This window comes from Chiloscyllium punctatum, chromosome 42 (assembly GCF_047496795.1).
Source record: "Chiloscyllium punctatum isolate Juve2018m chromosome 42, sChiPun1.3, whole genome shotgun sequence".
NCBI classification, from domain to species: domain Eukaryota; kingdom Metazoa; phylum Chordata; class Chondrichthyes; order Orectolobiformes; family Hemiscylliidae; genus Chiloscyllium; species Chiloscyllium punctatum.
The window spans coordinates 33,600,288-33,672,376 of record NC_092780.1 but is presented as its reverse complement, the minus strand read 5'-3'; positions in this window follow the sequence as shown (position 1 = coordinate 33,672,376).

The following is a 72,089-nucleotide window of genomic DNA, read 5'->3' as shown; positions in this document are numbered from 1 at the left end:
ACCAAGGATAACCTAACATTGTTAAAGGAGCAACATTGTCACACAGCCTTGTCAGTGATGGCTATACTACAGAATGGATACAGCATTCATGAAAAATGCTCATTTTTACAAGATACTGGAGACATGCCCCTACCAATAACATGCTGTATCTAACAGATAAGTGAAATCTATTTCTGTACTTGGCTGGGGCAGCAGTCACTGGGTTGCAAAGTTGGACATTATTTAAGTTCTGCAATTGGACAATAAACAAAAGACATAAAAAGGTCGTACAAGTGCCCTGCCTAAAACCAGTAGTGAATCAACACGGGTTCCAGTCAATCAACATATTAAGACTGGTTATCTAATTCAGGGGGAGGCAGCAATGTTCTGCATAAACAAAATATTTGAAAGTTATTCATTCCAGACATCAGAAATTCCCTTTTGAAGCCAGCCCCATTCCTTCCATTTCCTGTTTTCTGCTGCTCCATCAATGGGCAGCGTCACCAGTACTTCAGTTAGACATTCCAATAATTCTTATGTCCTGCTTTCGAGGCAGGGACTGAAATCATGAGGCAGACTAATGTTCACGGTATATTTCAGAATACCTTGCTTTCAGGCACACATTAGATTGTGGCATAATTCAAATGAATTAATGTCTAAAGCTAAGGGGAAGCTGGGCTTTGACCTGATTGTGGACATTCTACTGAAATGGGGTTTGAGCTGTTAGGGCGAACATTTTACACTGCTTTAAGATAGTTAGTGCTCATGAAGTATACATTTAAAAAACCAGGAAGTATCAGTGTACAGTTCATTCATACGAGCAAAGTACAGAATCCAAGAATGGTTGCAGCACAGAATCTGGCTAATTGGCCCATCATGACCATGCCAAGAGCAATTTAGTTTGATCTGCTCCCCTGCCCTTTCACTGCCACCCTGCACTTTCGTTTCGCTTCAGGTCTTGATCTAGAGTCATAGAGATGTACAGCATGGAAACAGACCCTTCAGTCCAATCCGTCCATGCTGACCAGATATCCCAACCCAATCTAGTCCCACCTGCCAGCACACGGCCCATATCCCTCCAAACCCTTCCTATTCATACACCCATCCAAATTCCTCTTAAACGTTGCAATTGTACCAGCCTCCGCAACATCCTCTGGCAGCTCATTCCATACGCATATTGCCCTCTATGTGAAAAAGTTGCCTCTTAGGTCTCTTTTATATCTTTCCCCTCTCACCCTAAACCTATGCCCTCTAGTTATGGACACCCCGAACCCAGGGAAAAGACTTTGTCTATTTACCCTATCCATGCCCCTTATAATTTTGTAAACCTCTATAAGGTCTCCCCTCAGTCTTTGATGCTCCAGGGAAAACAGCCCCAGCTTGTTCAGCATTTCCCTATAGCTCAGATCCTCCAACCCTGGCAACATCCTTGTAAATCTTTTCTGAACCCTTTCAAGTTTCACAACATCTTTCCGATAGGAAGAAGACCTGAATTGCACACAATATTCCAACAATGGCCTAACCAATGTCCTGTACACTGCAACATGACCTCCCAACTCCTGTACTCAATACTCTGACCAATAAAGGAAAGCATACCAAACGCCTTCTTCACTATCCTATCTACCTGTGACTCCATTTTCAATGAGCTATGAACCTGCACTCCAAGGTCTTTGTTCAGCAACACTCCCTAGGACCTTACCATTAAGTGTATAAGTCCTGCTAAGATTTGCTTTCCCAAAATGCAGCACCTCACATTTATCTGAATTAAACTCCATCTGCCACTTCTCAGCCCATTGGTTCATCTGATTAAGATCCCGTTGTAATCTGAGGTAACCTTCTTCACTGTCCACTACACCTCCAATTTTGGTGTCACCTGCAAACTTACTAACTGTACCTCTTAAGCTCACATTCAAATTATTTATATAAATGACAAAAGGCAGTGAACCCAGCAGCGATCCTTGTGGCATACCACTGGTCACAGGCCTCCAGTCTAAAAAACAACCCTCTACCACCACCCTCTGTCTTCTACCTTTCAGCCAGTTCTCTATCCAAATGGCTAGTTCTCCCTGTATTCCGTGAGATCTAACCTTGCTAATCAGTCTCCCATGGGGAACCTTGTCAAACGCCTTACTGAAGTCCATATAGTTCACATCTACTGTTCTGCCCTCATCAATCTTCTTTGTTACTTCTTCAAAAAACTCAATCAAGTTTAGGAGACATGATTTCTCATGCACAAAGCCATGTTGACTATCCCAAATCAGTCCTTGCCTTTCCAAATCCATGTACATCCTGTCCCTCAGAATTCCCTCCAAAAACTTGCCCACCACTGAGGTCAGGCTCACTGGTCTATAGCTCCCTGGCTTGTCTTTACTGCCCTTCTTAAACAGTGGCACCACGTTTGCCAACCTCCAGTCTTCGGCACCTCACCTGTGACTATCGATGGTACAAATATCTCAGCAAGACGCCCATCAATCACTTCTCTAGCTTCCCACAGAGTTCTTGGGTACACCTGTTCAGGGATTTATCCAGCTTTAACCACTTCAAGACTCCAGCACTTCCTCCTCTGTAATCTGGACATTTTGCAAGATCTCACCATCGATTTCCCTAGTCTATATCTTCCATATCCTTTTCCACAGTAAATACCGATGCAAAATATTCATTTAGTATCTCCCCCATTTTCTGTGGCTCCACACAAAGGCCGCCTTGCTGATCTTTGAGGAGCCCTACTCTCTCCCTAGTTACCCTTTTGTCCTTAATATATTTGCAAAAACCCTTTGGATTCTCCTTAATTCTATTTGCCAAAGCTATCTCATGTCCCCGTTTTGCCCTCCTGATTTCCCTCTTAAGTATACTCCTACTTTCTTTATCTTCTTCTAAGGATTCACTCGATCTATCCTGTCTATACCTGACATATGCTTCCTTCTTTTTCTTAATTTCTTTAGTCATCCAGCATTCCTTATACCTACCAGCCTTCCCTTTCACCCTGACAGGAATATACTTTCTCTGGATTCTGGTTATCTCATTTCTGAAGGCTTCCCATTTCCCAGCCGTCCCTTTACTTGCGAACATCTGTCTCCAATCAGCTTTCGAAAGTTCTTGCCTAATGCTGTCAAAATTGGCCTTTCTCCAATTTAGAACTTCAACTTTTAGATCTGGTCTATCCTTTTCCATCACTATTTTAAAACGAATAGAATTATGGTTGCTGGCCCCAAAGTGCTCCCCCACTGACACCTCAGTCACCTGCCCTGCCTTATTTCGCAAGAGTTGGTCAAGTTTTGCACCTTCTCTAGTAGGTACATCCACAAACTGAATCAGAAAATTGTCTTGTATGCACTTAAGAAATTCCTCTCCATCTAAACCTTTAACACTATGGCAGTCTCAGTCGATGTTTGGAAAGTTAAAATCCCCTCCCATAACTACCCTATTATTCTTACAGATAGCTGAGTTCTCCTTACAAGTTTGTTTCTCAATTTCCCTCTGACTATTAGGGGGTCTATAATACAATCCCAATAAGGTTATCATCCATTTCTTATTTCTCAGTTCCACCCAAATAACTTCCCTGGGTGTATTTCCAGGAATATCCTCCCTCAGCACAGCTGTAATGCCTTCCCTTATCAAAAATGCCACTTCCCCTCCTCTCTTGCCTCCCTTTCTATCCTTCTGTAGCATTTGTATCCTGGAACATTAAGCTGCCAGTCCTGCCCATCCCTGAGCCATGTTTCCGTAATTGCTATGATATCCCAGTCCCATGTTCCTAACCATGCCCTGAGTTCATCTGCCTTCCCTGTTAGGCCCCTTGCATTGAAATAAATGCAGTTTAATTTATTAGTCCTACCTTGTCCCTGCCTGTCCTGACTGTTTGACTCACTTCTGTTCTCAGCTGTACCTGTCCTCACTATCTTCCTGGGTCCCACTCCCCCCCTTACTAGTTTAAATCCTCCCAAGCAGTTCTAGCAAATTTCCCTGCCAGTAAATTAGTCCCCTTCCAATTTAGGTGCAATCTGTCCTTCTTGTACAGGTCACTTCTACCCCAAGAGACATTTCAATAATCTAAAAAAGTGAATCCTTCTCCCATACACCAGCTCCTCAGCCATGCATTCATCTGCTCTATCTTCCTATTCCTGCCCTCACCAGCTCGTAGCACTGGGAGTAATCCAGATATTACTACCCTTGAGGACCACATTTTTAAATTTCTGCCTATCTCTCTGTAGTCTCCCTTCAGAGTCTCAACCTTTTCCCTTCCAATGTCGTTGGCTCCAATGTGGACAATGACCTCTTGCTGGCCCCTCTCCCCCATGAGAACATTCTGTACCCTCTCTGAGACATCCTTGATCCTGGCACCAGGGAAACAACACACCATTCTGATTTTTCTCTGCTGGCGATAGAAATGTCTGTCTGTACCTCTGACTACAGATTCCCCTAACACAATTGACCTCTTGGAAGCCGACGTACCCCTCGTTGCATTAGAGTCAATCTCAATACCAGAAACTTGGTTATTGGTGCTACGTTCCCCTGAGAATCCATCACCCCCTACATTTTCCAAGACAGCATACCTGTTTGAAATAGGTATATCCACTAGCTGTCTACCTCTCTTACCCTTCCTGGAGTTAACCTGTCTATGTGACTGTATCTAAGACTTTTCCCCCTTTTTATAACCGCCATCCATCACATACTGTTGCTGTTGCAAATTCTTCATCGCTTCTATTTGCCTCTCCAACCGATCCACTTGATCTGATAAGATTTGCATCCAACAGCATTTATGGCAGATATAATCCGCAGTAACCCTTAAACTCTCTTTAAACTTCCACATCTGACAAGAAGTACACATCACTGCAAAGGCTATTTTTGCTCCTTCACAATCTACAGACCCAGAAAATACCACCGTCTTATTCCTCTATAAACACTACCCCAGGTTAAATTAATAGCTATGACTTATTTTAAGTTTAATCAATAGACTTATCTCCAAAAACGTATAATCAAGAAAGAATCCACTATACTCACTACTGCAGCCTTTCTCTTGGACAGAGTCAAAACAACAATTAACTTATCTGATTCTGTGCTGTGAACTTCGCCCAACAGTTCCTCCAAGATTAGTTGTGAATTTCACTGTTTGTTAATTTTCCCAGATGCACTCCGATGTCCAGAGATACACGAATTCAAAAAGCAAAGGCGGTAACTGTGCACGTTCGTTCTCTCTCTCTCTCTCTCCTGCACTGTCCTCACCATGTGCTTCCTTTGTCTGATCTTCTCCCTTTTAAACTGCTGTTGTTTTGACTTTTTTTTTCCAAAGTTCCAAAACAATGTAACAGTATATAAAACAGTAATTGCTGCTCCTGGAATTCGAGGAAATCACCTCCAACACCTAAAATACCTCAAAAAAAGGAGCAGCTCTCACAGCCAGAAATTCTTCTAGTTCCCCTTTTAAAGACAAATCAGCCTCCACCACACTCTCAAGCAGTGCATTGTGACCATTCACAGTCAAAAGAAATCGAAACTTCAGAATATCAACTAATTTACAAAACTAGGGATCCTGAAACCAACTGTTCACTTACCAATATCACCTCAAACAGAGACCTTCCAATATCACCTCTAACAGAGACCTTCAAATAGATACAAGGTTATCTATTCTTCATGGACAATTGTGAGACTGACCTGTATAACCTTTACGGCATCCACCTTATTTCGAACCTGTGTGTGCGTGTGTTGTGATTCCAATTCTTATTTTGTTTATTAGTTAGTAAATTCACTCTTTTTGCTAATGCAAGAGAGTCTGGTTAATTTAACTCTTTACAAAACATTAGTTCCTTTGGGTCTGGGAAGGGGTCCTTTTTAAATCAGTCTTGTTATGAACAACATAGGGCAGCTCGGTGCATGAGGAAAGGGAACCGGTTAACCCCCCCTCAGCGGGGGAGACTTAACAGTCAGGGTTTCCTATCTGGAACCACAAGCAATTAGACAACGTCACCTTGGGTCTGATTGTCATAGCATTTGGATTTTTGTGGTCATGTTGCGATGATTTCCTGGATTTAGTAGGGATTGTCTGCTGCATCATCAAAGGCAGGACAAAGGAGCAGACTGAGAACAGAATAAGACAAGAAAATCTCAACGTCCTCTATGTTTAACGTGATACCAGATTCCACAGGCTCACATGCAGACTGCCCTATGATAGATAGACATCACTTCTACAGTGGTCTGGAAATGGAGACGTCTTCATCGTTCCATGCTGCCACTTCCTCCCAGGCTGCACCTTGGCCTGTTAAAGAGGGCTGGAATGTCAGTGATGATGAAGCACTGTGGGTAATGTGCTGCTCAAACTGAATAGTTGGTGACATAGGGATGCAGTGAGATGTGAAGTCAGAGTGCCAGCATCACTAAGTGTTTGAATTCAGTCACAGTTCAAAAGGGAACAGAGTCAGAGATTATTATTTCTTAAAAGTCACTTTCCTGTTCGCTGACACCGAAGAGTGGGAGAGGTTTGTGTATGCGCCAGGGAATGAGATTTATTAATAAGTGACTTTGTCGCAAGGCTCCTTGTGAATATGAGTCAAGATTGGAGTGGTGCTGGAAAAGCACCGCAGGTCAGGCAGTATCTGAGGAGCAGGAAAATCGATGTTTCAGGCAGGAGCCCTTCATCAGGAATTCCTGATGAAGGGTTCCTGCCCGAAATATCGATTTTCCTGCACATCGATTTTCTTGCACATCAGATGCTGCCTGACCTGCGGTGCTTTTCCAGCACCACTCCAATCTTGACACTGATCTCCAGCATCTGCATATCCACTTTTGCCTCCTAGCCAATATGAACCAAGGGTGCATTTTGAACGGGGAACGGTTTGAAGAAGGACTGGATTGGTGGTGGAAAATATCGGTGAGGGAGGGCGGGGCAAAGATTCCAGCAGAAGGGGAGAGATCAGGTTGGGGAATGCACAGTGATCGAAAAGGGGGCGAGATCGGGAGAGGGAGCAAAGAGTTCGTGCAGAGGGGGAGAAATCAGGGTCGGGGTGCAAAGTGATCAGAGAGAGGGGAGAGATCGGGATTGGGGGCAAAGAGTTCGGATTAACCATAACCCTAACCCTAACCCAGATTCAAACCCTAACCCTAACCCTAACTCTGATCCTAACCCTAACCCTAACCCTGATTCAAACCCTAACCCTAACCCTGATTCAAACCCTAACCCTAACCCAGATTCAAACCCTAACCCTAACCCAAACCCTAACCCTAACCCAAACTCTAACCTTGAGGTAAAAACAATGACTGCAGATGCTGGAAACCAGATTCTGGATTAGTGGTGCTGGAAGAGCACAGCAGTTCAGGCAGCATCCAAGTAGCTTCGAAATCGACGTTTCGGGCAAAAACCCTTCATCAGGAATAAAGGCAGTGAGCCTGAAGCGTGGAGAGATAAGCTAGAGGACGGTGGGGGTGGGGAGAAAGTAGCATGGAGTACAATGGGTGAGTGGGGGAGGGGATGAAGGTGATAGGTCAGTGAGGAGAGGGTGGAGTGGATAGGTGGAAAAGGAGATAGGCAGGTAGGACAAGTCCGGACAAGTTATGGGGACAGTTACTGAGCTGGAAGTTTAGAAATAGGGTGAGGTGGGGGAAGGGGAAATGAGGAAACTGTTGATCCTAACCCTAACCCTAACCCTGACCTTAACCCTGACCTTAACCCTAACCCTGATCCTAACCTTAAACCTTATCCTGACCCTAACACTAACCCTGATCCTAACACTATTGCATAAACACTGTTGCCCTGAAGATAAAGTGTCACCAAACACTGCCTTTCTCAGACCTATCACTTCCTGTTTGTTCACTGTGAATGGTAATAACAAAGCACTTTAAAAGCAACATACGAGAATTGTCAAAGTTGGCATGGACTTGCTTGCAAATTGCTATTGAAATGATGTTCCTGCTGGCTGCCAGAAATGACAGCAGAAAATGGGAGGGGTGCTCATGTAACTGGAATTGTGACAAAACAGAACTCTGTACTCATTTTTCCAATCTGGCTTGGCTGTCTGAAAGAAAGAACGTTAGTTTCCTCAAAGTCAAAAATCTAATCTGACGCACAGAGGAGCCACGTGTTGTTAGATGCCCCGAGAGCTACCATGGAACTGTCCCAAGCTTGTTGCATAAATAAAATAAAAACAACTGGCTGCACCAAATTTTATTAACAAACGGTTTGTAACAGAGTGACAGTAGGAATTAGCACAGTAACATTCATATGTCACAAACTCTGCTGTTTTATTGTTAAACCAATGATGGTTAAAAGTTCATTCAGATGGCAATACACCCTTTATTCATAAAATAAAGTAGTGCAAAGTTTTTTTAAAAAAGCCTTTGGACTAAACACATTCCAGAATTTAATACAAGTTTTCTGTGGAATAACTGCGAGTCTGTCTGTGCTCAGAAATAAATTTATATATTTTTCAACTGTTCAGAACGGAAGCAAAATTAATGAGCTGATCTTCGCAGTGTGGCTGATTGTGAGCTTGTAAGGGCAGGAATGTAACACTCGTTAATGTGTGAGGTACAATTCTGTGCACTGCTGTCCAATTAAAACCACAAACCTCATCAGGGCTGATTAAACAAAGCCAATTATAAATTGCATTGTCAGTTAGAGAAGTAGAAAACACTGTAGATTCTTAGTGGCAGTCAGCTCCCAGTGGGAATTAACAATCAGATGGAAAGCTCAGTGTGGGCCAGCATTCAGCAGAAGCCAATGTGCAGTGAGAGCCAACACTGTCTAACCATTCAGGGGAACAGAGGAGCATAAGCTGACACGAAGAGCAGCCAGTCATCAGCAAGAGGGAGCCTTCTGCCTGGAAGCAGCTAAGTGACAGGGAGCAGCTGTGCAAAGTAGTGGGGGTGGGGGTAGAGGGAGGCTGGGATAAAATAAATAGGGTTGTATTTTCCTTGTGTAGGAGGAACAGCCAAGATAAATATTGTTGGCTATGCCGTGATCTGGCATCTGGGGAGATCCCACTACTATTACATTCTTCTGATGGCTGTTACTCTGAACTGTATGTTTCTCATTGAGATGTGACTGAGGTTTTGAGTCCATGTTCAGCTGGCTCAGGCAGGAGCCGTGTGTGACATTCTCTTTGTGGTAATTAACTGCTTCTTGGTGACTGTGGCTGTGCCAGGCCTTTTAGGTTTTTAAATTACTGGAACCTTCTCTCTGGAAATATTTTCCATCCTGTACAATTATCTGCCAAGTCCCCTCAGGCCAAGCCACCAGTTCCCATGTCTTTGTTGATACTACGTCACATCTGGTCAACTAGAAGTAGGAGAGGGGCCTGCCCTCCTTCTCTCTGCAGGGGAACCCTCTCAGCACTGATCACACATGATGACACACTGAACAGCCTTCATGCAGCCTCTGAAGTGCCATATGTGTATGGTTCACTCATTAGTTTTGTACAATTTGGAAGCTCTGTAAGTTCAATTCAAGCGAAAGCAGATCTCAGGTCTGAAGCATATCTACCATTTCAAAAGATAATATGCTATTTCTCCCCATTCCAACACATGTGCAGAGTTTACATTATAACCTGCAGAAATTCTTTTTAAACCAAACAAGTTCAAATAAAATCACAAATTTGTTTTATTTTTTCAAACACTGTGAGAATTAATAGTTTGGTCAGCATTTATTGGTTGAGCCTACCTGCCTTCCAGTGGTGCTGGTGAACTGCTGCTGTCTTTATAGTGTAGATACACTCAGTGCTTTGAGGTACAGGGCATTAGAATTTTGATCTAGCATCAACGAAAGACCAGTGATATGTTTTAAAGTCAGCATTGTGTGTGGCTTGGAGAGATACCTGCTGGTTCTTGTGTTTGTTCACATGCATCTGCTGCATTCGTCCTGCTAGGTGGTTGAGACCATGGGTTTAAAAGGAGCTGCCATAGAGTCATACAGAACAGAAAAGACCTTTCGATTCAACCAGTCAATGCCGAACGTAGTCCCAAACTAAACTAGTCCCACCTGCCTGCTCCTGGCCCATATCCCTTCAAACCTTTCCTATTCATGTACTTATCGAAATGTCTTTTGAACATTGTCATTGTACCCAAATCCACCACTTCCTCAGGAAATTCATTCCACACACGAACCACCCTCTGTGTAAAGGCGTGGCCCCTCATGTCGTCTTTAAATCTCTCTCCTCTCACCTTAACAATGTAACCCTTAGTCTTGAAATCCCCCATCCAGAGCAAAAGACAACCACCATTAACTCTGTGAGGTCACCACTCAGCTCCCATGCTCCAGGAACATTGATAAGTTGCTGTTGTTCTATTCAGAAACTGATGCATATACTTTAGACTTATCTCATATTTCTAAACTGTCTACATACATTGTCACAATTTCTTGTCATGTGTAGAAAGTAACAGAATCAATCTTTTTTTACTAATTCAAGCGAGCCTGATTAAATCACTCTTCTGTAAAGGTAAATTTTATCGGGGGTAGGGGAAAGGTGTCCACAAAGGAAGGCATCCTTTGAAAATCGACCTTGTTGTGACCTAACAAGAAGGTAGGTGAATAAGGGAGGGAAGCCACTTCATGGCTCATCAATTATGAGTTTAACAGTTCAGAGATATCTCACTTGGAACCATGATATAAATTGGGGAACCTCGCCAGGGGTCTGGTCATTTCACAATATAATGGGGAGACATTGACAGAAAGGAGGTTGATCTTAACATGGGCGGCATGGTGGCACAGTGTTTAGCACTGCTGCCTCACAGCGCCAGAGACCTAGGTTCAATTCCCACCTCAGGCAACTGTCTGTGTGGAGTTTGCACATTCTCCCCGTGTCTGCATGGGTTTCTTCCAGGTGCTCTGGTTTCCTCCAACAGTCCATAGATGTGCAGGTCAAGGGAATTGGCCATGCTAAATTGCTCGTAGTGTCAGGTGAAGGGATAAATGTAGGGGAATGGGTCTGGGTGGGTTGCTCTTGGGAGGGTTGGTGTGGACTTGTTGGGCCAAAGGGTCTGTTTCCACACTATAAGTAATCTAATCTAATCTTAACATGGTCAAGAAGAAAGAAAGGAGGTGGTAGGTGATAGGAGGAGCATGGCAGATGATGAATTTTCTTCTGAAAGTGATGAGCACCTTTTCATCATTCTCTACCTCAGAACACAGATGAATTTGGATGGAGGCTCTTCGTAGTGAGGAGGAGTTACTGTGGTGCTCTACAGACTGACTGAAAGTAAACACGTAATAATGAAACAAAAACAGAAATCACTGGATAAACTCAGCATCCTGGCAGCATGTGCGGGGAGAAAGCAGAATTCATGTTTCAAATTCAGGGACCCTTCTTCAGAATCTTCCAAGGTTAGCACACCAGAACTCCTCACTTCTACTAGCTAAGGTGCAGCTGAACCACAAGGTCATTTGCAGTTGTGTCTATAACATCTCTGGTTGTAAGGGTTGGGGGTAGGACCAACACTAGCTGAACTGATGCTCCGAGCTTGCACTGAGGGAATGCCAATCATGGGGGCCAGGATCTTTGACCCTGAGACTAATGATGTGGGTGAGAGCTGCCCTATAAGTTCCACTGATCTACATCTGCTTGAGTTAATGTAAGTGCTGAGAAGCACATAATTGCATGAGACAACCAGGCCTTCCCCGAAGCAGAAGTCAATCCCACTTTTACACCTGATACCACAAGAAGGCCAGATAATGGGAGATTCATGAATGAAGAGCAGAAGGCATTGTTACCATTTTTGCTGATAACACAAATATAGATTGAGAAGGATATAAGGATGCTCCAAAATGATGTAGATAGGTTAAGTGACGAGGCAACTTTTCCTTTTCAGCTGGAAAAGTAAATAAGAAGCAAATCATCTAAATGGTGAGAGATTACAGAGCTCTGAGATGCACAGAGATCTGGCTGTCCCAATGCACAAATCATAAAAGGCTAACATGCAGGTACAACAATTAATTAGGAAAACTACTAGAATGGTGTCATCTAATGCAAGAGGAATTGAATACAAAGGTAGGAAGATTATGCTTTGGTTATATAGGGCTCTGGTGAGGATACATTGGAGTATTGTGCACAATGTCAAGTCACCTTATTTAGGGAAGAATTTAAACATGTTGGAAACAGATCAGGGAAGGGTTTCCCAGATTAATACCGAAAATAGGAAGGCTGTTTTGAGGAAATATTAGACAGACCAGACTTATATCCAGTGGAGTTTAGAAGTAAAATAGATAACTGGATAGAAGGTACTGGGAGGATTTGACAAATTAGATATAGAGAAGGTGTTCCATTTTCAAGGGAGAATTAAAAATTAGGTGCCATAGCTTAAAAATCAAGAGTTATGGAGTCATAGGGCCCTACAGTGCCTTGACTGATGAAGGCCAGTGTGCCAAAGGCCTTCTCACTGCCCTGTCTACCTGTGACTCGACTTTCAGAGAACTGTCAACCTGAAATCCAAGGTCCCTCTGTTCCACTACACTCCTTAAGGCCCGAACCATTCACCATGAAATGTACTGGGAGGATTTGACAAAGTAGATATAGAGAAGATGTTCCATTTTCAAGGGAGAATTAAACATTATGTGCCATAGCTTAAAAATCAAGAGTTATGGAGTCATAGGGCCCTACAGCACGGAGACAAGCCCTTTGTCCCAAACTAGTCCAGGCCGACCAAATTGTCCACTTACACTAACCCCATTTCCCTGCGCTTAGCCTATATCCTTCTAAATTTTCCTATCCAAGTATTTGTCTAAATGCCTTTTAAATGTTCTTAATGTATCTACCTCAACAACTTCCGCTGGCAGCTCATTCCATATGCGTACCACCTTCTGTGTAAAAAAAGTTGCCCCTCAGGTTCCTTTTTACTCTTTCCCCTCTAACCTTAAACTGATGCCTTTTAGTCTGTGACTCAGTACATTCACCCTATCCATGCCTCTCATGATCTTATACACCTCTGTAATATTCTCCTATATGCTCTAAAAATAAGTCCTGACTTGTCCAACCTCTCTGTATAAGTCAGAGAATTGAGTCCTGGCAACATCCTTGTAAATTTCTTCTGCACTCTTTCCAGTTTAATAACATCCTTCTTATAGTAAGGTGACCAAAACTGAACACAATACTCCAACTGCGGCCTCACCAATGTCCTGTACATCTGCAACATAGCTTCCCAACTTCTATACTCAGTGCCTTGACTGATGAAGGCCAGTGTGCCAAAGACCTTCTCACTGCCCTGTCTACCTGTGACTCGACTTTCAGAGAACTGTCAACCTGAACTCCAAGGTCCCTCTGTTCCACTACACTCCTTAAGGTCCTAATCATTCACCATGAAACTCTTACCTTGATTAGACTTTCCAAATGCAAAATCTCACACTTATCTGCATTAAACTCCATTAGCCATTTCTTGGCCCACTTCCCCAGCTGATTAAGGTCCTGCTGCAATTTCTGATAACCTTCCTCACTGTCTACAATATCGCCTATTTTAGTGTCATCTAGATAACAAACAGTAATGGGCCCAGCATCGACCCCTGAGACACTGCACTAGTCACAGGCTTCCAGTTTGAATAGCATCCTTCCACTATTACTCTCTGCTCCCTATCATCAAGCTGATTGTGTATCCAATTTGCCAGCTCCCCCTAGATTCCATGTGACCTAACCTTCCAAACTACCATGTGGTATCTCATTATAGGCCTTACTGAAATCCATATAAACCATAAATATCTCCCTGCCCTCAACAACCTTCCTGGTTACATCATCATATAAATTTAAACAAATTTGTGAGGCACAATCTCCCATGCAGAGAGCTGTGCTGACTACTCCTAATCAAACCGTGTCCTTCCAAATGCATGAATATCTTATTATTCAGAATCTTCCCAAGTAACTTACCTACCACTGATGTTAGACTACTAACCTTGCAGCCCTTCTTCTTCCATTTAGAACAAAGATGAGGCATTTTTTGTTCTCTCAGAGAGCTGTGAATCTTTGGAAATCTCCTTCTGGAAAGGAGATGGAACCAAAGTCCTTGAATATTTTGAGGCGGACGTAGATAGATTCTTCTTAAGCAAGATGGTGGAAAGTGATCTAAGTCAGCTGGAATGTGGATTTGAGGTGATAACCAGATCACCAGATTGAATTGAATGGGAGAGCAGGCTTGAGGCGCTGAATGGTATACTCCTGTTCATAATTCATTTGTTTGTGTGCTGCCCTGTGAATAGCAGTCATCTTCCTGCTCTTCTTAATAAGTCACTCTTCGAAATTACCAAGAAAATGTGGATTGACAGGCTACATATATCACGGTTTAGCCGTGCTCTTCCTCACTCAAGTTTCACATACAATCAGTTCTGTTATAACGTTATAGTTCTGTTCTCGCGTTATAAGAAAATTGCGCAATAGCTGCGCTATTTAAACTAATGGAGCTAGAGTTGTGTTGTAGCGAATACTGGTAAGGAAAGTTCACGTTCTACAAATAACAGACTAAATTCTTCAATCGCATTAAAGCCAATTCGCATTGCAGAAGCATACATTGTAGCAGAACCAACTGTATAGCATCACAATTTGATGACTAGGAGTAGGTACCCTGGTTCATTTCTCTCAATTGTTTCTACCCTAGAGTATTGCTGCCAATTGTAGACTCTAAGTATTGCCACACATAAAGTTGACAGTTGGATTTCAAAGCTGAGATCTCATCCTGTACGTGACACAATAACATACCAAGCAGGATCTTAACCCATCTAATAATTTTAGCGCTGAGTGTTGGAGAGTTAACAGATGTTCTAACTTGTTCCCAAAACAGCCCTTGATATTGGATCATAGTTAGGTTAGCCTGCATATTGTGTGTGATTAAATGCTTTCATATCAATCAACAACTTAGTCCACTTCCAAAATCCAGAAAGTTTCTTATCTCTCTCATGTTGATGAATGACATGCTTGGTCAGCAAGATTTCAGTAACTATTTCTTTATAATTTCATCCTTTCTGGTATTATTCCCCATTGTATCTATCTTGGATTATATGCAATAGGCTGTCAGACTGAGCTTAATTTGATAAAAGTAAGAATTGAACTTGTTGATGTTTTCTTCATACTTTCAACACAGGATGTTTCAAATCTCTTTCACCTTATGAAGTCCTGGCGGGGGGGGGGGGGGGGGCGGCATTAACTCTGCCTAATAGGTGCACGACTCAGCTTTAGTCCAAGTTTCATAAGTAGTGAACATCTGACATTAATATTCCTTGGGAGAGTGTCATTCCACAAATACTTCCCAAAGTACTGGTCAAGGGAATATTAGCACCACAAGAGGCAGGATGATTTTAACTACTGTCCATGTACCTGCAACTGTGAAATTTGATAACCATTCCCCTCTCTCTTGTGTCTACAAGCTTGGAGTTGAATGGAGTGTGAAAGATGCACATGCACTGGTGATACTTTCGTTGTGATCCAGCTTTCATTCTCATCAGTGAACAATGGCTCTCCCCATTCACCTTATGTCCTGCTGCCCACAAGAATCTCTTTGTATTTCTACAAATGCTTTGTTTGCTTCAGATGTCCTCCCTATAGGACATCTGTAGTTTCTGTGAGCTGGGAAGTGTGGTACTTTCCCAGGTGACCTCTCCTGATAGCTGCAATATGCCACCTTTACCCGTTAATGGTTAAGGGTGTATGAGCTAAGTCACTGCTACTAGCCTTAATTTGTCTTTGCCTTCTAATGATTAGTCTTAGAGTCATAGAGTCATAAAGATGTACAGCATGAAACAGACCCTTTGGTCCAACTCATCCATGCCGACCAGATACCCCAACACTATTTAGTCCCACCTTCCAGCACCCAAAATCCATCCTATTCATATACCCATCCAGAAGTCTTTTAAATGTTGCAATCGTACTAGCCTCCATCACTCCCTCTGGCAGCTCATTCCATACACCTACCACCCTCTGTGTGAAAAAGTTGCTCCGTAGGTCTCTTTTATATCTTTCCCCTTTCACCCTAAACCTATACCCTTTAGTTCTGGAATCCCCGATCCCAGGGAAAAGACTTTGTCTATTTACCATATCCATGCCCCTCATGATTTTCTAAACCTCCATAAGGTCACCCCTTATCCTCCGATGCTCCAGGGAAAACAGCCCCAGCTTGTTCAGCATCTCCCTATAGCTCAAATCCTCCAACCCTGGCAACATCCTTGTAAATCTTTTCTGAACCCTTTCAAGTTTCACAACATCTTTCTGATAGTGTTAGAGCATCTGCCAGTGTAGAGTCATTTATTCATAGAGATGTGCAGCATGGAAACAGACCCTTCGGTCCAACCCATCCATGCCGACCAGATATCCCAACACAATCTAGTTCCACCAGTCAGCACCTGGCCCATATCCCTCCAAACCCTTCCTTTTCATATACCCATCCAAATGCCTTTTAAATGTTGCAATTGTACCAGCCTCCATCACTTCCTCTGGCAGCTCATTCCATTCCACCCTCTGCATGAAAACGTTGCCTTGTAGGTCTCCTTTATATCTTTCCCCTCTCACCCTAAATCCATGCCCTCTAGTTCTGCAGACCCCAGAGAAAAGACTTTGTCTATTTATCCTATCCATGCCCCTCATGATTTTGTAAATATCTAACAGGTCACCCCTCAACCTCCGACGCTCCAGAAAAAACAGCCCCAGCCTGTTCAGCCTCTCCCTATAGCTAAAGTCCTCCAACCCTGGCAACATCCTTGTAAATCTTTTCTGAACCCTTTCAAGTTTCACAATATTTTTCCAATAGGAAGACCAGAATTGCGCGCAATATTCCAACAATGGCCTAAACCAATGATCTGTACTGCCGCAGCATGACCTCCCAACTCCTGTACTCAATGTGTAGATCATCCACAAAAGGCCATTAACTCTACCTATATCCTTCATTATTTTATAAACTTCTATCAGATCGTATCTCAACCTCTCATCTTTAAAGCAATGTTGTGTTTCATAATTTTGAACTACTTACTCATTGTTTCCCTCAAGACCCTTTATTGCCATCACCCATGCAGACTTCAGCAAAGTCTCCCTGATTACAATTCCTCTTGGTCCGATGTTTATGAAAAAGTTGGCGAGATCATGCCTAGCATTTCAGCCACAAGGTCTTTTATTTATAAGCATCGATTTTATTGGCATTAATCTAGTTTTGTGATTTTTATGAAAGTGAGGTAACTCAAGGCACAGCAACATTCTCCATCTTGGTCCTGTTTCATCAAGGAAACACTCTGTAATTTTACAAAATTGGAGAGAATTATTCAGAGAATAATAGAACGGTCAAATCAAAGAGAGCAGCATGTTTCTGCCTTCATCAACTTAGTCTCTCAGTTAGACAGACAACAATTTGCTATCTGGCCTTACATACGTTTATTTAGAATGGGCTGTCAACGTTATAGAATGAATTCCTCGAGGACAAATAAAAATTAAGAATTAAAGGGGAGATTAGTTTTCAACTTTGTAGAGTCAACTTTCCACAGATGTGTCACTGATCCAAATCTAAAGTAATTTTCTTTTAGAATGAAGTCAGTTTTGAAGTACATATTGCAACAATTCTCACAATCAAAGAATATGGGAATAATCTCTTTTAGTGCTCACTGATCCATTAAGCTGAAAGGAAGTTCAAGGGATTGAAGTTCTCATTTTGTGGGTCTTCAGTAGATGTAACATATTGCTCTTAACTCATTTAATCTAAATCTGTATGAGAAGTTCTATGTGCAATTTAGTGACCTAACAAGAGTTAGTGCATTTAAGAGAACAACCAATAAGGAGAAAAGTGGTAAACGTGGAAAACAACACAGTAAAAGCACTGCTTGGGTTCAATGGAGGTATTGAAGTCTTAGACACAATAGGCTGAATGATTTCCTTCTATACTGTAATAATTCTGTGATAGGCACGGAAAGGGGCACCATAATAAAAATCAAAATCTTCAAGAAAGATTTCAATCCTTTCTCTTCAAAGATTTGCAAATAAAAGTTACCAACTCAGTCAACCATGTTTTTGACTTGCCTCCAGCAGAGTTTGTGATCTTTGCGCATCTCCATTAAATATTGCCATATACAGATCGAGATTAAATATTGCCATATACAGATCGAGATTAAATATTGACATATACAGATCAAGATTAAATATTGATACATACAGATCGAGATTAAATATTGACACTTTCAGATTGAGATTAAATATTGATACTTTCAGATCGAGATTGAATACTGACACATACAGATCGAGATTAAATATTGACGTATACAGATCGAGATTAAGTATAGACACATTCAGATCAAGATTAAATATTGCCACATACAGAGCTAGATTAAATATTGATATATACAGATCGAGATTAAATATTGACATATACAGATTGAGATTAAGTATAGACACATTCAGATCAAGATTAAATATTGCCACATACAGAGGTAGATTAAATATTGATATATACAGATCGAGATTAAATATTGACACATTCAGATCGAGATTAAATATTGACACATTCAGATCGAGATTGAATACTGACACATACAGATCAAGATTAAATATTGACACATTCAGATCAAGATTGGGCAGACTGAGTGTAAACAAGTGGGAAAAACTGGAATATGAAAAAAGTCAGTGAGAAGATCCCTGGTTTTGTGAAAAAGTCCACCCCTCTCAACGTCCTGGTCAGTAAGGAAACATCAATTAAATCCACAAGAAAGTAAATTAGCTGGACATTTAGGTAATTGTTGATTGTCGGCCTTGCTTTGAGGAAATGGCTGCCACATTTCCCTGCATTTTGGATATGCCTACATTTCAAAGTATTCCTTTTACTGTGAAGCATTTGAGACATTTTGTGGCTATAAAAGGCACCATCCAATTGTAAGACCTTTCTCTCTTTAACGTCTTCAAAACAGCGAACTCTTGGCTTGAATAACTAAAATCTAAAATTACTTTTTTAGACTATTGGTGCCCCCTCAAATGCTTTGCAATACAAGATAGGAATTTGAGAACTCAAAAGTATGAATCTTTGTACTTAATACAAATATGGGGCTGAATTTTACCAGAAATTGGATGAGTGCCAATTTCAGAGTCCAATAGAGGGTTTCTCTCCAGGAGGTCTAGTGCGTTTTCTTGAGCTATTCTCTGCAGCTCGCCTCATTAGCTATGCACATGCCTCTATGGTGCCCTGCTGACACTATTCTCTGCTTAGCAAAGGCAGAAGTACTCAGCACTGCCAGGACCATCCAGAATCGCTGGCATCAATGTCAATTTGAATGTCATTGATCATGACAATTGCTTCCAGGCAATAGCTAGCCCTTCTTCATCGTTTGAGGGGAACCAAAACGAAACATGTCTTAGGGCGCTTAGGTGACAGTTCTTTGCAAATACAAATTTACATTCGTAAACGTATTGCTATGGCGAATCCTCACTTGTCTAATCCACGGTAACTACACTGTTCTCCCTCCTTAACACCATATTTTGAAACACTCACAAGAGTGCCTTTCTTGAGTCTTTACATCGCTCATCGATATTTTGGACTCTCTAGCATCACCACAGGCCAAAAGCCAGGGTGGTACTGGTGTTATATGAGGCTCGGGTATTGATGGTCCTCCATCAGTCTGGTCGTGTTGTGGGTGGATCGGTGCCCCCGCTTTTTATCTTTATTTTTATTTTTATTTCATTTATTTGGTGGGGGTTGGTCATTCCTTGTCTCCGACTGGAATGACTAGCGGTAGTTTGCTCACATATCACTGAAGAGTTATAACAATTTGAGTGTCAGTGATAACACGAGTCTTGATGTCTTTTGGGTGAAGGTATCAAATCTTTCAATGCCGAGGAATTTCATGAGGCTGTTATTCAAAGCCAGCCACTTGCCTCTTGCGCCCATCACGAAGCCAAAGTGCTTGGGTTCCGAGCCTTCTGTCAATTCTGTTATCTCGGCATTAAGATGTTTATATTTTTTGCTTTTCTCACGCCATGCCATTTCCAGTGCTTTACTGTCATTCTCGTACCGCACTGTGATGTCCACTATTGCGATCTTTTGAACTTTCTTGAATATAAGATCGGCTTTCCACAGTGAGCCACCTCTTGCAAAAGTAACAAAAAATGTCTGGAGAGTCATATTATTTTGGAATTGAATCACTTGTATAACATGACATATTTCCTGCAGGTTCACCAATGAGTAATCTGCCATTTTCTCATTCCTGATTTAGAGTAAAAATAAATTGCAAACAATGATGAGTCATAAATAAGTTTAAATAAATAATCATGTCATTGAAGGAGTATTTGCACATTAATGTGGAATGAGCCGACTTATTCTGACAGGGAGCCAGTGTGGGTATAACAGGCTGAGTACCCTCCTCTGTTCTCTAAACATTACCAGAACCTACTGGATCATAGACTGCTCTCTCATTAGAGAGACAACTGGTGGTGGCTTAACCTGAGGGTCACCACAGCTCAGGCAAGAGAAGAGGTTGAAAAGGAGAGACCTTCATGGTAACCTCAGCTGGCATGGGAATTGAATCCATGATGTTGGCATTAATCTGCAGTGCAAACCAGCCATCCAGCTGTACTTCATTCTGTATGGGTTTGTAATCAACATGATGTAGCACACCTTCAAGGGTAGCAGGACTTCAACCTGAATTTTCTGGTCCACAAGCCTGTGCCACTATATGACAAGTTCCTTTACTGATTCTAAGATGAATTTGTAAATTCGAGCAAGCAAGAAGTATATTAGTGCAAAAGCCAGTTGAATTAAATCGTTGTGAAGGCGCTGAGTGTAAACTACTAAGTATGTGACTTGAGCCGTGCTAATTGTTTGGGACAGGTTGCATAGGATCCCTACAGTATGAAAGCAGGTCATTTGGCCCATCGAGTCCATACTGACCCTCTGGAAAGTATCCCACCCAGACTGACTCCCCTATCATATCCCTGTAACTCTGTATTTACCATAGCTAATCCACCTAGCCTGCGTATCCATGGGTATAATGGGCAATTTAGCATGGCCAATCCACCCTAACTTGCAGATCTTTGGACTTGGGAGGAAATTAGAGCACCCAGAGGAAACCCATGAAGAATGTGCAAACTCCACGCAGGGGGTTGAATCGCACCCAGGTCCCTTGCACTGTGAGGCAGCCCTGCTAACCACTGAGCCACCATGCAAGAAATCTTTGTTTAAACATTTTGTTCTGCCTAATGATGATATTCTGTATTTTCAGGTTTTGTTCATTTTAACTCAAGAGTTTGCAATTTCTCTTCTGATGGTCTCCATTAGGTAAAGCTTTTGACATGAGAAGGCCTAATGAGGAATAAATCTGAAGTGAACTATTTGGAATGAACACAAAACCTGATCCAAGTGTAATATTTGTTGAATACCTTAAGCTTTAATCAGGATTCATGGACTCTTCTGCGTGATAAGTTATCAGCCACTTTTCCAGTTCAGCTCCCTTGTGTAAATGAAGAATTAAATTGCTCGAGTCTTGTGGTTCATGCACGTTTTCGTTCTCTGTAGTGTTCAAACCATTTCCTTAGCACAAAGATTTTTTTTTAATTGCATTCAAATGTGAGCAGCAGCTGGAAGTCCTTGCCATTTCAATTAGCTTTGAAGGTGAATTTATAGACTGCTGGTCTGCCTAAACCTGGCTATTAGTCACTGAGTTTATTCCCAGCACATATTCCCTGTTGAAGGTAGCTTCACTCTGAAAACAACCCTTAAATTAAGGCTGATCTGTGTGTAGAGGGAGAGTGAGAGGAAGAGCATGGAGGGAGAATAAGAAAAAAATCCACAGCCCCAGCCTTCTGGAACAAAACACATTCTTTCAGGAGTAAGTTGCTAAGCGATGTGCAGCCTATCTGCAGATGTTTTTTCAGGTTGTTGCAGGTCTGTTACAGCACAATTTGTACTCAATCTGCACTTACCAGACTAGCCAAGTTCCATAATTCTTCTATCTCAGAGTAAATTCACAGCAGTGATCCCTCAGTAACAGTGACGTATTTAATTGTACAATGGACATGTTCCAGTACTTGGTGCTGCCCTCAGTAACTGGACTTTTTAATGTACGACTGAGCCAAGCAGAAAGCTTTGATCTCTGATGAGTGAACAGGAGTCAAGGTCTGGTTTTGAAAGTGAGGTTTATACCATTGCAAACAGCTTCACGGTGGAAGCAGTATGTAAATGTGAATGCTGCCTCCCTACTGACCCAAAGAATGCTGAAGGTAGAATCATAGAATGTGCAAACAGGCCCTTTGGCCCAATAAGTCCACACCAACCCCCTGAAGCGTAACCCACCCAGACCCATTCCCCCTACCCTATATTTACCCTTGATTAATGCACCTAACCTACACATCTCTGAACACTATGGGCAATTTAGCATGGCCTAGCCTGCACATCTTTGGATTGTGGAAGGAAGCTGGAGCACCCGGAGGAAACCCACACAGTCACCTGAGGCTGGAATTGAACCCAGATTCCTGAAACTGTGAGGCAGCAGTGCTAACCAGGTGAGCCACCATGCCACCCCGTTCTGAAAGGAGGGTCTAGCTCTAGTGTGCTGCTCCTAAAGGCCACTTGTCCTTTTAAAGGAGAGTTGCGCTGATTTTACAGAAGCTTTTGCCAACTGTCTATGAAACACTTGGAATAAAACAAAAAACATGGAAACTTAAGCAACAGGTAAGGGAGGGAGAGCCCCAAGTTTCTGAGGTGATGCTAGGGTTATTGTTTCAGATTTTCCCTGACCAGTTGTTATTCTACCGGATTAGTGGTGCTGGAAGAGCACAGCAGTTCAGGCAGCATCCAACGATTCGGGCAAAAGCCCTTCATCAGGAATAAAGGCAGTGAGCCTGAAGCATGGAGACATAAGCTAGAGGAGGGTGGGGGTGGGGAGAGAGTAGCATAGAGTACAATGGGTCACAGCCATCAAAGTTTTACCTGCACATCCACTAATATCATTTATTGTATCCGTTGCTCCCGATGTGGTCTCCTCTACATTGGGGAGACTGGGCGCCTCCTAGCAGAGCGCTTTAGGGAACATCTCCGAGACACCCAAACTGCCCCATGGCCCAACATTTCAACTCCCCCTCCCACTCTGCTGAGGACATGGAGGTCCTGGGCCTCCTTCACCGCTGCTCCCTCATCACCAGACGCCTGGAGGAAGAACGCCTCATCTTCCGCCTCGGAACACTTCAACCCCAGGGCACCAATGTGGACTTCAACAGCTTCCTCATTTCCCCTTCCCCCACCTCATCCTAGTTTCAAACTTCCAGCTCAGCACTGTCTCCTTGACTTGTCCGGACTTGTTGAACCTGCCTATCTCCTTTTCCACCTATCCACTCCACCCTCTCCTCCTTGACCTATCACCTTCATCTCCTCCCCCACTCACCCATTGTACTCTATGCTACTCTCTCCCCACCCCCACCCTCCTCTAGCTTATCTCTCCACGCTTCAGGCTCACTGCCTTTATTCCTGATGAAGGGCTTTTGCCCGAAATGTTGATTTCACTGCTCATTGGATGCTGCCTGAACTGCTGTGCTCTTCCAGCACCACTAATCCAGTATTTGGTTTCCAGCATCTGCAGTCATTGTTTTTACCCAGTTGTTATTCTAGCCTGGATGGGAATTCAACATGAGGATCCTGTGGTCTCCCTTTGGAACAGACTCTGAAGGACTTGTTTGGGAAATTGAATTTCCCACTGGACAATTGCTCTACACCAGAAACATTCTGAAAGACTCCATTTAAATCGGAGACTTCCGATGAAACTAAGTAAAATAGTTACTCAGGAAATGTCAGCGATTTAAATATTTAGTCTAAATCCTGATTAACCCACACAGCCCTAATTCACCTGCTTCAGATGACTGGCACCTTCCTGATTGTGGCTCCCACACACCCGCTGGACATGATCCAATCCACCCATCAAACTGACCCCTGATGGACCTTAATGGACCTCACCAAACCCCAATACCCCCTCCCCTCACTGCTCCCGTCCTCAAACCCACCATCCCACTGAACCTGACTCTTCTCGGACCCAATCTGACCCTCTTCCAAACTTGACCTGATCCATCGCCACCCCCAAGCCTGAACTGCTCGCGGTTTCCTATGCCAAAACAAAACTAGAATATTTGGTGTGAGAGCTAAGTTCCGCATTGTTATACAGCAATGTGTAGTTAGTCCAGCCTGATGTCTCACAAGAATGATGTCTCACATCATTTAACATTACGTGTAGTGTAACTAGCTATTAAGTATTATGTAACAAACCAATGCTGCTTAACAAGCTTAACATTGTGTGGACCTCTTTCTCCACTTGGTATCAATGGCATAGACTAATACTGACTCAAAGGATTGGTGATAATGAATCTACCCAAAGGATTTTCATTCTCCTGTTGTACTATTGACACTATTGACCACCATTGTTGTGACAATGTGAAATCTGTGAGGTCGCTGGCCTTCTTATTAAACAGCAGCTCTGCAAGGTGGGCTTCTATCCTGATCGGACAGAGTTAGACAAAAGAGAGCTAGGAGATGTGATCTGTTTGGATTTTCAGAATGCCTTTGACAAAGTGCACAGGTGGCTGCTAAGTAAAGTAAGAGCCATGGTATTAGGGACAAGGTACTGACACAGAAAGAGGATTGGCTGACTGGCAGAAGACAGAGAGTTGGGATAAAGTGGTCTTTTTCAGGATGGCAGCCATTGACTAGTAGAGTTTCACAGGAGTCAGTGTTGGGACCACAACCATACAGGTTATGCATTAACAATCTGGATGAAGGAACTGAAGACATTATTGCTAAGTTTACAAATGATACAAAGATAGGTGGAAGGACAGGTGGTGTTGAGGAGGCGGGGAAGCTGCAAGAGGATTTGGATAGGTTAGGAAGTGTGCAAAGAAAGGGGTTGGTAAGAGGATTAGAAGCTCAGATGATTTTCTAAATGGTGAAGGGTTTTGGAAATCTGAAGTTCAAAGAGCCTTAGGAGTTTTAGTTAAGGAATGTCTTCAAGTTAACATGCAGGTTCAATTTGGTTGTTAGGAAGACAAATGCAATGTTAATATTCATTTTTAGAGGGCTAGAATACAAGAGCTGAGATGAACTGCTGAAGCTGTATAAGGTTCTGGCTTGATCATACTTGGAACACTGTAAGTAGTTTCAGGTCCTATATCGAAGGAAGGATGGAAGGGTTCAGAAGAGGTTTTCAAGAATGATCCCAGAGAAGAAGGACTTATCAAATGAGAAGCAGTTGAGGACTTTGGGTATGTACTCAATGGCATTTAGAAGGATAAGGGTGGAATTAATTGAAACTTACAGAATCCTGAGAGGCCTGACAGAATTTTTTTTTACTTATTCACAGGATGAGGGTGTCAAGGTATTGGCCAACATTGATTGTCCGTCCCTAATTGCCCAGAGAGCAGTTAAGAGTCAACCACAATGCTGTGGTCCTGGAGTCGCATGTAGGCCAGACAAGATAAGAATAACAGTTTCCTTCCCGAAAGGACACTAATGAACCAGATGGGGTTTCCCGACAATTGACAATTAGATTCTTAATTTCAGATTTTTATTGAACTAAAATTCCACCACCTACTGTAGCGTAGTTCAAACCCACATCCCGAAAACAAATTCTGGGTTGCTGGATTAACAGTCTTGAGATAATCACCTTCCTGTAAATGTGGAGAAACATGGAGATGTGAGGTGGGCGTGGAGAGAATGCTTTCACTAGTAGAAGCGACTGGGACCCAAGGGCACAGCCTCAGAGTGAAAGGACGACCCTTTAGAACTGAGACGAGAAGGGATTTCTTCAGTCAGAGGGTGGGGAATCTGTGGAACACATTGCTGCAGAAGGCTGTGTAGGCCAAGTGTACCGAGTGTATTTAAGACAGAGATAGCTAGGTTCTTCGATTTAATAAGGGGATCAAGGATTATGGGCAGAAGACAAGAGGATGTACCCTCACAATGCACAGCCCTCCAATCTTTCTGCTCCAATCCCGACCTCACTATCAAGCCAGCAGATAAAGGGGGTGCAGTGGTAGTCTGGCACACTGACCTCTACACCGCTGAAGCCAGAAGCCAACTCGAAGACACATCCTCCGACAGCCCCCTCGACCATGATCCCACCCCCCATCACCAAACCATCATCTCCCAGACCATACAGAACCTCATCACCACAGAAGATCTCCCACCCCCAGCTTCCAACCTCATTGTCCGGGAACCCCACACTGCCCGGTTCTACCTCCTTCCCAAGATCCACAAGCCTGACCACCCTGGCTGACCCATTGTCTCAGCATGCTCCTGCCCCACTGAACTCATCTCTATCTACCTCGACACTGTCCTATCCCCCCTAGTCCGGGAACTCCCCACATATGTTCGAGACACCACCCACACCCTCCACCTCCTCCAAGACTTCCGTTTCCCTGGCCCCCAATGCCTCATCTTCACCATGGATATCCAATCCCTCTACACCTCCATCCGCCATGACCAGGGCCTCCAAGCCCTCCGCTTCTTCCTCTCCCGACGTCCCCAACAGTACCCTTCCACCGACATTCTCATTCGTTTGGCCGAACTGGTCCTCACCCTCAACAATTTCTCCTTTGAATCCTCCCACTTCCTCCAGACCAAAGGGGTAGCCATGGGCACCCGTATGGGCCCCAGCTTTGCCTGTATCTTTGTTGGCTATGTAGAACAGTCCATCTTCTATAGTTACACCGGCACCACTCCCCACCTCTTCCTCCACTACATTGATGACTGCATTGGCACCACCTCGTGCTCCAGCGAGGAGGTTGAGCAATTCATCAACTTCACCAACACATTCCACCCTGACCTTAAATTTACCTGGACCATCTCTGACACCTCCCTCCCCTTCCTGGACCTCTCCATCTCCATTAATGACGACCGACTTGAACTGACATTTTTTTGCAAACCCACTGACTCCCACAGCTACCTGGATTACACCTCTTCCCACCCTACCTCCTGCAAAAATGCCATCCCATATTCCCAATTCCTCCGCCTCTCCCGTATCTGCTCCCAGGAGGACCAGTTCCACCACAGAACACACCAGATGGCCCCCTTCTTTAGAGACCGCGATTTCCCTTCCCACGTTGTCAAAGATGTCCTCCAACGGATCTCATCCACATCCTGCACCTCCGGCCTCAGACCCCAACCCTCCAACCGTAACAAGGACAGAACCTCTTCCACCCTACCAACCTTCGTATAAACCAAAACATCTGATGACATTTCCGTCCAAACGGACCCCACCACCAGGGATATATTTTCCTCACCACTCCTTTCCACAAAGACCGTTCCCCCTGTGACTACCTGGTCAGGTCCACGCCCCCCCCACCCCCAACAACCCACCCTCCCATCCTGGCACCTTCCCCCTGCCACCCCGGGAATTGCAAAGCCTGCACCCACACCTCCTCCCTCACCTCCAAGGCCACAAAGGAGCCTTCCACATCCATCAAAGTTTTACTTGCACATCCACCAATATCGTTTATTGTATCTGTTGCTCCCGATGCGGTCTCCTCTACATTGGGGAGACAGGACGCCTCCTAGCAAAGCGCTTTAGGGAACATCTCTGGGACACCCGCACCAATCAACCACACCACCGCCCAACATTTCAACTCCCCCTCCCCACTCAGTCGAGGACATGGAGGTCCTGGGCCTCCTTCACCGCCGCACCCTCACCACCCGACGCCTGGAGAAAGAACGCCTCATCTTCCGCCTCGGAACGCTTCAACCCCAGAGCATCAATGTGGACTTCACCAGTTTCCTCATTTCCCCTTCCCCCACCTCATCCCAGCTCCAAACTTCCAGCTCAGCACTGTCCCCATGACCTGTCCTACTTGCCAATCTTCCTTTCCACCTATCCACTCCACCCTCCTCTCTGACCCATCACCTCCATCACCACCCCCATTCACCTATTGTACTCTATGCTACTTTCTCCCCACCCCCACCCTCCTCTCATTTATCTCTCCACCCTACAGGCAGCCTGCCTCTATTCCTGATGAAGGGCTTTTGCCTGAAACGTCGATTTTCTTGCTCCTCCAATGCTGCCTGAACTGCTGTGCCTTTCCAGCATCACTCTAATCTAAGAACTATATCAGCCCTGATTAGATGGCAGAATACAGTTGATGGGCTGAATGGCCTAATTCTGCTCTTATATCTAATGGTCTTATCGAGAATGGTCTTGGTGGTGACCATTTAATTGGCTGTTATTGATAAATTCCACCCAGACTCTCACAAATTCTCTGAGAGCTCATGACTGACATTTAGCCTTGTTGGCAAGATGGAGTTGGGATTTCAGAAAACTTAGTCCAATATTTTTGTGATGCATCAGGAGGTAGCGAGTTTTGAGAAGATTTGTAGCTCAGGTTGAAGTTTTGGATGTAGGTTTGCTCACTGAGCTGAAAGGTTGATTTCCAGACATTTCATTACCATACTAGGTAACACCTTCAGTGGATTTTATGCAAAGCAATACTGAAACTTCCTGCTTTCTAATTATATGTTTGGGTTTCTTTGGGTTTGTGATGTCATTTCCTTTGGTGATGTTATTTCCTGTGGTGAAGTCACTTCCTGTTCCTATTCTCATGGGGTGGAATATGGAGTCTAACTTGATGTGTTTATTGATAGAGTTCCAGTTGGAATGTCATGCTTCTAGGAATTCTTGTGCGTGCCTTTGTTTGGCTTGTCCTTGGATGGATGTGTTGTCCCAGTTGAAGTGGTGTCCTTCCTCATCCGAATGTGAGGATACTAGTGAAAGTGGGTCATGCCTTTTTGTGGCTAGTTGGTGTTCATGTTATGATTACTGTTGTGACCTGGACTGAGATACAGTGAGAAGTGTTGGTTTGTGTCCTATACAGGAAGATCGTACCACATAAAGTGCATCGGGGTAGCAGAACAGAATGCAGAATACTGTGTTACAGCCACGGAGAAGGTGCAGAGAGAGAGAGATCAGAATTAACATTTGAGAGGTCCATTTGATAGTCTGATAACAGCGAGGAGGAAACTGTTCTTGAATCAATTCATACGTGTACTCAAACTTCTTTATCTTCTGACCAATGGAAGCTGGTGGAAGAGAGCATAACTAGGATGGGAGCAGTCTTTGAATATGATGCTTTCCCAACGCAGTGGGAAAATAGTTGGAGTAAACTGATGGAAGGTGGGTTTGTGCAATGGACCGGGCTGTGTTCATCACTCCCTGTAGTTCCTTGCCGTCTTGGGAACAGCAGTTGCCATTACCACGCTGCGATGCATCCAGAAAGGATGTTTCCTATGGTGTGCCTATGAAAATTGTTAAGAGTCCTTGAGGGCACATGCTGAATTTGCTGAGGAAGTAGAGGTGTGTTGTGGTTTCTTGACCATCGCGTTGACGTGGGTTCGACCAGGCTGGATTTTTTGGTGATCATCACTCCCAGGAAGCTGGCGCTCTTAACCATCTGCACCTCAGCATCACTGATGCAGACAGGGCCGTGCTTTCAACTCCACTTCCTGAAGTCAACGTTCAATTCCTTTGTTTTGCTGATGTTGTTGGAGAGATTGTTGCCTTTACACCATGCTGCTAAGCACTCAATCTCTTTGCAGTATTCTGTCTCATCATTGTTTGAATTCTGACCTACGACGGTGGTGTCATCAGCAAACTGGTAAATGGAGTTGGGATGGAATGTGGCCACACAGTTATGAGTGTATAAGGAGTATAGTAGGAGGCTGAATATGCAGTGGGGTGGCATACCAGTGTTGAGGATTCTGGTGGAGGAGGTGTTGTTGCTATTCTTACTGATTTGCGGTCTATGGGTCAGGAAGCTAAAAGAATCCAGTTACAGAGGGGGAGCCAAGACTTAAGTTTAGAGAAGTGTTTGTTTGGAATTATGGTGTTCAAGGTGAAAATGTAGTCAATAAGTAGGAGCCTGATGTATCCGAGTTATTCAGATGTTCCAGGGATGAGAGTAGGGCAGGGAGATGTTGTCTGTTATGGACCTTTGATGATTAGATTAGATTAGCTACAGTATGGAAACACGTCTTCGGCCCAACAAGTCCACAACAACTCTCTGAAGAGTAACCCACCCAGATCCTACATTTATCTCTGATGAATAAACCTAACACTATGGGCAATTTAGCATGGCCAATTCACCTAATCTGCACATCTTTGGATTGTGGGAGGAAACCGGAGCACCCGGAGGAAACCCACGCAGCTGTTGCACCTGTAGGTGAATTGCAAAACATCAAGACAAATTGATTGGCTGGAGTTGATACAAACATGTCCTGTCTGATTTAGAGTCACATCCTCGCTGGGACATCGGCTGTCGTTATGTATTTCATGATTCCTGATGAAGGGCTCCTTGCAAAATGTTGATTCTCCTGCTCCTCACATGCTGCATGATCTGCTGTGCTTTTCCAGCACCAAACACTCGCGATAATGTATTTCATGACTAACTATAGGGCTTATATTGTATGAGGCCCAAAGCTCTTCACAGATGACTGGCCACTGGCCTTGCCTGAACATCATGACTGGGCACTTGGGCATATCACACACCTTGTTGGTTGTTGACCTCTGAGTCATTGTCCAACAATATTGTTAAGATCTTCTGCCTCTTCCACTGCTCCCAGACTTCCTGCATGTTCGAAAATGGTGACATTTACATGCCACTGCAGCTAAAGCTGATGGACCCCTCACTCCATTGCCAGGTTGAGCTCCCAGGGTATGGATGCTGATGTGTAGCCCACTAGTTGGAGTCACAAATAAGAGTTGGAGAATTGTGGAACATTAGTTTCCCAAAGACACCCTTTTTGAGCTAAATGTGCAGCTTGCCAGGGGACTGGCCCTCACAAACTGTAAACATAAATGACCAGCTTTTGTGTTTCAGTGACTTTGGTTGAGGGGTAGACAGTGATTTGGACACCAGTGAGTGTTTGCTTCGCCTTCTTTAAAGTTGCACTGTGAGATCTTTTCCACACACTTGAGAAAAATAGGATCATGATATAACATATAATTTGGAAAATAGAACCTTTAACATTTGTTAGAACAGGAGTGTATTGGATCTCCTTCTTGTAACCCTTCTAATGGGTCACAGTGATAACTTATAATAATTTCTAGCATGCAGCTGTATCACACTTCAATTTAAAATGACCACATCAGAAAGAAGGAGCTAATCGCAAAGTTTTATTGAGTGAAGGGAGAAGGAATTCAATTAAACACTAACCTTGAGAAAAATATATTAAAAATGCAACATCAAACATTCCAACAGGAATGAAAATTTAAAAAGGGAGAATGTCCATTACAACAGGAAGATAAAAATATTGTTTGCAAGTTCATAATCAAACACAGCTTGCTCTGATAATGTTCATTCACTTTGTACATAAATATCATGCAGGCCCCTTTAAGGGGCTGGTACACTTCCATTTGGTTTAATGTGATTTAGAAATTCATTTAAAAGAGTATATGTAGCAGATTGATTTTACATCTGTCCTTGTAGCCATCCAGATGAGCAATGACAGTATCTGTAGTAGAGTTCGTGACATAAGAACAGGCATTCAATTCAGTCATGGCTGCACTGTATCTGCTGCTCCATAGACATTTATAACCTTGCATATGTCTTTGTGTGTTATAGTTTACAAATTGGGGCTGCCTTAGATGCATCCTAAGAGCTGGTATCTATGTGTACATCCAGAACTAAAGGGATGTGTGTTGTGGGCGCTCTACACCCCTGATGCAACCTCAACTGTCCAGTGTGCATTATGTAATGTTTCCCTAAGTAAAATAACTCGAGAGATTTCCTCATACGAACACCCAACTGTAAATCACAGCACGTGAAAATGATAGAACAAGACAATTAAAAGGTGCAGCATCCATGGTGTCAAGTTCCTCTTTAAACATTGACTTCTGGCCATAGAAGCCTTTCTGAAAATGGCATTTACTGTTAAATGTGATGACTATATTTGTATTACCTTGCCCCACAAGAGATGTGCGCATTCAAAGATCAAGTGTCCTTATTTTATCTAAATCTGATTACAGAGAAAATACTTCACTCGCATGTACAAAATTGTAATTGGTGTGAGTGGTTTTGGATTAGCTTTCGTGTGGAGCTTAGCTACCGAACCCAGCCATTGGAATCTGAGGTCAAGGGTGTGGAACCAGAATCTGGTCACCATGCATTCCTCCGGCTTGTTACACTGTGAGGACTGCCTGGCAGTAGATGATAACTCTGACTTAAACTGTGCTTAAGCAGCCTTACACTTGCTATGATTTTCATCTCCACCACGCAAACTATAATGATGTGCTGGAAGAGTTCATCCTAGTAAACCAAGAAGGTTTTAAAAGTTAAAAATAGAGAAACATTTTAAGCTGCATTCATTGCGAATGCTACCATCAAGGAGAAAAAAGAATGCCTGTGTGCTCTATCGTGATATCACAGAAACAACAGGAGGGAGTGTGAATCATATGAGGATCAGAGGGAGGTCAGGCTGACCGATCCTGCTCCCTGCTTTCCTTCCCGCTCCTACTCCTGGTCTTTAATATGATGGAGAGTGCCGGTTTTGGACTAGGGTGGACAAAGTTACATTGGGGACACTGGATGCCTCCTAGCAGAGTGCTTTAGGGAACATCTCCGGGACACCCGCACCAATCAACCACACCGTGCTATGGCCCAACACTTCAACTCCCCCTCCCACTCTGCCGAGGACATGGAGGTCCGGCCTCCTTCACCGCCGCTCCCTCACCACCAGACTCCTGGAGGAAGAACGCCTCATCTTCCGCCTCGGAACACTTCAACTCCAGGGCATCAATGTGGACTTCAACAGTTTCCTCATTTCCCCTTCCCCCACCTCACCCCAGTTCCAAACTTCCAGCTCAGCACTGTCCCCATGACTTGTCCTACCTGCCTATCTTCTTTTCCATCTATCCACTCCACCCTCCCCCCCGACCTATCAACCTTATCCCCTCCCCCACTCACCCATTGTACTCTGTGCTACTTTCTCCCCACCCCCACCCTCCTCTCACTTTACTCTCCACCCTTCAGGCTCTCTACCTGTAATCCTGATGAAGGGCTTTTGCCCGAAACATCGTTTTTACTGCTCCTCAGATGCTGCCTGAACTGCTGTGTTCTTCCAGCACCACTAATCCAAAGTCAGAAGTCACATGACACCAGGTTACAGCCCAACAGGTTGATTTGAAATCACAAGCTTTCGGAGCGCTGCTCCTTTGTCAGGCTGCTTCACCTGAAAGCTTGTAATTTCAAATAAACCTGTTGAGCTATAACCTGGCGTCATGTGACTTCTGACATAGTCTTTAATACCCTTTGTCTGGGGCACAAGCCTCTGCCTCGCACCACCACCATCCCCCTCCTTGAAAGTGCTCTTCTTTCATGTGGTAGCATCCCTACCTCTGAGCCAGGAGGGCAGGATCCAAATCCCACCTGTTCCCATGGTGTGTAATCATATCTCTGAACAGGTCAGTTGGGTAAATATCTGTGCCTTATCTCCCCAGCCTCTCTTTAGTAGCACATGTACTGATGTCACTGCGCACGGGACACAGTAACGTAATTGGCGTTTCCTGCAGTCTGTTTCCTTGTGACCGAATAACAGTGCACGATGGTCATATTACATTATGTGCAATCCCTCTGGAAATTTTAAGCTCCATTGACTTTAGAGGTATCCTTTAAGTTCAGGAATAACTCAATTATAACTGCATTTTTAAACGGTCTGTGTTAAATTCTTTCTTTTCTTGATTTGTAAATGTTACTTTGATTATTCACAAAAGGCTTTTTTTTTAACTCCTCTCAACACATACATTACACAGAAACACATGTAAACATTCCACAGCAACTAGTCAACGTGGGGTAGAAATCTACTGGGGTGTCTACAGTACATGTAAACATTCCTTTATGGGATGCAGACACTCTGTCTGCAACACATGCATGTGTAGATTCAGGAACTGAAAGGATTGCTTCAGTCTTCTGACTTGGAGCCAATGTGATGTGGACCCTTGTAAACAGTTTTGATGTGCAGTGAAGATATCCGCACTTCAAAGTGATGTTAACATCTTCTGCACATGTAAATGCCTTGACAGAAACCATAGCCAGTTTCTGAAAGGCTTCAAAGGACTTACTTTACTGGAAGGATTATTTCTTTTTTAATTAGCAAGTGCGTATAGCTTTAAAGTTTTGAAATTACATTCTTTCAGTGGTTAGAAAACATACTTAATAACGTTACTGCCAAATGTTATTAAATGTAGGATGGTTGGCTTGGTCATGTGATATTCCTTCAACACAACCCTGTGGCATATGGAAATTGGTGTTCATTTTGGAACTTTCAGTTATATTATAAATACTTATTTGCAGGAAACTCAATACTAATATGACTATAATTCTGTTCAACACAACAGATGGGCCGCAGATTGGTTTTACAGGTCGGCACAACATCAAAGGCCAAAGGGCCTGTACTGCACTGTCATGTTCTATGTTCTATAATCTCTACAATAATCTTTCCAATTTTATTAATTCATGGATTGTGGGTATCAGTGGTTGAGCTATCATTGATTGCCCATCCCTAGTTGTGTTTGAGAAGATGATGGTGAGTTGCTGTCAGAATCTATATTAGTCAATGGATGTAGGCACAGTCTCAGCGATGTTAGGGAGGGGGGGGTCCAGGCTTTTGACCCAGTGACAAGGATGGAAAGGCAACGTGATTCCAGGTCAGGATTGTGAGTGAGTTAGATGGGAACTTGCAGGGGGGACAGAGGTGGTGTTGAAATGTATTTGCTGCCTTTGCGCTTCTAAGTGTTGGAGGTCACAGAGTGGACAATGCTGTTGATGGAGTCTTGATGGAGTGCATGATTTAGGTTGTACACACTCTGCTGCAATGTTTTGGTAGAGGTAGCAAACGGTGAAGGTGCTGGATGGGCTGCCAGTCAAATGGACAGCTTTCTCCTGGATAGTGTTGAGCTTCCTAAGGGTTGTTTGAGCCGCACTAATCAAGGCAAGTCGGTAGTGCTCCATCACATTTATGACTTGCGCTTTGTAGATGGGGGACAGTTTGGACAGAGAGGAAGTTAGTTACTCACTTACTGTAGATTTCTTAATCTCTGACATATTGTAGCAGCCACAGTATCTATTTCAATTCAATTTCTGATCAATGCTCACTCCAAGAATTTGCAAGTGGGGGATTCAATGATGGCAGTACCATTGAATGCCAAGGGGAGTTGGATAGATTTGCTCTTTGTAGAAATAGTCATTGCCTAGCACTTCTGTCGTCTGGATGTTATTTGCCACTTATCAGCTTAAGCCTAGATGTTATACAGGTCTTGATGCATATGGATGTTGACTGCTTCAGCTTCTGAGGAGTCATGAGTGGTACTGAACATAGTGTAATCACCAGTGAACAACCCCGCTTCTGAACTCATGGTGGAGGGAAAGTTATTCATTGTTGTATCACTGCAGCTGAAGATGGTTTAGCCTAGGACCCTCCTCTGAACAATTCCTGCACTGAGGTACTGCAACTGAGCTGATCGGCCCCCAACAATCAGGACTATCTTCTCCAAACAGTGGAAAATGCTCCTCTAATGTCCATTGGCCCCAGTTTTGCCAGTATTTCTTGATGTCATATTTTGTAAAATGCTGCCTCAGTGCCTAGTGTTCAGCTCTCTTCTTTTCTCCATACTTGGACAGGGCTGTAACGAGGTCAGGAGCTGAGTGGCCCTGGCGGAATCCAAGCTGGGCATCAGTGAACTGGTTGTTGCTGAGCAACCCCTTTTCTGATGATGAAGAGTGGACTGTTGGCATGGTATTAGAGTGGGTTGGATTTTCTTGCTTTTTATGCTCATGACATCCCTAGCCAAATTTCAACAAAGTGTCATGGCTGCACTGGAACTGCTTGACCAGAGTCACATGCATAGGTGTCATACATTTTTCCCAAGTTTCTATGAGTACAGCATGGCAATGATGAACTAAGAGAATTTTAAATGGAGAAACTACCCACACCAGGTGCTGAGCTTCATTAGCTGTGATGAAAAGTCATAGATTTATTGAAACAAGGACAACTTGTCATGTGGTAATGTGAGTGTGTGTGTGTGTGAAGCAACAGGCTTTATTGAACATTATATCAAGAGGATGGTAGTGATTACAAAGATAACAGCCAGTGGATGTTATAGAATATGAGTTCTCTGATTGCACCAGGTTAACAGCCCCAATCAGGGAGCCCTAGCTGACAGATATAAACACGAGTATCAGAGGTTCTGTTCACACTGAGAGCTGTTCTGAGGGAGCTGGATCAATGTCAAGGACTCTCCATGTGTAAATAAAGGGTGATTTGGTGATGGGATAATGGCCTCTGTGGATTTATTTCAACCTGGAGTCCCACAGAATTTGGCACGACCCTCCAAATTCTTTTACCAATACCCCTTTTTGACATTAAAAGTTAACCATGGACATTTAATATTTCTATTGCATTCACACCCAGTTCCCAACACTGCTTTTGCTTGAAGGATTAATCTCCAATACCACTCGCTGTTGTCTGAGAGGACCTGAAGGATGTACGAGCTCTCTTGTTGTCTTGTAAGATCCAGGTACAGCCAACACATTGGTGGAGTGGAGTGACAGCTTCTAGTGATGGCTGGTGTTTGAGTTGTGACCACACGATGACTTGAATATAGGAGCGGGGAAGACTGATAAACTGATAAAGGCAAACCTGATGCAAAATGGAACCCCCCAGGACTCAAATGGCCATGGCCGCATTGTAAGGAAAACAAGAAAGTGAGATTATCACTCTGCTTTCCATCTGCTTTGCTCTCTGATTTAAAGATGAATATATGAGACGCAAAAAAGGAAGCAAGCTATGCTTGAAGTGAGGAGATGAAGACTTCTCCACTAGAGTCATAGAGGCATCGAGATGTACAGCATGGAAACAGACCCTTCGGTCAAACCCGTCCATGCTGATCAGATATCCCAACCCAATCTAGTCCCACCTGCCAGCACCTGGCCCATATCCCTCCAAACCCTTCCTATTCATACACCCATCTAAATGCCTCTTAAATGTTGCAATTGTACCAGCCTCCACCACTTCCTCTGGCAGCTCATTCCATACACGTACCACTCTCTGTGTGAGAAAGTTGCCTCTTAGGTCTCTTTTAAATCTTTCTCCTCTCACCCTAAACCTATGCCCTCTAGTTCTGGACTCCCCAACCCCAGGGAAAAGACTTTGTCTATTTACCCTATCCATGCCCCTCATAATTTTGTAAACCTCTGTAAGGTCACCCCTCAGCTTCCGAAGCTCCAGGGAAAACAGCCCCAGCCTGTTCAGCCTCTCCCTGTAGCTCAAGTCCTCCAACCCTGGCAACATCCTTGTAAGTCTTTTCTGAACCCTTTCAAGTTTCACAACATCTTTCCGATAGGAAGAAGACCAGAATTGCACTCAGTATTCCAACAGTGGCCTAACCAATGTCCTGTAAAGCTGCAACATGACCTCCCAACTCCTGTACTCAATACTCTGACCAATAAGGGAAAGCATATCAAATGCCTTCTTCACTATCCTATCTACCTGTGACTCCACTTTCAAGGAGCAATGACCCTGCACTCCAAGGTCTCTTTGTGCAGCAACCCTCCCTAGGACCTGACCATTAAGTGTATAAGCCCCGTTAAGATTTGCTTTCCAAAAATGCAGCATCTTGCATTTATCTGAATTAAACTCCATCTGCCACTTCTCAGCCCATTGGCCCATCTGGTCAAGATCCTGTTGTAATCTTCACTGTCCACTACACCTCCAATTTTGGTGTCATCTGTACGTCTTATGCTCGCATCCAAATCATTTATGTAAATGACAAAAAGTAGAGGACCCAGCACCGATCCTTGTGGCACTCCACTGGTCATATGCCTCCAGTCTGAAAAACAACTCTCCACCACCACCTTCTGTCTTCTACCTTTGAGCCAGTTCTGTATCCAAGTGGCTAGTTCTCCCTGTATTCCGTGAGATCTAACCTTGCTGATCAGTCTCCCATGGGGAACCTTGTCGAACGCCTTACTGAAGTCCATATAGATCACATCTACCGCTCTGCCCTCATCAATCCTCTTTGTTACTTCCTCAAAAAACTCAATCAAGTTTACTTCTAGGGTAGGATTTACTCCTTCTTTGGGTAGTCATAGAACCCCGACAGTGCTGACAGTGGCCATTCAGCTTACACTGACCCACCCACCATCTCTGTAACCTTGCATTTTCCCAGGCTAACAAACCTAGCCCACAGATCTCTGGACACTACAATTTAGTTTAGCACGGCCAATCCACCTAACCTGCACACCTTTGGGAGGAAATCCACACAGACACGTGGGGAATGTGCAAACTCCACACTGATAGTTTCCCAAGGCTGGAATTGACCAGAGGTCACTGGCACTGTGAGGCAGCAGTGCTGACCACTGAGCCACCATGCTGCCCATTGTATTCCTTCAACATTTGCGGCTGTGTGATGCTGCTAAGGTAGAGGCAAGGACATTTCAAACATGAAAAAATAGGACTTTTCTGTAACAGGCCATAGACCAAACTTCCAAAGCAAGACCACTAGGAAACTCTTCTGTGTATTCAATTTGCAGAATTATTTGAAAGGACAATCTCCTTTTGCAGGTGATTTCCGTCATTAATAATGGATTTCTTGTTCTTTCGCACTAGAAATGTGGCTATCATGCTTTAGCAGGGAATTCTCTTCAGCTCGTCGTTCATTGTGATCTTTGAGTTCAGACCATCTCTGTAACCATAGACATTTTGTTCTCCTTTAGAGAAGCTCTTAATTGTGACACTTGAGTGAGAATATGAGTTGTCTGAGTGTGAGATTTCTGTAAATCCTTTGTGAGCGTCCTTGACTGTTAATAGCTGGACATCTAGTTCAGTGATTAATTGAGGTGGTCAGTCAAAATTCTGAAACTTCTTCCCTAATGCCATTATGGGTGAACCCACAGCAGGAGGACTGCAGCAGTTTGAGAGGGTAGTTCACTACCACCTTCTCAAGGGCAACTAGGGACAGACAATAAATGCTGGCCTAGCCAGTGACGCCCACCTGTCACAAATGAATAAAAAAACTAAAATGTCTGTCCTAATTCTTGGCGTTTTCTGAACTGATGAAGCTTGTTACTCTGATCACCTTCAAACTTCATGAGGCATTCTGTCAGTCTATCAAGAAAATACCTTCAAGGCTTTGCTGAGAAAATAGCTTTACAGCTGCCACTGCTTGTTTTTTTTTATTTAACATATTTTATAATCAACCCATTCAGAAACGTCATTACCCACCTGTTGAGCAGGTGGGACTTGAACCTCAGCCTCTTGGTCCAGGGATAGGGACACTGCCACTGTACCACAAGAGAACCCCTCTTCCACTTTTTAAAATTTAACCTATTTTTATAATCAACCTGTTCAGAAATGTTATTACACATCCATTGAGCAGGTGGGACTTGAACTTTGGCCTCTGGGTCCAGGGATAGGGACACTACCACTGCACCACAAACAGGCCCCTCTGTCACTGTTTCTTGATGGGTTTCTCTTGTAGCCTGCAGCTGCCCTGTCTGCTGATTAACAGTTTAAGCACATTGAGTATTAACAATAATAAACTTTGGGCGTAAGAATCCCTTTTGCTCTGGATGGCTTCTTATTGGCAATTTGACATTCTTTTTTACATTTTGTTTAGATTAGATTCCCTATAGTGTGGAAACAGGCCCCTCGGCCTAACAAGTCCACACCGACCCTCCAAAGAGTAACTCACCCAGACCCATTTCCCTCTGACTAATGCAGCTAACCTATGGGCATTTTAGCATGGCCAATTCACCTGATCTGCACATCTTTGAACTGTGGGAGGAAACCGGAGCACCCAGAGGAAACCCACGCAGACACGGGGAGAATGTGCAAACTCCACACAGACAGTTGCCCAAGGCTGGAATTGAACCTGGGACCCTAGTGCATTTTCTTGGTGGGATTTTGTAAGGGAATGAAATTATTCCTCTGAACACGTCATCTCAGAGTGATGTTTTCAGTGTATGATTGCATAGATATGCACTATTGGTTTCTGCCTGTAGGTGTGACCCCATCCACCTTAACCAAATCTTCAATGGTCTTGAAATTCCTTGAAACCTCTTCATTGCCTAATGGAAGATCTCAGGGTAAGGAAAACCAATTGGCAGAGAACTGATTTCAAAGGGGCAAGAATAAAGCTAAACAGAATTGATTGGAATACAAGTTGACAGGTAAAATGGGATCTGAACAACAGACCGCCTTCAAAGAGCAGACAGTTTGGGTGCAAAAGAGAATATTCTCTTCAATGGAAAATATAGGACAAACAAATCCAGAGTCGCCTGGATGAGAAGGAGTGAGAAATTAGCATTAGAAAGGAAAAGTGAGTTTATGACAAGTACAAAGCAAAAGATACAACTGTGAACCAACCAGAATAGTGATAAGATTAGATTCTTTGCAGTATGGGAACAGGCCCTTCGGCCCAACAAGTCCACACCGACCCTCCGAAGAGTAACCCACCCAGACCCATTCCCCTATATTTACCCCTGACTAATGCACCTAACACTATGGGCAATTTAATGTGGCCAGTTCACCTGACCTGCACATCTTTGGATTGTGGGAGGAAACCGGAGCGCCCAGAGGAAACCCACGCAGACACAGGGAGAATGTGCAAACTCCACACAGTTGCCCAAGGTGGGAATCAAACCCAGGTCCCTGGTACTGTGAGGCAGCAGCACTAACAACTGAGCCACCGCGTCATCCCTATAATGTATAATGTTCAGGTGCAAAAGAAAATCAGAGAAGTAAAAAAGCATAATGAAAAAAGACTAGCAATTACTATGAAGGGAAATTCCCACATCTTCTGTTGGCATAAAAACAGTAAAGGAGTGGCTAAGGGAAGAGTATGGCTGATCAGCCGCCAAAAAAGTGGATTTATGAAAATAAGCAAAGGACATGGCTTAGGTGTTAAATGAATACTTTGCACCTGTCTTTATTAAAAAAAAATGGGATGCTGTATGATGCTTCTTGACAGAACCTATATTTTTGCTCCTTTATTTTCTTCACAAAAGTAATCAACACTCATATGTCACTAGTTTGAAATCCAAACTCTAAAAAGCATATTTATATACATATAACTCACACACGTTTCATCACAGTAACCTCATCAGAGTATATGCACAATTCCCTATACTTAACAAACCTGCATCAACTGTTGTTGTCAATTCAAATTTAACTGATTTCAACTGGCACATTGGAAGATGCATCACAATTGGTCACAGACCTCCACGTTAAGGAATTAGTCATCCAAGAAAACATCTCACTCTGGATTATTGTCCAGCTAGATAGTGTTCGTACATGGATATCGATCTTGGACCAGGCCTCACGTGGCTCTCATGCCTCCCAATGCCATGGTTGATCTGATACCCTTCGCATCCAAATTTGTACAAGGTAATTGCCAAGTGGAGGGCAAGTGTTTCCCGTGGAAATGTTGTCATCTATGGTGAAACTACAGTAATTAAAAATAGACAAACCTTTCGCCTGCCTGTTACAGTGTCAAAAAATAATACAAGAGCCTTGCAATGTATAACTGTTTTTCTTTGCACAATGCCAGCGCTTACAAAGACCCAACCACGGTAGCTCTGAAATTGTTCACATCTCAATCAGAGCCAAGAAAAACACGTCTTTGGCTTGACTGCAGAACCTTGGATTATTGCGAACAGTATGATTCACAGTGTAGAGTTCTGGTTTCATCAGCCCTTGTTATAATTAGAACCGTGTTGATTATGTTGATTACAACACCTCCACCATACAGTGAAAACATGGGGAAAAGGAAGAAAGACAAGTAGGCTTTGTTTCAGATGCAGTCTGCAGGCTATTTTTGGGCACTGGATTTGGAAACCCACTTGCAGTTGATGTATACTGTTAGGATGCATTTACTAGTTTGGCTGAATTATTTTGGAGAATGAATGTATTGTGGAGGAAGAAGAGAAACGACTCCTAGTCCAGGAGTCTACATCCTGCCAAATTGGTCCGAGTGGCAGAGTGGAGGAAATGTGGAATGGTTTCCCCAGAGTGGTTGATCAAGGAGAATGGTGCAAAATCAAGTGGGGCTAACTTAGGGTGAGAAAATGAAGATCAAAGCTTCTAACATCGAAAGGGTATCAACTTAAAGAACCATAGGACAGCAAAGACTCGATGGAGATTAATTGCCGCCATAAAGGTTTATTGAATAAAATGGAAAAAAAAGTTATATTTTAATAGCTAGAGATACATGCTAAATCATGATCATGAGTCATCGAGGTCGCCAATGGAGTTTGCCAGCAGAACTGCTACACAAACAGGTTCGTTTTTGTGTTGAGGCTTCTCTAGCCTCTTTAAGAAAGTAAACTTTCTATAAACACCCAATTGATATGCAGGCAGTACTGAAATGTGCATTGTACAGAAAATCAAGACCTGTCCCAAGGGCTTGACATACATGAATGGCAGGTTCACTGGCCCTTTGATTACAGTTGGGGTTTTATTACTTAGTTCCATAGTGGTATACTCAGCAGAGCCAAACCAAATTAAACTGAGCCAAGTCAAACTGGATAGCTAAAAATGTTTCCCTGGGTGACTTCAAGGGCACTTGTACTTTCTCTTGGAAAATATCCGTGGCACCATATTTTGGTCCAACGTTGTACTTTTCCATCAGCATAACCCTAATTGCAAGGATCCAGAATGTCGTTTTATGCTGTCAATCAACTTGACAAGTTTCTGCCTCTAAATTTGGACTAATCTTATGAGTCTACTATCGTTTTTTTCAATCAGCTAATTAAAGAACCCAATTTAAAAATCCTTGCAGCCATCTAAAATCTAATCCTTTAGCTTTCATTCTAAGATGTTTCTAATAATATGTACGTAACAAGGCTTGCGCGATATCAGTTCAATGAGTGACATCTGGCATATAGCTACATGGCAAAACTCATTACAAGTTGTTTATCTTTTAATAAATTACTAGGCTTGAGACAGTTCCAGTTTATGCAACATAACAAAATTGGTACAACTCAAGTATTTGAAGTAATAACTGACACTGTATGACTCCCTCTCAGGATATGTTGGCAGTAAAGGATACTGTTCACTCATTACAATCAACATTCTTTGAAGTACCCTGGTTGTACACTAGGGATGAGTAAGTGGATTTAAGTGGATTTTGGATTTGTACAGTTTACATATAAGGCATGATCAAAAGCAACAAGTGTGAAAAGTTTCAATTGCTCTCTCTAGGGCTATCTACAGGTTGTTCTGCGATAACACTTGTTTCGTTAGCGTGAAATTGCTATAACGCAATTGACAAATTGAGGACTCTGCTCCTAAAGTGCCAAGTTTTAAAGCATGTACTGATTATAATGTGATTCCGGACCCATTAGTTCAAATGGTGCTGCTATTCCCAGATTTTCTTGGACCATGAGAATGAGAATGGAACTACCGTGTTATAGCAGAACTGACTGTACTAACAGAGTGACAAGAAATCAAGCCTTTGCTGACCCTGTGTATTCCCGCAGTGTCATCCCATCCTTATACTTCAAAGCAAACACACTCTCACAACACAGAATTACAGACAAATGGAATATGCAGTCATTACACATTCACAGAAAATAATCAGAAAACTCTTACCATTGTAGTAGGAGTTTTCCATATCATAAATATCTTCTGGTCTCTGGTAGGTGAAGATAGCCCACATTTGTAGCAAATAATGGTGCATTAGTGACATCAATTTTTATCTGTATTTCAAGTCTTGACTTTCAAAATGACAGCCTTAACCAAGTCTCTTCAACTGGGTCACACTTGGATTTGTCCCAACATTTGATTGCAGCTCAATTTGGATTTTTCTGAGTTGGCTCTGTCTACCTTTGCTCTGTGCTGCAGAGATGTAATTTTCATATTATGATCAGAAGCTGATTCTAGTAAACATCAATTAAGCAATAGGTTATTTGAAACGGTCAATGTTTCCATTGGGAACCAAAGAGGAGTGTGCTTTGTAAAGCACAATATGATTGTGGAGGTAAGGAATGCATATAAAGATCAGCAGAAAAGGTGGAGAGGATGGAAGTATTGGTTGAGTTATTAGAGAGAAAGGAAAGGCTAGAAGATCTAAAAAGAGAAAAATGTGAAAATATTGGAAAAGCCAAAATGAGCAAGATTAGGAGGTTGAAATATGTTAGAAAAGGAGAGCGGGTTTGCAGAGAAACCATTGAGAAATGAATGCAGACATGAAAGACATTGTAAAACTTTTACTGTCATCCCCTGAGCTTTATGTTCAGGCCATGGGAGATCGTTAAAGGGGACGAATCAGAAGTCGAAAGAGGTCATATTGAAAAGAAAAGATAAATGTGGTGTTTTGACTATTTGGGAAATTGACAAATACAACATGTTGAACTTTGGGTCATTTGGTGTGACAATAAAACTTTAAAAGTAATCTCTTATTCCTTCCAATGGTCTGTGCCAAAATTTGTCAGTTGTTCCTTTGAACTTCATTCTTTGACTCAAATATATGTCTTTCTTCTTCATGTGTAAACAAATGGAGAAAAGTAAAGGAAAACATTCTTTTTCTGGGAACAGTAAAGAAAAAGCAAAGGAAGGTTTTTACACTTCAGATGAAGGTTGCATGAAGCCCTGTTTAAAGTTTCCTGAAAACTAAAATCAACTTTTCTCCTGGCATTGGCTCATACGTCCAGAGAAAAGACACATTTGACATAACCTCATTTTCCAAAATAACTTTGGAATCACAGTGAAGTTATACCTTCAATGACTGCCCTGTAGGAATCAACTAAAGACCTGGCACAGCACATGAAAGCTCTAAATGTTTCAGATTTATCCTATGAGTGTGGCAAAGATTTCTGTACAATAATATCTACATAGCTGCAGTTCCAAAAAGGGGAGTGAATATTCATTTTATTAAATCCAGTACCAGTCTGCTCCATTTTTAGGATTCCTCACAGATTCTACCTGTGCTGTATTTGAAAGGCCCATTATATTTTTTTGCTGGATTTTAAAATTTGACTTAACTTTATCCCAACTCATTTAAAGTATTACATCACTTGCAGTGGTAAATATATTCATTATTAAATATGCCACTTGACCATTGAGGCACACTGAATTTACATTTTGAGTGTGTAAACCTTTAACACAAGGCCTCCTCAAATTAGAATTATTAAAATGACTCTGGAAAAAAGACTCTGACTGTCTGTACTATCTGTGCCTCTCACAATCTTGTAAATGGCTATCAGGTCGACCCTCAGGCTCTGATGTTCAAGTGAAAACAAACCAAATTTGTCCAAATTCTCCTCATAACTAATACCCTCCAACCAGGCAACATCCTGGTTAACTGTTTTCTGTACTTTCTCCAAAACTTCTGCAGCCCTCTGGTAATGTGACAACTAGAACAATACAAAAGATTCCAACTGTGGCCTAACTAAAGTTCTGTACAGCTGCAATATGACTTGCCAATATTTATACTCTCTGCCCTGACCAATGAAGGCATCACCCCTTTTATCTTGTGGATACCTTATTCACAGTGTTGCAACTTTCAGGGAACTATGGACCTGTATGCCTCGATCCCTTTGTATGTTAGTACTTCTAAGAGATCAGTCATTTGCTACATACTTCCTTCCTGCATTAAACCTTCCAAAATGTATCTCCTTGCATTTGTTCTTGATTAAATTTCATCTGCCATTTCTCCGCCCAAGTCTCCAGCCTATCTGTCTCCTGCTGTATCCTCTGGCAATCCTGCTCATTATTTGCTCTCTGCCAATCTTTGTCTTGTCTGCAAAATAAGTAATCAGACCACCTACACTCTCTTCCAAGTTATTACAAACAGCAGGGTCCCAGCACTAATCTCTGTGGAGCACCACTGTTCACAGTTTTCTCGTCACAAAAATATCCTTCCACTACTAATCTCTTTGTTTTGTATCTATCTTTCCAGCTCATCACGGATCCCATGTGACCTCACCTTCTATATCCGCCTGCCGTGAGATGCCTTATCAAAGGCCTTTACTCCAGTCCGTAGACATCCCACCTTGTCTTGATCAAAAATCTTTGTCACTTCCTTAAAAAAAATTCAATCAAAAGTTATGAATTTTCTCCAACAATTTTGTGACCACTGACATAAAGCTCACCAGCCTGCAATTTCCCAGATTATCCCTACTGTCCTTTAAAACAAAGGAATAACAGTACCAATCATCCTTTTAAATGTTTTAATTGAACCAGCCTCCACCACCTCCTCTGGTAGCTCATTGCACTACTCTCGGCATGAAAACATTCCCCCTTAGGTCTCTTTTAAATCTTTCCCCCCCCCTCTCTAAAACTATGCCTTCTAGTTCTGGATTCCCCCACCCCAGGGAAAAGACCTTGTCTATTTATTCTATCCAGGCCCCTCATGATTTTATATAAGGTCACCCCTCAGCCTTCGACACTTTAGGGAAAACAGCACCAGCCTATTCAGCCTCTCTTTATAACTCAAACCCTCCAACCCTGGCAATATCCTTGTGAATCTTTTCTGAACCCTTTCAAGTTTCATAACATCTTTCCGATAGGAAGGACCCCAGAATTGGTGCCCCTCCATTTTATGAGTTTGCTTCAGTTTATCCATTCTCGAGAATTATCAAGAATTACCTACCTCACCTTTAAAAAAATTCAATGATATTGGCTTCCACCACCTTTTGAGGAGGTGGGTTCCAAAGACTCATGGCCTGCTATGAGGAAAATGCTCCTCATCTCACTTTTAAATAGATGCTTAACCCCTTACTTCTGGATTCTCACAGAACAGGAAAAATCCTTTACAAATCCAAGCTGTCAAAACCCCTCAGGATCGATCATGCTTCAAGCAAGACACCTTTTTAACAACATAGGTAAGACTAAATAAAAATAAATCAAACTGTTGTTCCTATCTCCCCTAAAGTTTCTTTGATTATGCTTTTTGTCCTTGGGGAGGAATATTCCTGTGACAATGTGTAGCAGACTTTGTCAAATTGTTGCATTATTTTTAAACACCCGTTTAGGTATATGAACAGAAAGTCCTGGCTAGCCACATTTATTGTTGAACAGCAGCCACACGTTGAGTAACAATAACCTGAACAATGTGGGAATGGCGAAAAACATATGAGAATGGTGTGACAAATTGAACAAGTTCTTCCTTGATGCTGAGAACAAACTCATTGCATTTTCAAACCAAGTTTCACAGTGTTGCGAATCCTCTCACATTAAATGATAGCACTTCATCAGCTTTCCTTGTTATTTGCTGTATACATAAACAAAGCCACTAGGGTCCCTCTGCAGCTCAGAGCTCAGCTATCTCTCACCAAGTAGATAATATGCTTCATCTTTAATCTTCCTGTCAAAATGGACAATTTCATATTTTTCTAAATTATACTCCAAAAGCCATAATTTTGATCATTTACTTAACTTATCAAAGTATTTTGTAAACTCCTCATAGCTTCTCTGCACCTTTCTTTGGTACCTATCTTTGTCATCAGCAAATTAGGCAACTGGACGTTTAGTTCCTGCATCTGCGTCATTTATATAAACCGTAAGCAGTCGATGTCCCAGCACTAATTTCTGTTGCGCATCACCCATTAGATTTTACTAACCCAATAAAGACCCATCTGTGCCAATTCTCTGCTTCTTTGCTCTCTCCCTCTCTCTCGTGTCAGTCATAGTCATCGAGATCATAGAGGTCTATAGCATGGAAACAGGTCCTTCGGCCTCACTTGTCCATGCCACCCAGTTTTCACAATTAATCGAGTCCTATCTGTCTGCATTTGGTCTATATTCCTCCATTCTGTGTACCTGTCCAAATGTTTTTTGAATGTCAAAATTATACTTGCCTCTACCACTACCTCTGGCAGTCCATTCCACATACTCACTGCCCTGTGTGTGAAAACAAAACCCCCTCTGGAGACTTTAGTATCTCTCCTGTCTCACCTTAACCTTCTGTCCTCTAGATTTAGATTCTTTAACAATGGGGAAAAGCTGTTGGCTATCTAGCTTATCTCTGTCTCTCATGATTTTAGAGACCCCTATAAGGTCACCTCTCAGCCTCCTGTGCTTCAGGGGAAAAGAAATCTCAGTCTATCCAGCCTCTCCTTATAACTCAAACCTTCCAGTTCAAGTAGCATCTGGAAGAAGTTTTTCCAAACCTTTTATAAAAAAAAACTGAACCCAGTCAAATAACAAATTGCACAAACATCCATTCATCAGGAACTCAAGGATGGCTAGAAATTTTTGCAATACTCCAGATGCAAGACATCAGTTAAACAACCATAGTCCAGGTTAAACCTGATGCCTTCAAACTTTCCAAGGACTTTTAAACCGCCTATTCTTGATTTTCCTTTTTCCACCAGACAGCTTCTCCTTTTTAAACATTATACAAGTGTTTGCGTGTGTGTCTGAGATTATTTTTCCTGGTTTACTCAGCAACAAAATGCCTCATTCTTTCCTTCAAGAATACCTTTTCATCAGCTCTTTAACTTTGACTAGTACAACTTCTGAATGGAAATGTGATACAGCCGTCGACTGGGAAGAATCGACGATCTTTGTTGTAGCGCACTGAGGGTGTGTTTATAAAGAGGAGAGCTGATTCACCCCTGCTCACCTGGTTGTAACAAGAGCCTTTGGAGTTCAGCTTATTTCTAAAAGTTGTTTGTTGATCTTCTTTTGTTTAAAATGTTGTTAATAATTGGACATTATAGTGACATTTCTTGAAAGGAAGAGAGCGATATTGTTTTATTTTTCATTAAGGGTGAGGAATGAATTGCAATGTGAATACATATCCCAGGATTCAGCATCCACCATTGCACTGCTGAAATGTGTCTAGAAACAATGAACTGAATCTTAAGTATTTTGAGTAAGTATGAGGCGCGCGGAGTGTGTTTGGAGGGATATTTTTACAGCAAAATTTTCTGCTTTCTTTTGCCAAGTTCAACCTACCCTGCCCCATGTTGTACATCTCGTCCAAATCTACCCCAACCTTACCAATGTCATTTCTGGAACAATTTACCACTCTGCGGATATCGGCCTAATGTGTCACCTTTAAAAGGCACAAAGTGTGGTTCCTCTCTAGCAAGGTCACCAAAAGAATGCTGCCCACTGCACATACTTAGCATGGCTGATACTTCCTCAGCCATATATCCCCATCCTCTTGCCCTAACCACTCTCTAACCACCAGCCCACATACTTTACCTGTCCTTAACTTCCCTTCCATTTAAACAACCTTTCTCGCAATGGGCACTGGATTCCAGTATCCTATCATTGACATGAAGGGGAATGTCACATTGGAGATAAGTGATCAGAGCCCTGCATGTGGACTGGAGAGGTGCCATGAGGGAAGTGAGGGGTTGGCAAATGTCAGATACCACTGTCCGAGGGTAAAAGATGAATGGTGCTGGTCCATATAGATAATGCCCTGAGATGCTGTTTGATGGCAAGAAATATGGAGGCTGTTCAGTAGTGAGCTGACATTGACAGATACCTGCTCTGACTTCCATGTCAAACTCGATATTTATTTTATTTGGCTTGTTTGGTAGGATAGGAAGCTGTATGTTAATGAGGTGAGTTGTAGCTTTCATTAAGACTTTAGGAAAGCTCCAATCTCCCTCATTTACAACTCACCACTGCTCAGTGAGAAGTCTGCCTCACCACTCGATAAATTTAGAAAAGATACAGCGAGTTGCTCTCGAAGTTGAAATTGGCCTCACTCGCCTTCTTGCTTGATTCAGCCACAGCCCACCTTGTGCAGGACTCTAGAAGATTCCAATCTATATATCAGCCATAGAGAGAAGCAATTATTACACTGCAGCATTTTTAGTTTAAAGTGTGATTATTTCTAATCTATGGGAACCAAAGACAAAATAGTATTTGTAATACTTTAGCAATTTCATTTAATGATAGTTTATATGAAGGCTTTATTATATAGCTTTTCATTTGAATAACAATGTACAATACCAAAGTGATTTATTTTCTATGCTGGTGCATTAAGATAATAAGTGTTTTGTTCATTTTTCATTTGTTTTCATCTAAATTTCAAAACATATCTTTGCCTCATTTTTTACTGTTTAACTATTTGGGTCAGGTCTTTGTCAAGCAGTCTTTTCTGGATTTGAGGCTGGAGGCTGCTGGTAGTTCACTAGGCCTTTCCTGCACACTCTTTAACCAGACACTAGATGGCAGGCTACAGCAGCCTGGGGTGAGTTGCTCCCTTGATCTTTCCTTTATGCAGCCATTCTGTTTCTCCCTTGACTGTACAGCTGGCCTTTGGAATGTGTTCTGTGGGAATTACAGGATATGACCTTGGGTCCACCATTTTGTTCACTGAGCTGTGTGCCATGTTTCCCAATTCAACGCACACCCCCATTGTCTGAAAACATGCTGCAGTTTTCAGATTGCCATGTTTGTTGGACATGGAGCTGAGTTTGGGCCAAGAACAAAACATTTCAAGCAAACCATTTTCTAGAGGGAGTATATGCGTCAGCCATGACTCAATGGTACCATGCTCACCACTAAGCCAGAACGTCATGGGTTATAATTGCAATCCTTTGGTAATCTGATGCAGAACTGAAGGAGTGTGCCAGCCCTTTCAGCTGGATGTAAGGTACATCACATTGCACTCTTCTGTAGATGTTCAGGAGAGCTCCCCGCTCCCCCCCCCCCCCCCCCCCCCCCCTCAAACCACCCCTGCCATGGCCTGGTTGATGTTGATGTTTGTTCCTCAACCAAGACTGAAAACAGATTATCCAGTCATTTCTTTCTTTGACGTTTGTGGGAGTTTGCTCAGTGGAAGCTTGGCTGTCGTGTTTCTTTCATCACAGTAGTGACTCCAGACCCTGAAGTACAAAGTTTGTCCTTTGTTAGTGTCATATAAATTCAAGTCACTTTTTATATGTCAATGTAATCTGCAGCTCAGTGGTGTTCTGCTGGATTCCATTAACCAATTGTAAACTTTGACTGGGGGAGGGAGGAGATTCTCTCGGGACAAGAAACCTGAAGTGGGATCAGGCCTGTTTCCTGATGCCAAACCTACCCTACCAGGAAAATGGCCACTCACTGTGATTCCCACAGGGTGGGGCTCCCCTTTATTTGCCTGGAGACCAATGAGGCAAGATCTTGAAGCTGGAGGTCCAGTCAGAAGCCTCTTTTCTTGTATACAGCAGCAGTCCATGACAGAAGCTGAGTAGGATAGAGAAGTTACTTCAAGATGGAGGCATTTTCTTCACATGTTTAAAGCTCTAATTAAAAGATCAACCAACCAACATGTGACCATAGGCACCACTACAGGGGAGATGGAGGGTGGGAAACTGTTCCGTTATATCTCACAGCTAATATGGTGTATTATACCATCACTGTATCACAGCACCTAACCCGAAGGTACATAGGTTTCTGACTCCATCTTAACTGGAGCATTTGAAGCATGAAACGCTGATGCAAGTGAGCTGCCATTTGTAATTGAGAGCCTTTACCGAATGGTCCAGTTTCCTCCAACAGTCCGAAGATGTACAGATCAGGTGAATTGGCCATGTTAAATTGCCCATAGTGTTAGGCGCATTAGTTGGAGGGAAATGATGTCTGGGTAGGTTACTCTTCGGAGGGTCGGTGTGGACTTGTTGGACCGAATGGCCTGTTTCCACTCTGTAGAGGAATCTAGAGCCATAGAGTCATAGAGATATACAGCATGGAAACAGATGCTTCGGTCCAACCTGTCCATGCTGACCAGAAATCCCAACCCAATCTAGTCCCACCTGCCAGCACCCAACCCATACCCCTCCAAACCCTTCCTATTCATATACCCATCCAGATACCTCTTCAATGTTGCAATTGTACCAGCCTCCACCACATTCTTTGGCAGCTCATTCCATACCCGTTCCACCCTCTGTGTGAAAAAGTTGCCCCTTAGGTCTCTTTTATATCTTTCCCCTCTCACCCTAAACCTATGCCCTCTAGTTCTGGGCTCCCTTACCCCATGGAAAAGACTTTGTCTATTTACCCTAACCATGCCCCTCTTAATTTTGTAAACCTCTATAAGGTCACCCCTCAGCCTTCGATGCTCCAGGGAAAACAGCCCCAGCCTGTTCAGACTCTCCCTGTAGCTCAGATCCTCCAACCCTGGCAACATCCTTGTAAATCTTTTCTGAACCCTTTCAAGTTTCACAACATCTTTCTGATAGGAAGGAGACCGGAATTGCACACAATATTCCAACAGTGGCCTAACCAATGTCCTGTACAGCCACAACATGACCTCCCAACTCCTGTACTCAATACTCTGACCAATAAAAGAAAGCATACTTAATCTAATCTCCAGTTTTAAACCAGACACAGAAATGCCTTTTACGTAATATACGTAGATAACAGGAGCTGTGATAAATATCCATTGAATTTTTCAGGACTATGTTACCCATGTCTATGGGAACGAACAGAAGAAAAGCCTCAGCAGATACACGTCCTCTGCTGGGGGCAAGCTCACACTATGGTGGCAGATTGAGAACATCTCTGCAGGACAACCTGTGGCTGTTCCTGCACTCACACAGGAAGGGAGAGTATGTGGACCTGCTGGCAGTGGTCCTGTCTGCCTTCAAAAGGACACTTCCACACAGCTAAATCATGCCCACTGCCTGGAGGCTCACTGGAAAATCTCAGACCATTTCCTTTAATGAGTCCCAAGTGTTTCTTAAGGATCAACCAGGTGGAGCAGTCTGCCTACCTCCTCAACCGAGGCCTAGAAGCAGGGAGCAGCCTAAGAACGAGCTAATCAACTGGCAAAGCAATTTCTGAGCCTGATCTGATCTCCACCATGATGGGGGTTGAAAATTTAGCCCTTTACGTCTGTCCCCTGAGTGAAATACCAGATTCTGGATACAAACAAGATTCTGAGTAGGGTTGACGGGAAGAACACAATGGCAAGGAAATCTGGAACACAGAGACACAATCTCCAAGTAAAGGGTAGGTCATTTAGGACTGAGATAAGCAAAAAAACCCAGTAATTTAAAGGCTTGTAAGTCTTTGGAATTGTCTAACCCAGAGTGTACTTAAGGCTGAGATAGATAAATCTTTGGTGTTTCCGGGAATGAAGGTATAGTATGACGTGGGTGAGTATGTGGAGTTGTGGCAGAAGGTACTGAATGACAGAGCAGGCTGGTGGAACTCTATGCTCTGCCCCAGCTCCTCCTAATCTTCTGTAGTTATTATGGCCTTAAAGGAACTGAAGATCTGATCTTTCTAAGTGATGGAGCCAGACAGTGTTAGTTCTGAATCATTTCAAAAGCTAAACCATTCAGAATAAACCACTCTGTACACACAGAGGATCAAAGGCATGATGGTCATCAATGTAAAATTATACATTTAGCTGCCAAAAGAAAAATTAAATACAACCTTACAAATCCACAGTTACTTTCTGGGACAGATTCTTCCTTCAGGCTATTTATACGATAATCCAGATGGTTTTGGGATGCATGGAGAAAAATGTTGCCTAAAATATTTTGTTATTTTTAATTTAGTTTCTGGTGTGCAAGTTGTGACATTATTTTGTTCGTTGAATTTCCAATGTTATTTAGTACGAATGCCTCTGTCACAGGTAAGTCTTTGATAAATGCCTGATTTTAGTTTCCCCCTTTATTGCAAGGTCATAACAGCGGGAGAATTCAGAGCAGGAGACCATTCAGTCCATCACGCCTGCTTTGCCTAATTTCTGTCGAACTGGGTGATTTGTGAGGTAATTTGAGTCTCGGCCTCATTGTTCTGGAACTGAAGTTACATGTAGGCCAGACAGGGTAAGGACGATAGATTTCCTTCCCAATCGAGCATCCCAACGAACCAGATGGATTTTTATTACAATCATTGATAGTTCCATGGCACAATTATTGAAATGGATTTTATCTTCCGCCTTGATACGTTGATTTTAAATTTCAATAAATTTATGTTGTAGGATTTGACTATTCAAATCCTATTTGAATCCTATTTCTCAGACTATTAATAGCCCTGTGACGTCATCAATCTTACATGTTTCAATGCGATCACCTTTTATGCTTCTAAGTTTGAGTGAGTAAAGCCTAACCAGCTGAACATTCATCAAAAGAGAAACTCCTTCATTTCCAGGAATCAACCTCCTGAACTTGCTCAGAATAGAGTCCACTTTCACTCCTTATTGATCTTTCTGAATTCATGTCTGATACTTCCTCTTGTCTAGAACATTTTCCCAATCACCAAGATGGAGAATCGAAGGTTGTGCAGGTGAGGGTAGCAGCAGAGATCTGTTTGTGGGAACTTATCCTGACTCGTGAATCCACAACCCTGATAACTACTTTGTAAACTATGGCTGAGTGTATAGCAACTTCCTCTTTGAGTACAAAGTTAAAAATCACACAAGGAGAAAGCGAGGACTGCAGATGCTGGAGATTAGAGCTGAAAATGTGTTGCTGGAAAAGCGCAGCAGGTCAGGCAGCATCCAGGGAGCAGGAGAATCGACGTTTCGGGCATGAGCCCTTCTTCCCCCTGGTGATGGGAAGGATGGAATGTTTGGTGAAGTCCAAGGTGCTCTGGTGGGCCTCACTTTTGCGAAATTGGTGAGGTGTGCAGTTCCACTAGTGAACAGCAGAGAGCAGAAGCACACTGCAATTTCTATTTGAGTTTTTAGGAGGCTATTATTCAACATTACAGCACTTTCATCATTGGTAACCTTGGTTCCACAACCATGGCAAGAAATTGTTGCCTCTAGCTGACTATCCGTAGCTCCAGTTAACATGCATGTGAAAGTGACTGACTGCTTGGGAGTCTGATAGGCTCAGTAATTTGCATGAGAGACAAAAAAAACTGCAGATGCTGGAATTCAAGGTAGATAAGCAGGATGATTTGGGTGTAACCCTTCCCAAAGTGTTGCCTTCTCCACCTCCTGATGCTGCCTGGCTTGCTGTGTTCTTCCAGCCTCCTGATTATCTACCTCAGGTAATCTAGGCAAAAGTGAGGACTGCAGATGTTGGAGATCAGAGTCCAGATTAGTGTGGTGCTGGAAAAGCACAACAGGTCAGGCAGCATCCAAGGAGCAGGAAAATGAAACATTCCTGATGAAGGGCTTTTGCCTGAAATGTAGATTTTCCTGCTCCTCGGTTGCTGCCTAACCTGCTGTGCTTTTCCAGCACCACTCTAATCTACCTGAGTAATCTGTGTGGCTGGTGTGAATCAAACTAATGTAAACAGTATAAGGTTTGATCCCTATTCCGGCTCCTGTGGATTTAGGTCTTGCCTCCATACTGTATCCGTGGAGATATTCATACTCTGTTTTTAAGTTGTGGTACATTTATTCTGGCAATGATGAAGAACAGATGCCTCAACTGAGGGTGGCCGATTCTTCAGCCAATATGGGTCTTACTTGTCTACATCATGTCTCAGTTGAGATCAGCCAGTCAGGACAGACTAGAGATGATAACTAGACTGTTCCCAATAAGATGTATTGGCTTGTAACTGTATGTTTAAGTATTGAGGCAGTCTTAAAATACAACGTGACAGAGTCATCTTTCTGAAAATACATCAGCTGGAGTTGAGCAATGTTTAAAATAGATGCAGTGACTAATATATCAGGTTTGAAGGCGTGATTTAAAGAGGGCAGTAAGTACAGATGAGTTTGACAAGGCAAGAAGTTGTGTTACTACAGAGCATCTGTTGCCTGTAGCTCCAAACATAATAATGATGCAGTAAAGCACATTCATTCATGGGAAGAGAAAGCAATGCTCATGTCCTTCCAATAGTTTCCTGTCATGGAACATTTATTCTGGAGTTGGCTCAGAACAGATACACCAATTGGGGGTGGTTAATCATTCAGCCAAACTCAGTGTACTCAGCGGAAAGTGGAGCGAGAGAATATCTGCAATTTGGAGCTGATGTTTCAGTTTGATTTGTTTAACTTTGCTTGTGGAGACTTTAAATGTCTTGCTGTGTCTGAAGTAACAGTAAGTAACAGTTTCATAACACACACTGAAGGAGGAAGCATGCTCACACCATTCCACAACTTCAGAAATAAATAAAGCCAGGGGCTGTGGGAGAGAGGAGTTATAGACCTTCCTTTGTTTCATATTGTTTTTTTAACTTCATGGTGGCTTCATTTTTTTTTGTGAGTATTTTCCTCCAGTTCAAAATGGCTCCCTGTTTGTTTTTTTTGTCCATGCTTCCACTACTAATCAATCACCCATTGGCTCCACAGGCTACTTGGAGCTGCCTGTTACACATTATGTAGAAATGTAGAAATCCAAAGACGTGCAGGTTGGATGGATTAGCCATACCAAATTGCCCATAGCATCTAGCAATATGCGATTGGATTAGCCAGGGTTAATGTAGGGCTACAAGAATGGGTTGGATCTGAGTGGGATGCTCTTCAGAGAGTCAGTGCAGACTCAATGGGCTGAATGGCCTTTATCTGCACTGTAGGGATACTATGATTCTTTCTGTTCCTGTACTTCAATGCACTAGATTCCTTGACATGTGACATTGACTGGGTACAATATACAGATGAAAATGAGGTGATGATGTTCATTCACTCTAGTTTATGTGGATAAACAATCCAGTGAACTCTGGTATGTGCTTGTAATCCATCAGACCTGCTGTTCCTTCAAGTGCTGGACTGGAGGATAATAGCAAAAATATTTCTCCCATTTCAACAATATCAAAAGGAAACAGACAGAAACCGAGAAACAAACCCCACATATACTTATGGAAACCACTCTTTTGGAAATGAAGGTGAACCCAGCGTACATTTTGTGTTTCTGTTCTGAATTGTCAACACAAGATACCTTTGTTTCTACATCCGGTGATGCCTGGACCTTGCTGCTTCCTTGGTGGAATTTCTATGGCTCTTTCTAGCTTGTCCCTCTTCACCTTTTGTGCGCCCCCCCCCCCCCCCCCCCCCCAAGCCCAGCTGGATTCTCCTCTGGGATCAGGTGACAAATGGACTGTTTCCAGGTCCAGATGCCACCCCTGAATCACTGTTTTCACAAGACCCCGGTTTAATAACTGACCGGAGGATTGTCTGGGTGGCCATTCAGCGGCTCTACGGTTATAAACAAATGTGGGCAGCCAGGTCTGTGTCTGCCATCTCATTGAAGCAGTTGCCATGGTAGCAATGGGGCAGAAGGCTGGTACACTGGGTAGGCTTACTGCTCACTTTGTGGATGTTGTTCAAGGCCAGGAGAGAGAGGATGGGCAGCGACCAACTAGGCCCAGATCCAGCTGGCTGCCCTGAGGAGCAGGCTGCACTGGGCCTGTGTGAACTCAGCTGAGTGCAGGAGGAGTTTCAATCACCTTATTCATTCTGGACAGGATGATACTGCTGATATTGCTGGACAAGACTCCAGGCACTCACCCTTCAGCAGTGGGGCCTGAGAGGGCAGACCGCTCCTCAGCATGGGACCAGTATGGGCTGATAGTCCTCACTTGGCCTTTCTGCAAGGTTCAGAGGCTTACAGCTATTAGTACTGATCCCCTGAGGTGTATAAAAGGTTGGTATTAGTCACGAAGGCTAGCAGTGTCTCTCTCTCTCTCATTCCGCGCTTGTAAGGGAAATACCCAAGACAGCACTCCAGAGCAAAGAGAAGCTCCCTTCCTATTTGTCATCAGCACAAATGAGGAGGGTGCGACGGAGACCCCCACGGTTGGTGATCAGAAGCAGATCGAGGGAGGGGAGAGGGTCAATTCTGTGGGACAAAGTGAACTGGATGTATAGGTTAGGTCATGCATTGTGCTCCAGCGTGTCTTTTGGATGCTGAACTCTGTGCTGCCTAAGTGTTCACACTGGCATTTGGTTTTTCAAGGTTAATCCTCGTGATATTGAGACACAAATGGCAATTGCTGTGCTGTCACTGGGCCAAATGCTACTAGAACAGACCAGAGATCCCAGCTGACATGGAGTCTCTGCCAGTGCAGATCCAGCCACTCCCCTTATGTCTGAATATATCCCCCTCCCCAGCCTATCTATTCACACAAGGGGAGGGGGGGAAGGTGGCAGATGCTGGGTTGTGTGTGCAGAGTCTCTCAATTGAGGGAGGATGGCCACTCAACTGGACACTGATGAAAACCTTGGGCAACTGAAAACAAAAGGGAGTCTGTTCTTTGATCAGAAGCAGCAAATACTCCCAACATGACCGAATTCCCTTGGACAGTGTGGGCCCATTGGCTGAGAATGGGGGATTCCAATGTGCACCACCATGGTGCAGGGCTATGAGCACATGGGACCAATCATTGAGACCGTAGCCAAGCTCATTAAGAATCTAATCCATGAGCACCTCCCATGCCTGCAGGAACTCGGCACTGACATGCTCAAGATGGTGCCACACCATGTTGCTCTGACCAACCAATAACACTGATACATCAGCCAATTACACCCCAGCTGTTTACCCCCACCCCAAGTCCAGACATCCAAAGTGCCACCAACGTCTGAGATTGTCACCAAAGAGATTTAGGGTGCCACAGAGATGCCACCATGGTCAAGAACCTCTTTGATTCTCTATGATGAAAACGATGACCCATGTATCTCAGCTGCAGGCTTCTCCAATGGGAAGCACTGTGTAGGAGTAGGCCTGCACGTCAGCCAGTGCACTAAATAGATCACACGGAATGTCTCTTTCCTTTAATTGCATTTCCTGTCTTTTCGAGCACCAGGTAAATATCTACACAGGAAGCCAAAAGTATGAACCTCCTGATTGCTGAACAAGAATGGAGGGATGTAGTGATGGAGGGGGGTGGGGGACTGGGAATGGTGACAGTAAGCTCTCTGGTCAGTCAGGTTAGGCTATTTGGGAGTGCATGGTCAATGGAAGTGTCCTCACAGGCAGCACAAGGAGAGTTTCGATGACATGGTACTCCTGCTGAAATGTGCCTGTGTCAGATGATTTCTTGGCTAGATTTTATGATGCCCTGGGCCGGAACACCTTCCCATGCAGACGAACTCCTGACCCAACCCAGTCCTCCTTCACCCTCCTCAATATCTTGCTGTTCCTAACATCATCTTTGTTCATCCAACACTTCATCCCCTTTGATGTTCCCACCTCTCTGAAGAGCTGAAGAATCTGAAAATACCAGTGGGCACATGGAATTCCTAAAACTCTTGTTTTTGTCTTGCAATTGCTTCAGGAATGGCTGGAATAAATGTATATGTGTTAGGGTGAGGATGTCTGACCCCCAGCATGTGTGAGATGGAAGAAGGAAAGCACTGTAATGCATCACCCTAACAGTCCAGACATTGGAACCGTATCTTCATAGGTACTGTAGTCTGTTAAATCGTCAACCTTCTCTGATTCTCCCTCTCATGCCAAGTCTGTGACTAAAGGGTTCATTATAACTTTACTTCAAATACTGAGCAGTTGACAGGGATGTGGGATTCCAGATACCATGTCCTGTCTCACCACCCTCTATACAAAACCATGATCGATGATGTGTCACTAATCAATCACCAGAGTACTGACCTCATATGACAGCACACTGGGATCTAGACTCTTACTGTAATTCAGAGCTGAGAAGCAATAGGCCATTGAGTCTGTTCCACCCACCATACAGTTTGACCCTGGCTAACCTGGGGAGAGTCCAGCTCTGAGATGTGACTCCAGTAAAATAAGTATGTTCAGTGTAAATGGAATATAACAGTGTGGTCACAATGCAATGGATTAGTTGTATTGTATGCAGCACCGTGAACTAATTTGATCAATCGGATCCAGATACCACGGTTACACATATGACTGAGTTGCTGAGCCCATGACCTTGGTAAGAAGGAGTTCTCTTGGCAATGTAGAGCCTTGCCACCCTGAGCAAGGGCACAGAAAAGAGAGGTTCCTGATCAGGGAGATGTGTTCATTCTGAGATCATGTTTGTATAAAGCTTGTCAGGTGCCATAATGGAAACATCCGACCAAATACTTTATGTCACAGTCATGAGATTTGACAAGCCTTGTGCAAACAGGAGCTCAGATATTGGAAGGCCAAGCAACAAGTATTCACCACCTCGAGAATCTGAAAATACTTGCTATGTTTGTCTTACAATTGCTTCAATGATAACTAAAGTAAATTTATATTTGGAACGAACTAGAAGTGCACATTTGATGGAATGCAAAACTATCTTACATCAGTCTGGGTTCAATCATTCTGTTTCCAGCAGCTGTTTTCTTGTTCATGTGTGTGTGTGGGTATGTGTGGGTGTGTGTCTCTCTCTCTCTTTCTCTCTCACTCTCTGTGTTTCTGTGTGTGCTTGGGTGGGTGTGTGTGTGTCTGCGTGTCTGTGTGTGTGTGCCTGTGTCTGTGTGTGGGTTTGCGTGTGTTTTTCTGTGTCTGTATGTGCCTGTGTTCCTGTGTGCGTGTCCATGTGTATATTTGTGTGTGTCTGTGTGGCTGTGTGGGTGTGTGTCTGCCTTTGTGTCTGTGTCTGTGTGTGGGCATGTATATGTGTGTGCTTGCATCTGTATGTGTCTGTGTCTGTGTGCCTGTGCCTGTGTGTGTGTGTGTGTGTGTATGTTTGTGTCTGTATGTGTCTGTGTGTGTGTGTGTGAGTGTGTATGTGTCTGTGTGTCCAAGTGTGCATGCCTGTGTGTGTGTGTATATGTGTGTGTGTGTGCATTTGTGTCTGTATGTGTGTGCATTTGTGTGTGTCTGTGTGGGGGGGCGATGTCTGTGTGTGTATGTTTGTGTCTGCATGTATCTGTGTGTGTGTCTGTGTGTGGGTGTGGGTATGTGTTTTTCTTTGTCTGTATGTGTCTGTGTGCATGTGTGTTTGTGCCTGTATGTGTCTATGTGTGTGTGTAAATAGGTGTGGCTGTGTGTGTGTGTTTGTGTCTGTGTGTGTGTGGTTGTGTCTGAATGTGTGTGTGTCTGTGTGTATGAGTGTGAGTTTGCGTCTGTGTTGGTGTGTGTGTGTATGTATGTTTGTGTCTGTGGGTGTTGGTGTGTGTGTATCCATGTATCTGTGTGTCTGTGTGTGTGCATGTGTTTGTGTGTTTGTGTCTGTATGTGTGTTTGTGTCTGTATGTGTATGTGTGTTTGTGTCTGTGTGTGTGTGTTGACGTATGTATACGTTTCTGTCTGTTTGTGTGTGTCCATGTATGTGTGTGTGTCCATGTATGTGTGTGTGTGTGTGTGTGCGCGTGTGCGCGTGCCTCATGCTGAGCTCAGCTCCAGCAGTCCACTGGCAGCTTGTCCCTCTGGCCGTTCCCTCAGTATGAAACCCAACAGTGACAGCAGTGAAGCTGTCCAACTATTGGGAATGTCATGGCAAAGTCCAAATCACAACTCTTCAGAAATCTTTAACTTTTTGTTTAGGACAAATATAAGAACATATAACTAGCAGGTGATTCAGCCACTTAGCCCCTGACCTTTCACACAGTGGGAATGTGATAGCTCTGACACTTCCCTGTACACTGAGATGTGCCCTCCCCTGCACAGGGCATTTGATTAGTATCATAAGAATCATCATCCCAGTCACTTGTGTAAGACTGATCCTCATGACAGCTCTGTGCGTCATGTTGTGTGAACTCTTGGATAGATTTGCTGGCACCATCCTCTTTCATGGTTCGGGCAGTGCTGAATGCATTCCATAGTGTTAACCCTTTCAGACCCTTATACACAACAACGGAATTGAACTGTGGTGCCCTTTCATCTTGCCACTCTGTTCTCTATGCAAGGTAACGCTTATATTTAAAGCAGCATTATTGGCATTTTAACTTGGTTTCTTTATCCTCATTGGTTTACCTCTCCTCACAGAGATCCTCAAAACATCGGAGAGAATAAGCCTTCTCTTTGCAGGTATACACACCTACCTTTGCACCAACACACAAATTCACACACAAGTACCACTCACAACCTCACACACACACCACATGTACCACTCACAACCTCACACACACACCACATGTACCACTCACAACCTCACACACACACACAACATGTACCACTCACAACCTCACACACACACCACATGTACCACTCACAACCTCTCGCACATAAACACACACCTCACATAAACTCACACACACAAAAATACATGAAAAAAACTCTGGCAGGGTCTCCAGGTTTTTCAAAAGACTGTATTTTACAAACTCTCTTTCAAATATGAAAAACAACTGTGATGCTTGTAAAATATCCCCTTCTTTATTCCCAAGTAATATAGAAATATGCCCAGTGCCAATCAAGAATAAGAAGCTGAGAATAATGCTAATGAGGCAATATAACCTTGAGTCGTTCACAGTAAGGATTTTCATTGCCACAGGAGCAATGTTTAATAGATCAGTGAATATTCTTTGGTGCTGTGTAGGACATGTCATAATGCACCATTTGAAAAGAATACTGCAACAGGAGGTTTTGATGATAGTGAGTAGGATGGTCTCAGACTACAGTCTGATATTGACCAGCTGGTAAATTGGGCATAGCAATGACAGATGGGACTTAATCCTGAGATGTGTGAGGTGATGTATTTTGGGAGATCTAATAAAGATAGGATACATGCAATAAATAGTAGGTCCCCTGGGGAGTACTGAGGCAAAAAGGGACTTTGGGGTATAACTCCATTGATCCCTGAAGGTGTCAGCCATGGTAGAGTCATAGAGTCATAGAATTGCATGCAATATTCCAACAGCCGCAACATGACCTCTCAATTCCTGTACTCAATACTCTGACCAATAAAGGAAAGCATACCAAACGCCTTCTTCACTATCCTATCTACCTGTGACTCTACTTTCAAGGAACTATGAAACTGCACTCCAAGGTCTCTTTGTTCAGCAACACTCCCTAGGACCTGTTACCATTAAATATATAAGTCCTGCTAAGATTTCCCAAAATGCAGCACCTCGCATTTATCTGAATTAAACTCCATCTGCCACCTCTAAGCCCATTGGCCCATCTGGTCCAGATTCTGTTGTAATCTGAGGTAATCCTTTTCTCTGTCCACTACACCTCCAACTTTGGTGACATCTGCAAAACTTACTAACTGTACCTCTTATGCTTGCATCCAAATCATTTATGTAAATGACAAAAGGTAGAGGGCCCAGCACCGATCCTTGTGGCACTCCACTGGTCACAGGCCTCCAGTCTGAATAACAACCCTCCACCACTACCCTCTGACTTCAACCTTTGAGCCAGTTCTGTATCCAAATGGCTAGCTCTCCCTGTATTCCATGAGGTCTAACCTTGCTAATAGTCTCCCATGGGGAACCTTGTTGAACGCCTTACAGAAGTCTATATATCTTCTTTGTTACTTCTTCAAAAAACTCAATCAAGTTTGTGAGACATGATTTCCCACGCACAAAGCCATGTTGACTATCCCAAATCAGGCCTTGCCTTTCCAAATACATGTACATCCTGTCCCTCAGGATTCCCTCCAACAACTTGCCCACCACCAAGGTCAGGCTCACCAAGGCCAGGTCTATAGTTCCCTGGCTTGTCTTTACCGCCCTTCTTAAACAGTGGCACCACGTTTGCCAACCTCCAGTCTTCCGGCACCCCACCTGCGACTACCTACAAATATCTCAGCAAGAGGCCCATCAATCACTTCTCTAGCTTCCCACAGAGTTCTCGGGTACACCTGATCAGGTAGAGGCAGGTATTGTCACAACACTGAGAAAGCATCTGCATGAACATTTATCCAACTTTAACTGTTTCAAGACATCCAGCACTTCCTCCTCTGTAATCTGGACATTTTGCAAGATGTCACCATCTATTTCTCTACAGTCTATATCTTCCATATCCTTTTCAACAGTAAATACTGATGCAAAATATTCATTTAGTATCTCCCCCATTTTCTGTGGCTCCACACAAAGGCCATCTTGCTGATCTTTGAGGGGCCCTATTCTCTCCCTAGTTACCCTTTTGTAAAACTCCTTTGGATTCTCCTTAATTCTATTTGCCAAAGCTATCTCATGTCCCCGTTTTGCCCTCCTGATTTCCCTCTTAAGTATACTCCTACTTTCTTTATACTCTTCTAAGGATTCACTCGATCTATCCTGTCTATACCTGACATATGCTTCCTTCTTTTTCTTAACCAAACCCTCAGTTTCTTTAGTCATCCAGCATTCCCTATACCTACCAGCCTTCCCTTTCACCCTGACAGGAATATACTTTCTCTGGATTCTGGTTATCTCATTTCTGAAGGCTTCCTATTTTTGCAGCTGTCTCTTTACCTGCGAACATCTGCCTCCAATCAGTTTTTGAAAGTTCTTGCCTAATACCGTCAAAATTGGCCTTTCTCCAATTTAGAACTTCAACTTTTAGATCTGGTCTATCCTTTTTCATCACTATTTTAAATCTAATAGAATTATGGTCGCTGGCCCCAAAGTGCTCCCCCACTGACACCTCAGTCACCTGCCCTGCCTTATTTCGCAAGAGTTGGTCAAGTTTTGCACCTTCTCTAGTAGGTACATCCACATACTGAATCAGAAAATTGTCTTGTACACACTTAAGAAATTCCTCTCCATCTAAACCTTTAACACTATGGCAGTCCCAGTCGATGTTTGGAAAGTTAAAATCCCTGACCATAACTACCCTATTATTCTTACAGATAGCTGAGATCTCCTTACAAGTTTGTTTCTCAATTTCCCTGACTATTAGGGGGTCTATAATACAATCCCAATAAGGTGATGATCCCTTTCTTATTTCTCAGTTCCACCCAAATAACTTCTCTGGATGTATTTCTGGGCATATCCTCCCTCAGCACAACTGTAATGCTATCCCTTATCAAAAATGCCTCCTCTCTTGCCTCGCTTTCCATCCTTCCTGTTGCATTTGTATCCTGGAACATTAAGCTGCCAGTCCTGTCCATCCCTGAGCCATGTTTCTGTAATTGCTATGGTATCCCAGTCCCATGTTCCTAAACACGCCCTGAGTTCATCTGCCTTCCCTGTTAGACCCCTTGCATTGAAATAAATGCAGTTTAATTTATTAGTCCTATCTTGTCCCTGCCTGCCCTGACTGTTTGACTCGCCTCTGTTCTCAACTGTACCAGTTCAGATTGATCTCTTTCCTTACTATCTCCCCGGGTCCACCCCCCCATCTTACTAGTTTAAATCTTCCCTTGTCACTCTAGCAAATGTCCTTGTCAGTATATTCGTCCCCTTCCAATTTAAGTGCAATTCATCCTTCTTGTACAGGTCACTTCTACCCCAAAAGACATCCCAATGATCCAAAAATTTGAATCCTTCTCCCACACACCAGCTCCTCAGCCATGCATTCATCTGCTCTATCCTCCTATTCCTGCTCTCACTAGCTCATAGCCCCGGGAGTAATCCAGATATTACTACTCTCGAGGACTTCCTTTTTAAATTTCTGCCTAACTGTCTGTTATCTCCCTTCAGAATCTCAACCTTTTCCATTCCTATTTCGTGGACAATGACCTCTTTCTGACCCCTCTCCCCCATGAGAACATTCTGCACCCTTTTCTAAGACATCCTTGATCCTAGCACCAGGGAAGCAACACACCATTCTGCTTTTTCGCTGCTGGCTACAGAAACACCTGTCTGTACCTTGGACTAGCGAATCCCCTGACACAATTGATCTCTTGGAACCCGACGTACCCCTTGTTGCATTAGAGCCAGTCTCAATACCAGAAACTTGGCTGTTCGTGCTACGTTCCCCTGAGAATCCATCACCCCCTACATTTTCCGAAACAGCATACCTGTTTGAAATGGGTATATCCACAAAAGACTCCTGCCCTAGGTGCCTATCTCTCTTACCTTTCCTGGAGATAACCCATCTATGTGACTGTATTTGTAGGCTGAGTGCTGAAGGAGGAATACAGGATGCTTCCCTTCATTCACCGGGGTGTAGAATACAGGAGCAAGGAAGTGTTGTTGCAACTCAGTAAAATATCATGTAGGTTACAGATGGGATACTGTGTGCATTCTGTTTACTGTACTTTTGGAAGGATGTGAATGCACTGGAGAGGGTGCAGGGGAGACTCACCAGGATGTTACCCTGGATGGACTGTCTCAGTTATGAGGAGAGACTGGATGGGCTGGGATTGTTTTTCCTGGAGTTGATGAGATTGAGGTGGGATCTGATTGAGGTGTACAAAATTATGAGAGCCAGAGACAAAGTAGAATTTGAGAGCCTTTACCCCATGACAGATGAGTCTAAGATCAGAGGGCATAAGTTTAAGGCGAGGAATGAATGGTTTAGAGGGGATCTGAGGAAAAATGGTAGAAATATGGAATGCACTGAGTGAGGTGGTGGTAGAGGCAGGTACTGTCACAACAACTTAGGAAGTATCTGCATGAACATTTAAAATGGCAGGACATAGTAGGCTGTGGAGCAATTAAGTCCAGGGGTTGGGAGGTTATGTGGCAGCTGTACAGGATATTAGTTAGGCCACTTTTGGAATACTGTGTGCAATTCTGTTCTCCCTGTTGTAGGAAAGAAGTTGTGAAACTTGAAATGGTTCAGAAACGATTTACAAGTATAGGTTGCCAGGGTTGGAGGGCCTGAGCTATAGGGAGAAGCTGAATAAACTGGGGCTGTTTTCCCTGGAGTGGAGGCTGACGGGTGACCTTATAGAGGTTTATAAAATCATAAGGGGTATGGATTAGATGAATAATCAAGGTCTATTCCCCGGAGTAGGGGTGTCCAAAACTAGTTGGCATAGGTTTAATGAAGGGGTCTGCATAACAATGTGTTTCTGCTGAACCATTTCCCAGCAAAAATGCTCTCAGAAAAGGAGAGGTGGAAACCGGCAGAAGAATAAATAAAACAAAGATGACAATTAATATTAATAACGTTAACAAAACACAGCTAAAGTACAGTCAGAAAAATTAAAGTCAATAAATCATAGTGGTCTAGTTAAAAGCAAAAAATCCATTAATCCTTGCTAGCCTTGAGCTGTCTTTGAACCATGTTCAGTTTGGAATGATCTTTAATTAATTCTTAACCCATACTCTAACTCAGCCCCTATTCTGGCTGACATTAAGTTCCCAGTCTGATGCTTGGGCTACGATTGTGCTTGGTGAAGGCTCTTCTAAATCAAAAGGATGAAACCAATTTATTTCATGGTTTTCACTGACTGGCAAGGGGTTTGTCGAACCTTGGCTATGCCAATGTGGTCATTGATACTATGCATCAACCAGGTCTGTAAACAAGTATTTCCAGATCAGGCACCTTTAGGTGGACAATTAATGATAACAGATGGCAAAGCTAAATTGGATGGAATAGTGCATCGAGATTGTTACATCTCTGATCAAGGCTGCATTCTAAGGAGTCTAAGTTGGGAGCAGAACTCAAGGGCAAGCAGAGCCACGGATTGGGTTACATTAGCATCATGTCCAGTCTCAACCATTCAGGTAAGGCTCCCTGTGCAGTTGACAGTACTTATCTCCAAGGGTAGAATGCCTGTTGGGTGCTACAGTCATATTCTCAGAGAACTGGGTTCACAGTTAGTCCCAGCTCATAGCCTACCACTGCACAGCTCCTCTCAAATCTGCATTTAAGGAGTGGAAGGTTTATTCTGAGCCAAGACCACAAATATTGCCTCCTTAATGTTTGCTTTTGAGAACATTGTTGTAAATTCACTGAAAACTGCAAATTTACAGCTGTGCAAATGGAATTAAAAGAGGGTAAAGTCCAGAATTATTGCTTGAGGCTCCTCTGATCTCTCTTATCTCAAGGTCAGAGATGTTTTCGGGCATTAGTTTCAGTTGTGTGCAATGCACTGGAAATGGCTTTGGCAGTACGCACGCAGAATGTAATCTGTTTAATCAGAGAGCTGTCTGGATGGAGTGGTGTCCCTTGATTTTAACCTTAAAAGTTAGATCTTGAAGAGGATCTGTGTACTGGGATTTTAATTTCATTTCATCTGACTTGGATGGGTTTCCGTGACGGCTAATTAATGGTTTATTTTCAGAGTCAATAGGATCAAATTTAACTTATGGACATAACACATTCATTAGTAATTCTGCAAATAAGGGCAGAAATCAGCAGAAGATATAGCCCGACATTTGGACACATTAGTGTTCCCCTCAGGTCATGCTCTTACTGGTAAGTCTTCATAACAAGAAGTCAAAGCTTTCATCAGGTATACATTGCAGTCACCAAAGGCACCATTGATAGAAGTGCGCTGATGGACAGATGGGAACAGGATCAGTTACCTTAGTATCTCTGCATCAGGGTCACAGGACAATGAAGCCTGTGGCATGGAGATTTGTGATTCAAGATTGACAGCTGGAGACTATAGAGTCAGTGCATCTTTAGAAATGACAATAGCAGATTGATTATCAAGAGGTCTCCCTCCAGCTTTATAACCTGTAAATGGTTTTGTATAACTGAGGCTGATCACAAAATCGTAAGGCTCCACAAACCAAAAATATAAAAACAAAAAGCAGAAATAAAAAGATGCAGAAACGAGACCTGTTTAGAACTAACCTTACAAATGTTATTCAAAACTCTGGAGAATATAACTATCCGAGAATTCATGATGTGAATATTTCGACACCCACCAGTTCCCCATTTTCAGTGACATTCCTGTCTCTGTACCATTGTGGGGAATAGACACAAATCATTATGATACTTCAAACTGTCCAATTAAAATGATTGAACAATTAGTTAGAGACCTGCTCCAGAAACAGATAGCAGCGATTAATCATTTAACCTCTGGAACCTTTAAGGTGAAATAATGAGCAGTAGACTGGGATAATAACAGTGAAAGCTCTAAACCAAGAATGGAATGTTCAGCAGACTGTTACATGTTTGATGATACTGACTTTAAAAAGTTATTTTATCCTGTTTTTCTTTGAAGAGAGGTTATTTGGCAAAGGTGCTCTCTGTCTCTAAGAAAATAAACAATTTGTGAAGCCTTGTGGTTATTTTTTAAAAGTTGGAATAATGCAAGCAGCCGGGTGTGGCCAGCTCTCATAGACCAAGCTTTTGGGATTTTTTTTGGTTTTTAGGTTTAGTTTTAATCAGAAAGCCTTGGGGGGGCTCAAAAGAGTTGGAAGCTTCAGTGAATGTCTCCTAACTGTTACTTTCTATAAATTTTCTCCTGATGACATTTCCTCCTGGATTGGAGAACTGTATGTGAGAATATATGCCTGAATTTGTCTTTTTGCCAAGGGGTGTGCTTATGGGATAAGACCATAAGACATAGGAACAGAAATTAGGCCATTTGGCCCATTAAGTCTGCTCTGCCATTTAATCATGGGATGTTTCTATATTGGAACAGTTGACTAGTAATAGGTACGATATCTATTATTCTGTTAAGTTTTCTAATAGTTATGATTTTTCTAAATTCCTCTTTCCTTTGTTTGTATTTTAACTGTTGTGTTTAAGTAAATTGTATTTTGGTTAATATTGAGTAATTTGGTGAAACACATCGTATCTGGAATGCATCACTTCACCTTTAAAGCAATCTCCCTTTAAAATAAGAAAAAGTTGGGGTCTAGGCTACCTACTTAAAATATATTGAGGGGGGTCTGGTCTGGTCCATAACAACATCTTAACTTTCTCAGAAAGTAGATATAGATATGCACAAACCCTACAGGTCAGGCCCAGACTGATAACACTTGACTTGGTTCATAATTGCTTTTTAAATATGGCGCTGGCACCAGGAGTTGTGGGAGGTCCTGGCAATGGCGAACACTTCTGCCAATTTCGAGAGAGAAGGTCTGACAAGCGGGATGCCATAGGCACATGGTGCAAAGATAATGAGGTGTGCTTTGGAAAATACCATGACGGATCTCTCCACAGCTCAGAGGCAAACCCTCTGTGAAACTTGCTGGAGGTGACACTTACACAATTCCCAGTGTAATTCGAAAGTCACATAACATCAGGTTATGGTCCAACAGGTTTATTTGAAGTCACTAGCTTTTGAAGCGCTGCTCCTTCGCCAGGTGACTTCTGACCTTGTCCACTCCAGTCCAACACCGGCACCTCCACATCCCAGTAAAATTCAGCTCACAAAAACCAGGGGACCAGCAAGGTTCTGCAAACAGCAATGTGATAATGAGCACATAATCTGTTTCTTCCTTCAGTAATGTCGATTTCAAGCTAAATATCGACCACAACACCGATAAGAATGCCACTGTTCTCCTTCAAATAGTGCTCTGAATATTGATGAAATGCACCTTTCCAAGTTAACGTCTGCTGATTAAAATTGGATGGTTAAGAAACACAGGACGGTGTTCCTGGAAATGCCACAGCTTGCTGGGTATTTCTGTTGTGTCTGAGGAACGCAGCGTGAGTGCTCTGAGTAAATCTCCTCAGAGTTTAGGCAAATGGGAAGGAACTTACTTTATTTGAATTGCAATTAAGCCATTAAATATTAATGAAGGAGATAAAAGCTGTTAATTCAGAGCACTTACTTCGAACTGGCACAAGCTGTGAAGATGCTGTGATTTGTTGAGTTGAGGTTAATGCTTGCCAGTCTCACATTGTAAACCTGTTGCCCCTGTGACTCATTCATAATCCAGTCTAATCAATAGATGGATGGAAAGGGATCTGGCATTCATAGATCCAAATAAAGTGGGCAGCTCCAATACATTATGCTTCGGTCGAATGGGTTTTATACAGTACTAATAGACACGTTACACTTTTTTTAAAAATCCTTTCCTGTACACATGGAAGTCATTATTCACATTTAAGAGTGATTACTGGGTCCACTTATAAAATGAGAACAATGTGATTATTAATCAGTCAATAATCATTAAAGTAATTATTGTAATAAATTGCTAGTGACTACAGACAGTGGAAGAAGAAACCTAAGTGGTTTTATTTCATAGAAAATGACACAGGCGTTCTGACTCATGTTACTAATTGTATGCATTCTCATTAAGTTTCTGTATGAAACTCTCCCGACTCTAAAACAGGAACTTAGATTTCAAGCACCATCAACATAATTGCCATTTATTTCTGTTCTTTTCCATTTTATGGACAATCTCATTCAGCACATTCATACAGACAACTGTTCATTGTTTCTCAATCTGAACTGAAATATATGTTGGAGCAGAAATCCAACCTTTGTATGTGTTCCCCACCCCAACTTCCCAGCCTTGTGATTGAATGATATATACAAAAAGTCTGTAAGGCCCATTAAAACACGGCCTATCCTTTCAACAATACAACCTGACACATTGTTCTTTTCAGAGTTTTAGCTCCAGGAGAGTGAAAAGAACAGAAAAAAGATCCTAGTGTCAATTTTAGGAAAAGCCTTGGGAAAGTCATTACAGACTCCACAAGGGAATCTAACAAGCCAGACAGGAAACACATGGCATCGGCTGATCAAGTTTTCCACCATGCCCAATCTTAGCATGATGGAGAGCGTACACAGGTTGAGTGAATTGCTCCTTCAGGAAACCAGAACAGACTCAAGGGCTGAATGGCCTCTTTGTGTGCTGTAATTCTAGGGGTATAGTCAGGTTCACAATGGATGGATTAAGCTAAAAGCTTCCTTCCTTTGGGCAGTAAATCTAGAATTGGGGTAATAACCCAAAGGTAACTCCAAACTGGCTGAATCTTCTGTATCATCTCCAAAATGTACTTCACAGAATTTGGAGAGTTCCCAAACTATGATTTCGCTGTTTGAGTTGTGTTTTCCCCTGTTAAGCAATACTTCTTTCCTTCTGTACACAGGTTAGGTGACGACACATCACTTTTTGTTCAATTAACACATTGGAAATGGTGGGAATGTTCTGATGGTTTCATTGCTGCTAAACTGCTACAAACAACAGGTTATTATGAACAGTATCACCAGGAAACTTTGCACATATTGTCTACTTGTTTATTTCACAGCCACTCACAGATAGCATGTTGCACAGAAAGTACACAGCCTGTCAAGTCTCTGTCAGCGTAAAAGGGTATTAAACTGTTGAAATCACCATTGCTGCTGCCTGTATATAATGTGCTTATTTTAATCTGTTAGATACCCCAAATAGGAAAATCATTGGTGGTGTATTTGCTTGGACAGGTTCGGAAGGTGGTGGGTGACTTCTGGAGTCTTGTGTAAGTGGAATTTACGCCAGGGATGTGCTAGCAGAGAAGGAGATGCTCTAACAAAATCCCTGGCCAGAACTAGGTTCCACTCAATATTACAGGTCATTGATGTCTCATCAGGATTTAGGCCACAGATCTTAAACATTAACTCTTTTTCTGTCTCCTCAGTGTTGTATCAAATGTAAGGGTCTGAAAGGGTTAAAGATTAAATGCACTAAGCCACACCCAGCATGATGATGTCACATAGACTCAGCTGGAGTAAAGTGAGGACTACAGATGCTGGAGATCAGAGTC